This window comes from Octopus sinensis, unplaced genomic scaffold (genome assembly GCF_006345805.1).
Source record: "Octopus sinensis unplaced genomic scaffold, ASM634580v1 Contig15734, whole genome shotgun sequence".
Classification (NCBI taxonomy): domain Eukaryota; kingdom Metazoa; phylum Mollusca; class Cephalopoda; order Octopoda; family Octopodidae; genus Octopus; species Octopus sinensis.
Genome location: NW_021833892.1, coordinates 208483 through 280571, shown reverse-complemented (window position 1 = coordinate 280571; position 72089 = coordinate 208483). Strand labels below are relative to the sequence as shown.

At 35.4% G+C, this 72089-nt stretch overlaps 2 protein-coding genes and 1 long non-coding RNA gene across 3 annotated transcripts; 2 read left to right on the top strand and 1 right to left on the bottom strand.

Annotated features, from left to right (window-relative positions):
- Window positions 1–13719: 13719 nt before the first annotated feature.
- Window positions 13720–15594, bottom strand: LOC115230542 (multidrug resistance-associated protein 1-like). The gene is made up of 5 exons (XM_036499695.1): window positions 15393–15594; window positions 15050–15360; window positions 14669–15019; window positions 14055–14143; window positions 13720–13948 (listed from the first exon to the last, which is right to left on the bottom strand). The coding sequence occupies exons 1-5, from the start codon at window positions 15562–15564 to the stop codon at window positions 13720–13722; spliced, it is 1152 nt and encodes a 383-aa protein (XP_036355588.1). The 5' UTR covers window positions 15565–15594.
- Window positions 15595–33391: 17797 nt separating this feature from the next.
- LOC115230521 lies at window positions 33392–34467 on the top strand. Its single transcript, XR_003883437.1, has 6 exons — window positions 33392–33521; window positions 33552–33652; window positions 33687–33864; window positions 33896–34188; window positions 34219–34303; window positions 34334–34467. It is a non-coding gene; the product is annotated as an uncharacterized LOC115230521 (long non-coding RNA).
- A 14640-nt stretch (window positions 34468–49107) lies between these two features.
- LOC115230540 (RNA-binding protein 39-like) lies at window positions 49108–50770 on the top strand. Its single transcript, XM_029800694.1, has 5 exons — window positions 49108–49158; window positions 49314–49583; window positions 49677–49973; window positions 50064–50253; window positions 50682–50770. Exons 1-5 carry the CDS (start codon window positions 49108–49110, stop codon window positions 50768–50770), a joined length of 897 nt encoding a protein of 298 aa, XP_029656554.1.
- Window positions 50771–72089: the final 21319 nt, after the last annotated feature.

The following is a 72089-nucleotide window of genomic DNA, read 5'->3' as shown; positions in this document are numbered from 1 at the left end:
ATTTTATTGATTTAATCTTTTTAGGTCTCAAAATTTCAATCTTAAAAATTCAAAACTATTAATGGAAGTAATATACGATATTTTCATTTCGGTCGGAGAAACCTGTCTAAGGAAACCTAGAGTTTGTTTAAAAACTTACATTTCACAATTCTAATAAACATTATGCAAAACTTTGACAATAAAAAACAAATTTAAAATTACCTGCCCTCTAGTTTAAGTGGTTGTACAGCAACGTCCACAGGACATGTGGTTTGTCACACAAGTGGTTTGCGGCTAAGTAAAAATAAAAAAACATGAAAAGAAAATATTAATGGAAGTAATATAAGTACAGTCCTAGTATAATTCTACTAAGGAGATTTCCCAAAATATATACAATTGTTAGGTATAAACTCGAAGAATAAATTTTCTTTAATAAGCGGTTTTCACGAGAAATGTCCACGAGACTTGCGGTTTAGGAATATAAATAATGATTGTATAGAAATACAGCATTCAGATCTTTTTCGAAAAAACAACAAACTCAGATAATGTGTGATTGACAATTACTGGAAGACATCAACTTTTTTATCAAAATGGTAGGACAAATATTTTCGAATCACCGGTGAATTCCCCCAAGAGAAATATCCGTTTTCTAAATAGATCATAACATAATTGCAAGGATTTTTAGAAAAAAAGTACAATACGACTTGATGATATCTGCAAAATCTACTCGAAGTAGTCCCAGATGCATTCGTTTATTGCTTCCTAAACATTAATATCCAAAAACCAGAATATGCATATATTAAAAAAGTTGGGGATACACAGAACGTCATCTCTCATTATAATCTCGTGAATATAAAAAATCAAAGATGATGAAGGTTACTATTCCATTTCCCATACTAAATTGGATTAATACCAAACTAAGTGGAATCAATAACAAACGAAGTGGGATTAGCAGAAAACTATGTGAGATTAGGAGAAAACTACCTAGAATCGATAGAAAACTAAGTGGAATTATTATTAGCACATCCGCGACAATAAGAAAGTCAATCATCTCGTTGCTTGTGCCACACACTGGACAATTTTGTCTGTTAGAAACCTCCAAGCACTTCTTGAGATTACGATTTTTCGAAGGCTGTCTAGATCGTCTGCATCTTCTAGTAACAATTCAGCATTCTTTAGGTCATTATTTATAATCAGTGGCAGTGTCGTCGTTGCCTGCCTCAAAAAGGCTCAGAGCATTAAAAATATGTTTTCAAGATGTCATTAGCTGGAACAAAGGGATCCATCTGTATTATAAGGCCGAAGAGTCTGCTTTGGAAACGAAGTATAAGTCTCGGTTCTTGATCTTAATCGGATAGTGTATTCTCAGTAGTGACCTGAGTTATTTCCTGTGAAACGCGCCGAGATTTTCAACACATTTCTGATTCAGTCCCCATGTTTCCGAGTTGTAAGGTAAGATAGGCAGGATGAAAGCATTGTACAGACGTACTTTTACTGGGGTTGAGAGATGGGCGTAACTCGGTCATTTCGATTTTAGCCTTTTCGATGCTAATATTGACAACATCTTTCTTTGTTAAACATCTTCCCAGTTACCGATCAGTGACCCAACTTTTCTTAATCTTCTCTATATCCCGTCAGGAACTTTACTTTCTAAGTTGACTGTGATGAACTCAGTCTTTGATTTGTTCATTTTCAAGAACCACTCTCCTAATACTCCAGGAGCGTGGTTAAGTGGAATCCTGATGCCATTTAGGTTTTCTGAAACAAAATCTATGTCATTTGCATATATTAATTCCATGATTGAGGTCGGGCCAATTTTAGGTCTTAGATCACGCAGAGCAGCTTTCAGGTAGATAACGAATAGGATCGGAGATTAGGAGTCGCCTTGGGGAGTGCTAATGTGTGCTTTGAATTTACGAGAGTGCTCCGAGCCAACTCACACTTCCAATTCAGTGTTTGCAAATAGGACACGTACCGTTCTCAAAATTTCCTCATCCAACAATGTTCCTAATAGCTGAATAAGCTTTCCTTTGCAAACAGTGGCAAACGCTCTTGACAAATCTATCCCAACTATGTGAAATGCCTTCCTGAACCTTTGTGTCATAGCACACATCCATATGTGTGTCCAAACAATATTCGCCGTAGACCTCCTTTTTCTGAATCCACTTTGTTCCACAGACAAGAATTTGTTCACAGTAGGAGATATTCTGTGAAGAACAAGCAACCAAAGTAGTTTTCATAGAGATGTTAAGAGACTTATAGGTCTGAGATTTTCTACCGGTCTAACTGGGTTCCCTGGTTTATGTACAGGAATTTGTACTCCTTGTCCAAATGGAACGTCTGTATGTGTCATAAACATGTCGTTTAGTATATCGCATAACTGATGAGCAAGTGAGCTTGGCGAGTATTTTAAAAGTTTTCCATTAATGCCATCGATACCCGGACTTCTACTATTATTAAATTTCTGCAGGACAGTTTAAATCTCTTCTAATTGAAACAGTTAGACATCTATGATCTCCAACAAACTGATTTCATCTCTACGACGTGTTCCCACTTTTTCATTCAAGTCACCTGCAAAATAAGTAATAGAGAAGCAAGTATATCATCTATAGCCATAGCGAAATTCAAGTAAAATTTTTAATTTCTTCGAGACATTTCATTGCTTTACCCATTGTTTGTGTTTATATGTTAATGATTGTCAGGAGGGTTTTCCCCAGCATTAGGTGTAAGACTACCATATCCTGCCATTGATTCTCCAGGATTTGCGAATTGAGTTGCCATACGCTTATTGATTGTAAATCCATGTCCATAGTGTCTAAATTTCGGTTTTAGTAAGATAATCTTATATGATCTAACAATCTCATCAAAATCCTCGTTGAGCTTAGTTTCTTGAAGACAAGATACTGAAACTCCATAATGGATTAGGTCCTCAGTCAATTTTGTTCTTTGTAGTGGAGAGAAAATACCTCTGACATTAAACATCATAAATAAAAAACTGGGAGAAACATTAAACTAAGTGGAATTTATGAAAAAAACGAAGTGGGATTAGCAGACAAATATGTTGAATCAATAGAAAACTAAGTGGTATTAATACCAAACAATATGGGACCAAGCTAAATGGGATTAACACAAAAAAATTTTTGTTCAAAATCGAATGTTAACCATATTTAGTGTGTTCGCATTTTTATCCCCCGGATCGAAACATAATATTTATAATAAACGTAATTTTTTATTGATTCCATTTAGTTTATTCTTAATCCCAATTATTTTTTTCAATAAATTTGAGTCCCTCCACAGATTCTTATGCGACAAAGATTGAAAATTGTCAGTGAAAGATACTCACAAGAAATGTGGTTTTACACCAGCGCAACTATTTAATTTCTAAAAAAAACCAATTTGAGGAAAAGGATTGTGAGTTTTGTGCATACAAAACTCAATTCTGAGAATATTTTTAAAGCCATAAACGAATATGAGTTATCTCTACCAAAAAAAAGATTGGTAAAGTGAGAATGGAGATGGGAATCCTGCAAAGTGATTCTTTATCGCCGCAAATCTTTGTGCTTGTCCTGGACTTCCTGAGTAGAATATTGAATGCAAAATTTCCGAATGTGCTAGTGGACAAGTCAGGAAAAAGCGTTTGGGTATACTCAACAAACCACTTGTTATTCATAAACGACCTAAAAGTGTTTGCTCAGAAGGAAAACACTGTAATGAGGAAGATGTCAAAAGTGGAGAACACGTCCACGAAATGACGAACCCGGCTGTTAAGAGGAAGATGAAAATCCGGTGGATAAAAAAAGACAAGTCTTTTAATTTTTTTAATACAAGTTAAGTATTAGGAAGTCAAAATAAAGGTGTTGATCGATTCAGGCGATTTTCTCGTCGAGCATTCGCAAGAACTTCTCGGCCTCCTTACCAACCAAAAAATCATTTTAATGAAAATTTTACTACATTGAATATAAAAATAAATTCACAAATCAATTCTCCATATTTTTAATGAATAATCACATGGAATATAATCCTCTGAGTATACAAAACAGTGTCTACTCCCCGAACAAGTCGCCAACATTCGATAAACTTTATTAACACTGACTTATCAACAGACTTTACCTTAAACCCGAAACCACATCTTGATGAACAATCTGACTACTCAGATCACCTTGAGCATCCCACACGAGTACTCTACCCAGGTCGTCTCCGGACAGAAGGAAATCATTATAACTAATAAATGTAAAATGGGATGAATACAAATCAAAGTAAACTCGTTGATTAGTGGATTGGAGTCGTCTGTACGATGACACGGGCTTACCAATCATCCTCATGTCCCAACAAATAATCTCCGAACCCTGCCAATCCTTAATATCAAACACTCCACCTTTCGATCCCCACTATACAAAAGCAACCCATTATGGGAAAAGGCCAAGTGAGTGACTCCGCCAGAATGTCCAAATAGATATGCCAACGAATGTCTTCTAGTCTTGGTAGAAAACAATCCAACTGACCAGATAATTGAAAAAATGAAAACTTGATTTGTCGTAAGAACCAGCAGCAAATAAGTCACTTTGCACAGGATTGGATGCGATTGTGGATATTATGCTACTCAAACAAGACACTCCGTCGGAAGAGGAATCTACAAATAAAACAATATTGTAATAAAAGCCCATTGTGTCAATTTTGGTAAGAAAGTTATTCCCAGGTCTCTGAATGTCAAAAATGACAATCTTACGACACAATCCTGTAATCACCAAATCAGAAGATATAGCCACGCTAAAAGGACTTTTAATAATGCACTGAGAGTAAAATAACAAAAATAACCAAATCGTTTTTATAGGAATACGATCCGAGACACCTTCCAGAGTTTGCATCCATAAGATGAGTTGGTTGACCGTTGCCTGAATAAACAAAACTAATTAAAAATTATTTTAATGTCCATGTACTATGAGTTGCTTACTGAATCGTGGTCTTTCCAACAAAAGTCGTAGATTATAGTAGAATGGGAGGCCAGATTAACACCTTTCTAAAGATTAGAGATGTAATGAACAACAATATCTTCTGGTATCTCTTTATTTTTAAAAAAATGGTCGAATGAATAAAGTCTGAGACAAGCATCCTCAGAAGAGACTAAAAGTTTTGATCCATCGGGTGACCATTTACAGGCCTTTACACAATTTCCGACACAAAAGTCAGTTTTTGACTCTGTTATTAATGAAAAATATTTTAATCTTTAAAAATAATTATTTTACTATAAAAAACCTTTTTGAAATTACATCAGGTTTAGGTGCTAGTTCCAACATAATAAATTAAAAATCTAAAAGTAATAAATTAAAATAAAAAAATAAAAACTTAATAATTCGAAGGTTTATTTTTTCCAACAAGTAAATAATAACCTTAGTCTGAGTGATCATATTCCTGAATGAATGAATTTTTTTATTAAAACGGAAAAGCCGAAAAAAAGAAAGTTAATAAGACAACGTTGTTTCCCTCTTTTTTTATGTTTAATTCAAGATTCGAAAAGAAAAGGCTCTTTCAAGGACACTTCCAAGTGGATCGTGAGATTTCTACAGAAAAAAAGAAGATTTAAAAATATATTTAGTCCTGCTTGAAACGAACTCGGGCAAGAGGTTCATACATACGGCGCAATGACGTATCTCAGCCCATCTTCTCATTAGTTTTTTACACAAAGTCGCTTCGGAATTGTATTGTTCAATTAACTTTCCTAACGTTTCCCGGCTCTCTTAAAATTAAATCTACCTAACCTAAAGATACAGTTTAGAAGAATTTTTTAAAAATTTTGACGCTTGGAAAATCTCAAAAACAAAAATGATCAAAAAACGCTTAAAACGTACTTCAATTCGATGCTACCCCAAACTTCAAGACTTAGGTCACCCTGATTGCCAGCGTGGGATGATTGCTAGCGTTGTTTGCAACATATTTGTTAATACCATTGTTATCTTCTGTTTATCAAACTCTACAAAAAAATCATATCTAAATCGGTGAAATCGAAAATCGGTGCTTTGTACTAAAATTAGAATTCAGAATCAGCATGGCTGACCCTATCTTTAATTAAGTAAATCACCTCGCTTTCTCTAGTTCTGGACTTGAAAATTTTACTGGCAATAACAATTGTTTCTAAGGTATATCGTCTGCTTAATTATTTTATCTTTTTGTTTCTTTTGACATTAAATCTCGAAAGTCTAAAATTGAATTCAAAAGGACTCGTATGACTTTTGGTGGTTTTTGATCAAGAACTGACAAAATAAATCAGTCAATTCATTTTTTCAAGCAAGCTTAAGAAAAAGTTGTCGACTTTTTAAAATTTCTTCTGAGAATGGGATTCCAACAATTCAGGAAACTACTAAGCCTCATTTCTATACAAAAGTTCTGGGAGTCCTTCATATTTAAGCATCGACATATATTGATAGAAGAAAGCCTGAGTAGCTTAGTTTGGTTGATCAGACGGTATCCCGATTTTTGTAAAAGTTCAGTAGTAAGTGACTCCGTTGTGGAAATCATGAAAATAATGAATGAATTTATTTATTTAAAAGGAAAAGCCGAAAAAGAGAGAGAAAGTTAATGAGACAACGTATGCCTCTTCTGCGTTGTTTCCCTCTCTTTTTTTTAAGTTTAATTCGAGATTCGAGATGAAAAGGCTCTCTCAGGAACACTTCCAATCGTTCCTTCGCGTCTTCCATCTCTTGAGAGATGGGTTGGTCCAACTGGAGTCCATTTGCCAATTTGATGGCATATCGTCTCGTCTTTTCGAGCATAGCAATAATGCCATTCCTCTCAGCAGTAAGGTACCATCCCTCGAACCCGTAGGTAAGCAATGGTTCGACGCACGTTTTATAAACATATAAAAATGTTTCCGGACAAAGGTGGAAGTGAATTATGCTTCTGAGAATTTGAACGCATTTCCTACTCCTCAAATCGATGTATCTGAAGTAAGAACCCTTGGATCCAACTTCAACCCCAAGGTATTTCAGGTTCTCCGTTAATGTAAACCCATGAAGGTTTCTCGGCGGTTTTCGTTTAGCTCTTTGTTTTGCAATCCAAGTGGCGGTGCACTTTTCTTTTGCGAGTGTCAGTCCTTTTGATATGCACCACTCCTCCACTCTTGTCACGTATCCTTTTAATTTTCTCCACGAGATGTCTTTTCTCCACGAAGCACCCGTTATTAGTATGTCGTCCGCGTAGATCATGAGACGACTGGTAGGATCTTTCGGTTTTTGAATATCAGCAACGTAAATATTAAAAAGTAGAGGGCTCAAGACCGAGCCTTGAGGTACCCCTCTTTTGAGATCGACAGATTCCGAAAAACGGTTTCCGCATCGTATATGACCTTCTCATGGATAGATAGCTCTTCAGCCAATTGACCGTTCTGGACCCGGGTTTGATTTTGGCGACACTTTCCAAGAGGCCCAGGTGCCATACGCTGTTAAAAGCTTTTGAGACATCGATGCAGATAGCAATAGTCGCTATATTGTTTACAAAACTAAGCGAGATGGCTTTCTCGAGTTTTCCGGAACAATCTCCGCAGGATCTTTTTCGTCGGAATCCCCACTGCTCTCCTGCAAGTGCATTGACTCTTCCAAGCAAGGTCTGAATATTTTTTTGCGACATCATTTATCTCTGTTTTCACGAAACGAATCTTATCCCGAAGACGAATACGATCTATAAGGTCCTAGCTTCTTTTCAAGGTTTCCCTCCCATTTTATAAGTTTTCCCAAAGATTCGTCTATCCGGGTTTTTCTGTTACATTTGACATGATGTATTTTCTGACCGAAGATTTTTGGAGAAAATCCAGTGTAGCTTCTCTGAGAATTTTATCAAGTTTTTCAATTTGTATATTTGAGGAGATGTTTTCTATTGGATACGGTATCAAATGCATTTTCATTGATATCTCGAAGTCAGACCAGATTGTCCGAGACGTATCATATCCGATGAAAAGATCTTCGCATATCGTAGATGATGTTCGCATATATAAAGATTGAGGTAGGTGATCACTACCAATGTTGATCTCAATTCTTGGTATGCTGCATTGATGAACGAGATCAGCCGATATGAGGAAAACTCCAATACAATCCTCCCCATAACAAGATAAATGGTTTGGTTCTCGTGAGGTCAAAACACTAAAGCCGCAGTTTTCCGAGAATTTGAGGAGTATACGACCGTCCGAATTTGTATTAGCACATCCGTACGATGTATGTTTTGCGTTAAGGTCTCCTATTAGAATTTCTCTATCATTGTTCCTATTAGAATTTCTCTATCATAGATTTTTTTTGAAACACCAAATCAGAAGTTTTGTTGTCTTTGATTTCTTGGCAGCCTAATTAAAAATCGGAAATGAATTTTCAAAAGACTCAAAGAAGAGTCATTTATTCCCGTTTTAGTAAACCCCCAATTCTTTAAAAAAACTTAATTAGTGTTGGAATGTCTTATCTATAAATTTATCGAATTAAAAAGAAAATTATTATTATTATGCTTAATACCACTATATAAAAAACAATGTATTAACACGTGATATTAACAAAGAAAGTAAGTATCCTTAAAACCGCGAAAATAGCAATTAACAACACACTTAAAAAATGAAATTTCAATAAAAAATAAATCAAACCGGAAAACCAAAAAAATAGAAATAAACGAATAAATGACTAATTAAGCTCCTCGTAAGCCCCTCGTTTGAGACGACGTGCGACAAAGAAAGAAATCAACACGACAAAAAGTAGTCCAACAAGGATAGATCCGACCACGATAGGAATCAACCTCGAAATGACACGAACACAATCCAATGCTACAAAAAATAAGATTCATAACCTACCTGAGCCAGCAAATCCAGTCGAATTGTCATTCCTAAAGAATTGAGCTCTCAGACTGGTTAAAGTAACAACCGTTCCATTTGACAAATCGACGCTCAGTGAGGAACAAGTGGCATAAACATCATCTCCCGCATACATATATTTACCGTAGCCCACAAAAGACCAAAGTCCTTTTTTAAATGTTGTATGATTCGCATAGTATGAGTTGTCGGCACTTTTCACCACAGTGAAAGATATGCTGTAGTCATTTGAGGTTAGGTTAAAAACAGTCGGATTGGATGATATATTGTCAACTCTTGCAATAGATGAAGCAGGAAAAGAGTAATTTTGAGTCTAAAACTATCATTTTATAAACTCACCTTGTTTTGAGATAAATATACCACATTTATAATTGCACTGAAAATTGCAAAAGTTCTATTGTTTTGTGAAATAATCCAAATTGGAACTTTCGGGCCTATATTTGAGATAATTATCTTTGTACTTTGAGTAGTAATGGCAGTTGAAGCTGGAGTGGTAGTAGACGAGGCAGTTGTGGTAGTCGGAGTGGTAGTAGACGAGGCAGTTGTGGTAGTCGGAGTGGTAGTAGACGAGGCAGTTGTGGTAGTCGGAGTAGTAGTGGAAGAGGTAGTTGTGGTAGTTGGAGTCGGAGTGGTAGTGGAAGAGGTAGTTGTGGTAGTTGGAGTCGGAGTGGTAGTGGAAGACGTAGTTGTTGTAGTTGGAGTCGGAGTGGTAGTGGAGGAAGCAGTTGTGGTAGTTGGAGTGGTAGTCGAATTAGTAATTGTATCACAAAGTATAAGATTTCTGATAAGCAAAAATAGGAGCATAGGACAATCAATAACAACAATATTCTACAATTATTATAATAATCTAAAATTTTTTGAGTTTAATAAAAATAAATAATTTTTTGATTAAAAATAGAAAATTTTAGATATGAAAAATAAATAAGTGATTTTAATTTTTAAAAAACCTATAAAGATCGATCTCAAGCCGACATAATTTAATAATGGAATTTTAAACGAAAGAAAATGCGTCTCATTAAAAAATATCTGTTTTTTCCGTAATTTATGACATACTGATTTGAACTTTGCTTTTTCGTCACTGCTATTGTCAATTTGACCAAACAAATTTTGTGGTTCTCTGAATTTATTGTATTTTATAGGATTAATAATCACATTCAATTCAAAAATTCCAATTAAAAAATCAACTTTTATCGTTTTGTGAGACAAACTTCACATTTCTCAAGAGTTTATCTGGTGTCTTAATCTTGGCAAAAATCGTAAAAATAGAAATACAAGTGATCACTTCATCTCCATTTTCCTTTTAAAAGAGATTTCCATAAAGTTAGGGCGCAACCAAGAAAATCAACGTTATCTTTCAAACAAGAGAAACAATCCTCGGGAAACCTCTACGTTTATAAAAGACTTTCTCCGTGGAAACCCCACAAAAATCCTCATGAATTACTCTTATTTTAATTCAATAAATAACCAAATACCTCTACCCCCACTACAATATATACCCCCTGGACGGAGAGATTAGCAAAAGTAACAGATGGATTTATTTGGTCACACCTTAAAAACAGACAGAAAAAATCGTGCTAATTTCGCGATGAAACATTGCTAAGTCTCTTATCCTAAATCGACTTTCTGGAAAAGACCGCGATTTATTCTAACAATCCTTCTATATCAAAACCTAACTTTGATTAAGAAAGGATTGTCATCGGCAGACGATCTAAGCTCCTGGGAGAACTATCAGGGAACTGGAGGGAACAAAAAGTATTTAGAGATAGTAAAAGCAAGATCATTTTTAATAAAGTTGTTTTTCGGTGTGCTTGTTAATCATAATGAATTTTTTATAAAACACAAAACCGAAAAAACAAAAAAAAGTTATGTGGTTAGGGGAAAAGGTCTTGTTATAAGACTTAACATAGCCTCTTTTCATTGTTTACCGTTTTCAAAAATTCAGAATTATCTATCATTATAAAGTTTATTCTCTGTTCAATCAAAGCGCCGATCGTCTCAGTTGAGATTGCTTCTAAGTCGCTAAGCGGAGTATCCAGTCTACGCTTGAATGCTAACTTCATGGCATTTCCAAAATTGTTCCTCGTCAGAGAACATCCAACTTTTTGCATCCATATAAAAGTTCTGGTTGGATCACACTCTTATATATAAACAAGCGTGACGGTATTCAAGTCAAGGTGAATCTAACTCTTCAGGAATCTTGTTGCCTTCTTTTTCTTCAGCAATTTTCATAAAAAACAAATAAAATAACAATCTTTTACGTAATATTTATAAACAGTCAAAAAATTTCCTTTACTTTTATATAGCCTTGTCAACAATTCGTCAACAGAAACGTTAAAATGCAAGCTCAAACACTACAAAAATCGAATCAGAACAACCCTAATGAGATCTGTAACTTCAAGAACCTCCCCATCAGTCATAATATTCTCTGTTGGATCTGTCGGTGGATCATTTGGTTGTTCAGTAGACTGGTAAAACGACAATCCTTGGAAGTAGCTCTTCATGTTTTGATCAATTAGATATTCGTTTATATTTGGCAAAATTTTCCGAATAAAACGAGTTCTCATGGAATGCGGAGTATGCCGGCGAGTTAACTTGTATAATTGAGACCGTTCAAACCTCACATTTTCCAATTCGACGCCAAATGCCGATTCCACGAAATTCCGTGAGTAGGTGATTCTCATAAAGATAATTTATGATCATAGTGTCATCCTCTAGGGTATAAGAGTTCCTCTTTTGAATGTCATTAACTCTCGGATTGTGTTTAAATCCGTCGACGGAAACCAGTCGTTTTTTAATAAAACATTTTTTGATAAAATTGACTGAGACCGAGTTTGGTATAGTTTCAATGAGGCAATGATCGACTAATCTGCCAATAATTGACTTGAATGTACCTTATACAATCATCTGAAGGCTCGTCGATTATCTGTCCTCCACCCATCTTCAATAAAAAAGAATTAAAAAAACCTTAATCATCAAACATATTTCTTCGTATTTAGGAATTTGAGGTATCAACATCTTTATAGGCTTACCATTTTTAATAAAAATAGCTTTACTACAAATCCCAACATTATCAACCATGGTCAATTTTATATTTTATTTTTTAATGATAATGTTTAAGTTTTTTGATTAATACATATTGAACAGATAATAAACAAGTAAAAAAACAAAGCTAGATAATAGCTAGGATACGTGATTGAAAAGATAGTCGAGAGCCTAAGATCTTTCTCAGCTTTGCCCGATGTTGGATTCTGGATCCAACGCAAGTGGGGAACGGACGAGGAACAGTTTTCGTAAGGAATTTAATCGGGATGATGTGCTTCTGGTTACTAATTGACATATGATGATCTTTTAACAGTTGGTTCTGTTGAATGGCTAAGAAGCCCTTTCCATCTTTCTTAATTGGTCAAGCGGACTTGGAATAATATTGTTCAAATTGGAAATTTGCATTATGCTAGGCCAGTGCGAGATTTCACATTAAGTTGCGATCTCGCGGAACGGCTCGGCATAGTGTTGTCTCAATTTTAATGCGGTTGGACCATGAGAGATTAATACCCATGCGGCGCAGGCATAGCCAATTGTCGGTTCGATGAATTGTTTGTAGAGAGTGTCGAGAGCCGGGAACGGTTTCTCTAGTCCGCCAAATATCGATTTGATTAGCCCAATCTTTCTCTGACTGGATCCGATAGCCTTCTCTAAATGGGCAGTAAAACACATGTGGGTGTCAAAAGTGACCCCAAAATTTTAAAGTTCTTCGTGAATAGGATCTTTCTGTTATCCAGAAAAAGATCAACAGTGCGTCTTCGGAGTCTCTTGTCCGACGTAAATAGGGTAGTGGAGGAGATGTTCATTCTGTTTTGATATAGCCAAGTTCGAATTTGTAATAAAAGATCTTGTGCTCTTTTGGAAGCTTTCGAGAAGTCTTGATCACGTGATCCAATGAGTAGGTTGTCAGGGTGGGCGAGAATGATTGAGTCCTTCATTTTAGGGTTAGGAATGTCGGATAGGTACAAATTGAAAAAAGCATGAGAAAGGGGGAGCCTTGGGGAACTTCATTTGGAAACAATCTTGAGATTGATTTGATTCCATTCAGGCATTACTCGCCCTCTCTTTTCGCTGAGGAAATTCAAAAGCCAAAGTTTTATGTTCGAGTTGATGGATAGGCCAAATATTTTTGAGTCTGTATCTGTCTGAAAACTGAATCAAAGGCCTTCTGGAGATCGAGTGAGCATATAATTGATTTGACATCAGGTCTAGTTGCAAAACCTTCCGTTATAAACTGGGTTAATGTGGTAAGGTGTGTCGAGGTAGAAAAATTACTTCTAAAACCATGTTGAATGTATGTAAGGGGGAGAATAGGGGTGATCAAATCGAGAGTTAGTTTTTCAAGAATCTTTGCAATTGAACATAAAAGTGAGATGGGTCTATAAGAGGAGGGGACGTTCTTCGGTCGGCCCGGCTTGAGAATTGGGCATATAAGAGAATTTTTCCATATATTTGATATTTGATTCTGGTTAACGGAATAGTTGAAAATATTTTTCACTGCATCAATTCCGATGGGACCAAGGTGCTTTAGGTTGTTGGAATCAAATCTGGTCCACATGATAGAGATGATTTTGTACTGTTAATCACCGCTGCAACTTCAGCAGGGGATAAATAGGTAAGTGTGTTTTATTTTTTTGGTTTATTGTTTACATAATATGAGTTTATCTTTAGATGATTTTTGTGGCTGATTCCGGCGTAGAACATTGACTAATTATAATAAAAAATAACGTAAATGATTAATTTTTATTATTAGTTTTGTTATTTTTCAGTATTATTAGCGAACCCATAAAATAGAGAATTAGGATTATCTAACAATGTTTTGATGTCGTCAAATTCCACAAGACATCCGGCATCAAAAACCATCACTCTGTGACAAAATAATCAATATAAGTCAACCTGTCGTAGTCCAGAATGGTGTGAATTCGGTGGGCGATTGTAATAACAGTACAGTTTTTAAATTGCTCTCGAATTGCCATTTGTATGATATTATCAGTGGCAGCGTCAATTGAAGCTGTTGCTTCGTCCAAAATTAAAATTTTCGGTTTTCTCAGAAGCGCTCTTGCCAACGCAACCAATTGTTTGGAACCACAGCTAAAAATATTTTAAAAATGCAATATTCCTAAGATTGCTTCCACCATCAGTACACATAAAGTCTAGTCCCAAATCCATCATTGGAATATGCTTTGCAAATTCCAACGTGTTTATAACGTCCCAAATTTCATCATCTGAATAGTAGCCAAAGGGATTTAGATTATATCTAAGAGTTCCCGTAATCAAATAACTGTCCTGCAAAACATTTTTAAAAATTAATAAACCTGAGGAACAATTGCTACTGTATGTCGAAGTTTGTGGAGTCCCAGAGTAGAGATATCAACTCCATCTATAAATATTGATCCGCTATCTGCTTCAAGAGCACGAAGAAGGGCTAAAGTAAGCGAAGATTTCCCTGCTCCGGTTCGTCCGATGACAGCAATCTTGAAATTAAATAAAACGCAAACCTTTTGATTTGCTTTAATAGTTGCAGAAATGTTCTTTAGACAACAATCCAGATCTTTTTGGTAACGTGCACAATAATCGCGAAATTCAACGACTCCCGACTGGGGCCATTCGGGACTTAATGAATCGTCCACATTTGGAATTGACCATTTAGCCTTGAAATAACATTTCCCAAATAATATACCTCACTTTCAACGTCGATATACTCATATATCCTTTCTACAGAGACAAACCCAAGCTGAATGTCTCCCAATGTTTTTAAAAAGAACATAAAAACAGTAATAATCTTACATTGCTGAATAATATATAAAATACCGAAATAGAAAAGTTTAGGGAAACTCCAATTTCCGATGCAACTGAGCTATTCCTGCCAATGACTCCAGAAAGGGCTGAAATGAGTATCAAGCTTGTCGAAATCCACTGGATTGTAACGAGCAGCCAACTAAAGATTAAAGTAGAAAAAAACAATGTTGTTATAACTCGAAGAACACTTTTGATAAGAAATTTATCCATATTACGTTCAAAAGTGTTAATAAACTGATTTTCCAATCCTCCAATTCGAATGCAGGTTCCTCCAGAGATAGCCTCCATATAGTTTGTAACCAATTTAGACTTGTTTGTTAACTCTAAATTCATAGACTGGCGAGCGATGATTGTATAGTATTTCTGAGAGATTATTTAGAAATATTTGAATACCGCGACGAAGAAAGCAAAGATTACCACAAAAATAACTGGAATACACGAATAGAAGTTGGCTTTGATAATGTAGATAAAAGTAGCCAACAGTGCCACAAAAGTTCCACCAATTCCAGAGAATTGTTGAGGCATTGTAATGTCTAATCTCAATATGTCGGTGATAAAGCGATTCAGAATCCTTCCAATCGGAGTTTTTTCAAAATATGAAATTGGTGCCTTCATCAAAGAACCAAACAGAGAATCGTGGATTCTAGTCGATGCTCTCGTAGTTCCATAAAACAAAATGCTAGACCGCGTATATATTGCAGCAGCTAATCAATAAATATTCAGTTTAAATAACTACCGAATACTGCAGTGAGACCTCCAAACACTCCTAAGTAGTAGTTTGTGTTTACTGGTCCTCTGTTTATGACAATACTGTCCAGCCAATAAGACATCCAACTGTAGAGGCCAACAAGAGTGGCCAGAGTTATGGTCAACATAAAAATGTAAGCAGAGAATACAAAAATTCCCATGTTTTTTATGTAAAATTTTACCGTTTTTAACGAAAGCTAATAATTAAATACTGAATGACGTACTTTTCTTATTTCCATGTTCTCTTCTTGAATAAGCTTTCGAACATCGGGAGCATTGACTGAAAGAACGTCAAAAATTTGATCGTCGTGCATCGTAGTAGATGGTCTGATGGCTGACGTAATTTCTTGATCCTTTATCTCTGGCCTAGAGTACAAAGAAATGGCGTCAATTTCATCTTTGACTTCTAATTTTTTTAATTTAAATATATTTTAAACCTATTTGATTTTTGGTTATTTCCTTGAAAGCCTGATCTTCAGATAATTTACAAAACTCGTCGAATACGCCATTAAACGTAATTTGGCCGTCCCTTAATAAAATGATTTGGTCTACTTGGGAAAGATAACTCAACGAGTTAGTAGCCAAAAGTACCGTCTAAAATCAATTATCCAAATATAAAGACTTTATTCCTTAAACAGCCCTTTGGACCAATTACATTTTCAAATAATTTTTGACCCACATGTGCATCGACAGCACTAAGGACATCATCCAGCAAATAGAGATCGGCATTCTCATAAACAGCACGTGCTAAGCTAATTCTCTGTTTTTGTCCCCCACTAAGATTAACTCCCTAAAAATATGAATAGACAAGAATACCTTCTCACCAATTTCGGTCATTTCCAAGTCTACCATCATTTCAATGTCACTTCTGAGACAACATAGGTCGGCCACTTTATTGAACCAAGCTGGATCGTATTTATTGAACATAATTATATTGTCTCTCAATGTCGCATTTCTAAGCCAAGCAGTCTGGGGACAGTAAGCTATTGAATTCTACAGTAGTGAATATAAATATCATACAGCGATGTAAAATGAACCTGAATTGCGAGGCATTTCATCGATAAGTGCTGAGAGAAGCGAAGATTTACCAGAGCCAACTCTTCCGATAACAGCAGTAGTAGAATTTGCTTTTACAGTGAAAGAAAGGCTGCAAATTACTTGAAATTATACTTTTTCAAAATAGATTGATCAGTCTCCCACGAAAATGAGGCGTCTCGTACATCAATACAACAATCTAACGAAGTAAAATACTAAAAAAACCTTCTTGGACATTATTTGGCATATGCCCACGGTCTCTGTATAATTCGTCCGAGTTGAGATATCTGTTAATTCGTTTGAGAGCAACCGACGCCTTAAGTGATATATTTACTGACAAACCGAGACAAGGTTTACAATGCTAATCGGAAGAATGATTGTAACAGATCTCAACAGATTGAGCATCGCAATTGTCTCAAAAATCACACCAATGCTGTAGAGAAGAAGATTTGCATTAAGAATGAAAAGACCAAGTGTGCCAAGAATCATCTATTAATTAAAACTAAATTTATACCCAATTAGGAGACGTGATCATAACCACTATTGAAGCGGAAGTCATTACAAAAGAAAATATTAAATATCTTATTTCCTTAACACGAATGGAGTTGATTAGTTCTTTGATCGGATATTCCCAGCCATATAATTTAAAAAACTTAACTTGTTAGAACTATGAGAACCTTGATTCCATTAAAAAATTGAAATATGATATTCGTCCTTTCGTCTTTCATCTTGAAATTTTTGGTCTAATAATTTCAGTTATCTAGAAAAAACTTGGTATTTTTTTTGGAAATAAGACAAGAATCCAGACAAAAAAAATGTCAAAAAAAGAATACAAATTCCAACAAACATGTATTTCCCAACGTCGACGTAGATGATGTACATTATTACCACAATAACTATTGGCAGATTGAAGACATTAGCAATCATGATGAAAGCTTCGTAGAAAATCTCGCTGTCACTTCCAATTAAAGTAAGAGCAAGGGCTTCAGGCAAATTATTCCGAGCTTTAGCAGATAACTTAAAACTCTGAAAATGTAAAAACACTGAAATTACTTTTTGATAGACAACCATCATAATTCTGGAACGAATTTTAGCCGAACAAGTCGCCGACAGTTTTACAGCATAAGCACGACAGATTCCAGATGACATTGAAACAAATGTGAGCAAAAAACTGTAAAAATATCCTTTCCATATAAAATCATTTTTCAAAACAAGGAAATCAATAATATAACTACAGTATACAAATACGAACTAGTCACCCAAGTAGTTTTGGTTGTACCAAATTGAGCATATTTGCAATTAAATTAACAATTAATGCATGTAACAAAATTTTGTAATCTTCTCCAATAATTAAACGTAAAGTTTGAAATCGAGAAAGAGTCAAGTTTTGGCGTTGTGAGATTTCGGATGCAACTCCATTATTTAGAAATTTTAGTGTTGATGTTCTATAAAATTAAAAATGATATAACCTTTTGTAACTTGAATAAACGTCTTTTATTTCTTTAGATAAGACGTCAGCGTTTAGTTTCGAATTTTCACTCCATAAATCGTTTTCAGTTATATTATTTCTTCTAGCAATGTTTACATACCTAATGAGAATAAGTTGAAATCAATTCTCACTTTAGGAACCAGAAACAAATAATACTGTTCAAGTAAGAAACTTTAAGGTCAGGATATCCATTCTATAAAAAATATGATTTTCAAATACCTTTTCTCTTAGCAGATGCAACGGGAGACGATCTACCATTAATGAAAAAAATGAAATCAAATAAAGGATAATGAGTTTTGAACAAATAAAACCGAACTGAACTCTGTCATAATTTGAAATCTACATTAGTCTATTATTTAAAAAACCACTGAATTATCACGCTGAGATAGCGAGGCAACCGCAAATGTAAATGATATAGTATTAAAAATCCAAAAAAATGTCAAATGGGATGTATTGCTCAGATTTTTAATTTTTTCATAAAAAGTAAAACAAGTTGCCAGAACCTGCAGATAAAATATATATTAAAATAAACTGTTGCAGCTGTAAAAATTATAGGTGAAATTAAAATTTCCGTGAATGGTCCCTCACGTTTAAAAATAGCGTAAATAAGATGAACAAGGCTTAGCAGGGATAATACAGAGCATAAAATCTAAAATTAAATGACGTCAATCTATTTAAAAACCTTCTTAAACGTGTGTTTTTGATTATAAATATAGACAGTTTTATTCTTGACTAAAAGTGTCCAGATAAACCAGACGAGAGACATGGGGAGGTATACAAGAGAGGGTACAGAAAATAAAATTACATTGATGAAACAGGCAGTAAATTGGGGATTGGGCTGTTCCCATATCAATGAATGATTCTAAACATGAATTAATTTTTTAAACCCAAAGTCCATCATCGCAAAACATTCTCCAAATAGCTGAAAATATTTAAAAGCATAAAAAATAATTTAATATATTTATGGTATGAAAAATTGTGTAATATGAAAATATTTAATAAAAATATTATTAAAAATATTTAATACTCAGAAATAAATTTTATCAAATAGGGTTATTAATTTTGACGCAATTTTATTGATCAGGCCGATATATCGTTTATAAAATTACAGCAATCAAACTGAAATACTACAATTTAATTCAAAAATTTAAAGTCAAATAGTTAGTTAATGCACTTTAACGTTACCAATAAATAAAAAGTGTTTTTAAAAAATTCCACTGTTTTAAAAAATTTCCAAAATTACAATTTTAACATTAAAAGCTTTAATTTTTATTCTGAATTTTGATTTAAAAATGGAATTTAATTTGAATCAACTTGCATAAAATTAAAAAGTCTTTTTCTACAAAATGAATTCCTTCAGGGATCTCTCCTATCCTCGGTTGTGGTCGAAATATTAATGTACAATATATCACATGCCCATTACAATGATTGTCCAATCCTCTCTTATGTTAAAAACAGGGACAAACATCTTGAGCACAGAAAATATAACAAATAACACAAACTTTTCACTCCAAAGCGATTGGAGTAAAAACAACGAGTCTAAGAATGGCCCCACATGAAAATTTTGCGATCCTTGGCCTGCCTCGACGCGTACTCAGGATCGACAGCGGACAGAGTGAGATTCCCCTGCGAGAATGTATCTTAGCAAAAAGAATCCCAACTAAGAGATTTCTTATGTTCATATAGGAACATGGACAGGCTGTCTGGGCGTTTGTCGTCTCCTCTATCCAGCCCAAATAGTTCGAGGATTGACGGGATACCAGCAGAAGCGAGGGCTCTCTGCGTAATAACGTTGAGTTCATTGCACGAGGGGTACGACCAGCACTTCGATAGCCAAGCGAAAAACTGCAAATTGTATTTGTTAACAGTTCCCCCCACAGCAGGATTTGTGGACCTGGAAAATTTTCAGCCCAACACGAAGGGAAATTGCGATGGTTAAACAATTCTTGTCAACCAAATTCCCGATGGAAGGGAGAGCATTTACTAAGCATTACTACCTTAACAGCGACCTGCACGAAAGCAAGCGAGTCTGTGTTTATTGAAGATAGAAATCAAATCTTCTTATATTGACTGACATGTGAATTTGTCCTACTGACGCTGGATAGATGCAGAATCGGACAGCCTCGAGCCAAACCGAGCTTCCCACCGGCCACAAGCAGCAAAATAATCTTCAGACAATTTCCATTCAGGAAGGTTTCTTGAACGATGTCTGAAAGAATACGTAAACCAGAGTGAGTTGATAGAAAAGCAGGAAAGGCCAGATCGGAATAGGATCTCATGCCAAGGACGCCCCAGCGCTGAGGTAGAGATGTATGAGTCCAGGCCGAATCGTCGAAGGCCAGATTGCAAGATGAGTTCCTACCGAACTATAAAATATTGTCAAAATCGGAAAGAAAATCACCTCTGTGCAAACAGGGTGGGCATCTTAATGTGTATAGGATCTTAGGGGCGGAAAAGTGGTTTCGTGGGAGGAAAAGAGCCACATGATGCTTTATGTCTTGCCTTCTCGATCATTTAGGATAGATTTGAGATTTTTCCAGATAATGAGCCTTCAAGAGCAGAAGGACCTATGGAACCACCGAAGATCGTCAGATTCAACTTGTTTGTGGTTTTGATATCAAAAAGAATACTTCGGTACATGAAAGTTTCGGAAAAAAACAGACTTGGATTTAGATGAATGTTCACAATTTCAGATTTATCCGCGTTTATATATAGGCCGATAGTCAAGAGGAAAGAGAGAATAGGGTGGTGGTCGTTAAAAACGGCATCAGGAGGACCAAAAGGTCAGAGTGGAACAACAATTTTAAGAACAATCTTTTTTTACAAAAACTCTAAAATCTGAAAAAACCGCTTCTTGTCATGGGTCGTTGGATATAGGAAAATATGTTGGAAATCTTAATTAAAAATAGATTTTCAAAAAATAGACGAAGGAATAAGATTACCCAACATGGAACAAAAGTAATTTTGTTTTAAGCAAAAAACTAAAGGGAATGCTCATATGGAAAGAAATTGCCATCGAACGACCACAAAGCAGTCATCTATTAAATTGATTAAAATTGTAATCTTAATTATTCTGATCTATAGAATTTCAAGTTCAATTGAGTAAAACTCCGTTAAGCACATTATAACAGGAATTTTTTAATTTTATTGCAAAGATTAGAGACCCCCTGGTCTTCCAGAGAAGCTGGACCGGGGCGTTGGCTATCATGTGACCAATGATCGGTTAATCTGAGGGCCCTTTGTTGGGCCTCCTCGATTCGCCTCCTGTTGGACCACGATAGCCGCGGACCCCATGATCCGCAAGCGTAGGCAATACAAGGTTCGAAGTACTGGCGGTAGATATTCGCCAGAACCGGGTGCGACCCGTTTTTCCATATTCCAGATAGAGTTGGTAGTATGTTCAATTTTTGTTCGCATTAGGTTTAAGAATTTGAGTTTTTCTTATTGATTTAGATTTAAAAATTAACAAATTATAGTCAGAGAATTACTTTTGAATATCGGATTCTTGGTTTAGTAATATTTATAATTAGATTAAACTAATGTTTCAATATTCTTAGTACCTTATTAAAAGTTTGATGAAAAAATCGAGAATTTAAAATTAGATAAGTGACAACTAAATCATAGCAATGAAATTAGGTCAATTTAACATACTTAGGTGATCCTAATAGCTCGGAAAAATAACTCTATCCTTTATTTCCCAGAATTACCTATAAAAATTTAAAAAGAAAGTTTGACAATAAAAAAACTAATTAAGGTCTAACGAATAAGTTCAAGGCCCAAAACACGTCTGGAAAAAGCTTCGTACAAGATAATTAAATTAAATCGAAAAGCTGAATTAATAATTGAATCTATTCTGCGATGAATAACCTCCATTCGGGTAGTTTGCTCTATTAACGTCATAACTTGCATATTGAGCGCCATAGGAACGTTGCCTATCCACATTCCCTTCTACCCTCTTTCCATATGTATTCTGCCCAGCCGATTTAGGATAACTCTCAGGTTGGCTATATCTTGAAATCCCGCCATATCCGTACGTATAACCCTCCATAGGCTGTCGAGAAGTGGAGTAAGCCGGGGGGATTTGTCCAGAATTTTGAGGCATGTATGGATATTGGTCAGATCGAGTCACCTCTGATTCAGGAGGAGCAGTCGAATAACGCTTGTAGGCAGATGTGGGTTCCGCATACAGACGGCCGCTATCCGGAACGGCATGAGCTCGTTGACTGTTGTAATAGGGATTCATATTTGGGCGATGGAGAGATTCAGCAGAATAATGAGGAGCAGGCATTGGATTAGATGAATAAGAAGAGACAGGCACAGTCTGCCTTGGAGGAGCATTGAAGTGATCATATGGAGTATACGACCTAACTGGGAATGGGTAAGTCACGTTAGAAGGTGGCTGACTCCATCTACTCGCAGACTTAGTCTCCGCCACGGGTGAAGTGGAGGAATACAACGAAATCCTAACACATCGATCGCCTAAAATATGAAAAGGATAGCCCACCAAGCAGATCTCGATCACGTTTAGCAGCTTGCAGAGCATCACTGTGAGTGTGGAAGAAAACAAGAGCACAAGGCTGTCTCTTCATGTCATCTCGCCGTTCGATGACAACAGAAATGACATGAATTGGGGCGAAGAACTACACTAATCAACTCATCAATCACTCGCGAAATGTCATTCTCAGTCACATTTGAAGACAGTCCAAACACACGCACAGAGTGACTTGAAGCTGGAACTCTTTCATCATAGGGAGCATCATGCCGGCCTGAACCACGATGTCGTGAACGGCTCCCAGATCTTGTCCTTCGTCTAGAACTACTACCAATGCTAAAAAACGACGACCGAGTGTATTTTCGAGAACTTTTCTTGACTGACTTCCTGGGACTTCTCTTAGGACTTCTCCTTGGTCTATCCGAAGTGGTCTTGTGTCTGACGTAACTCACAAGACGAAGTCTATTCAGATTAAAAGCGCCTTTCATCAGAGCATAAGACGATTTTTTCATGGAAAACTTTCCACTGAGACAAATCATAAAATTAACAAAAAACTTTCCAATCTTTCCAAGCACTCGTGTGGCCATTTCCGCTGTCTTGAGATTTATATACGCTTCCCCTGTCAATTTTCCGCTCAGGTCTCTGCAAATCACAATGGAACTTGATTCATCCCCCTCCAACTCATTCCCTGACAATAATGACTCAGTATTGCCTTCTATTAGCCACTTGATTTTTGTAAGACAACAATGCTCTGTTTTATGTGCCCTGACCTTGATTATACCCTCATTCTGTGAATTCTCAAGGGCATTTAAGACCACTTTCTTGCACGTGGGGTAAACTAACGATGTGTCACATATGTTTACTCTCTATAGATCTTCCGTCAATCTCACAGTTGTGTTTAGATAAGACTGTCCTACACTTTTCTTCGCATTCTAGAATAATGAATCCTTCCTGATTTTCAGTCTTGTCTATATTCCTAACAAATCTGCAGGTTCCGTCTATCAAATCCAATCCTATAATTTAATCAATAAGCAAATGCCTAAAAACTCTCCCAACTGTCCTGTGGTTGATATATTTGGGAGTCCTGTAATTCGCACAAAAAAAGTAGATTCTGGAAGGTTTTTTATTTCGCTAATTTCTATATTTTCAGCATCCTTTGTCTCTAAAGTTCCAACATTCTCGAATTCTGGTTGGCTATTATTGTCTACAGAGTCTTGGTTGAGATCTAATTCCAGATCGTCTTTTTCGATTTCTTTTGATATGTTTTCGTCTTCAATCACGTCAGACATTAATTAGAACCCTTTTAAATAATTAATTATTGATAATTTATTATTATTAGTTGATTATTATAAACCAAAAGGTAACATACAGCAAACAAGAACAGAACGTTGATTAATAAAAATAAAATTTATTAATATAAATTTATATACAAATTTATACAAATATTTTTATTATCAGTCATAAAAATCATTCCAATGAGAAAAAATATTTAATATATCGATGAAAAATTTTTTATATGGCTGGCTTTTTCAAGTTTTTGTTTATTCTTAAATGACAGTAGTTTAGAACAAGTCTTTAAATCGCCTATTTTGTCCTACTTGACCGTTCTTTCCATTTGAACACATAGCAATAATATGTCTTAAACTATTTAGCTAAAGTTCTCTCGGTATTGTTTATGAGTTCGAAAACGTGATCTTAATAGTTTTGTGGGTGATACATAATTTAAAAAATTGACTAACATCTTATCAAACCAAGTTTTGGTTGAATGACTTTTAATAAAGTTAGCTTCAATGACTACCGGAACAAAAAGTTCGACACGTGTTTAAATTTCCAGCGTTAGAATATACTATGTCACGAGCTGAATAAGCTACCGAGCCGGACGCGTTACACCTGTGGACTTAGAAAAAAAATTGACCATAAAATTCAACTTTAATTTCTCAGGTGATTTTGTCAATAAAAAATTTATAAATTGACAAATAGAGAAGCTGGTATTTGGTTTTAAATATATTCGATTACAATAATTAAAATCGATGCCAAAGGAGAATGTGTTTTAAAACCGATTCCTGAGATTTGTCAAATTATTACCCCCCTCACAACCTAAACCAAATTAGCGTTCAGTATTTATTGATTTTACTTTTTCTATTAAGATAGATTATTTTATGGAATTCAATGGAAAACTTAATTTATTTCAATTTTAAATCATGTTAAAATTTTAAATCATGTTAAAATCTCAATTATGTCGTCTTCTTAATTCTCTTCATGTGTGTTTTTTATTTGGCTAGCCTATAATCCAAGAATGACCTAACCCTAACCCTAACCGTCTTCTTAATTCTCTTCATGACACAAAAAGTCGTATTATTCGGAATTTTTGATGAATGAACGAGACATTAACAAGATAAATACACGCTTATTTTCTTTATTCATTCTTGGATTATAGGCTAGCCAAATAAATAATATAATTTATTTGATTTATTAAAATTAGTTATAGTATTTGACAAGAAATTAACAAATTAAAGATTAAAAAAAATTTTAACAGAAAAAAACACAGGTGTAACGCGTCCGGCTTGGTAACGCGCTGGGCTCGTGACATACTACAATCAACCTTATGGAATTCTGATTTTTAACGACAACAAAGGAGGGGATATTAATGAATATTAGTCAATTTGGTCACATATTTGAATATCATCTGTTTCTTTTTTACGGAGAAGCAATTCAATTTCGTCTTCATTAAGATCCTCAAAAATGTTGGCCAGCGTGAACCTTCTTGAATTGTGATATGATGGGTTCTCTTCTCTAGTTGGGAGAGAAGAGTCTTCTTTTTGTATTTCCAAATTGTTTATCCGAAAAGATCCGTACATATGTAGAAATTGTTGCGTTTACAGAAAATTGAGTTTTATAGTTAACATGTAGCCTTGACGACATATACTAGGTCGATTATACTTGTTGATACAAATTAAATATGTTATGACAATGGCAGGCTTAATGTAGAACAAATGCCAAACTTATAATAAAATTAGATAAAAGGCCAATACAATCGATAGTCGGATCTAATCGATGGAGAAATTTATATATTTTATGTCTCATTTCAGCTACTGTCTTAGTTTGAAGTTTCAAGGAGAGTTTGTTGATTTCTCAAAAATAAAATCTTAGTTTTTAATTCAAAAAGTTTGACGGAAAACACCAAAAAATCAATAAGACAATTGAAATTCTCAAAACGGCTTGTCTGATTGCAGTGCTATTCAGTTCCATAGTCCTATCTTGGATAAATAAGGAATAAAAATAAAAATCACTTTAAACCAATAAAAAAGTATTTTTTAACTATTATTTATTTTATTCCCAGGAAAAACTGTCCCGTTTAAAGTCTCTATTTCAAAGTCTCATATTGACGTACCTCTGTCTGTTTCGGATATGTCTTTTTCGCGTTTTACAACTTTCGCGACGTCCCCCACGTTTTCATTTGGGAGCTTTAACACTGCTGAGAGAATTGGAAAAGAGGAGAGGCACCTGGAGAAGGTTGTGGGACATTATTGTTGTTCACGCGGCACTTCTCGCGGCACTTATTGTTGTTCACGCGGCTTAATTAGTTTTATGACTTCTCGGGAGTGCTTTTAATAATAATATTGATGTAGAAATTCAAGTAACAATAATTTCAATTGAAATAATTGTGAAATTGATGCACGATTGTAATTGTTTAAATGTTCCTTTTTGAGGGACCATGCCATTGTATTTCGATTTGACCATTAAAAATACTCTTGTATTTGGTTTAAATGTCAAAAGTATTTAATCAATATTTTTTAAGGAAAACTTTTTTGGAGTTCCCCGCTATCCTTCATCAATTTAAATGGTCGATTAGAGTTATTTTTAGTTAGTTTAGAATCTAAACTTTAGATTCTAGGAATTTGTATAAGGTGCGAAAATTTATAGAGCAAGAATACACTTCAAATCCGATAACTCCGTTACTCGCGATCATGCATAAAAAACTATTGTTCCGTCCACGATTACCTTCGCCAAACTTGACAGTCTTGGTTCCAATTGAAGAATAATGAACTCAACTTTGAGCGTGTCGGTTAAAGCAACACTTATCAAGGAAACACGAATCACTGTTTTCAAAAAATCGACAGTTCAAACATACATTTTATGGTTTCAACCATTTGGGGAACATTTCGCTCAATCGGAAAATTGACAGCGTTTGTGACTATATCTGAAACTTTTTACAATTCAAGATATTGTTGACTGCAATACAAAATTATCAATTTTGCGTAGTCTCATTCCTTTCCTGAATAATGGCATGCAGTGTATGTGCCAATCGCTGTCTGATTCTTTCGTCGCAGCGCGTTTAAGTCGCGGACACAAAATACTTTACAAAATTTCCATCCACAAAAATATATTCCTTAATGTTCTGTACCTGTGATACGATATCAAAAATACGATTGAAATATCTTTTTAAAACAATCCACTTTTGATACTACAAAAATTTGACCGTTTCCTTTGTGATAAGTGCGCATTGCTTTCTTGCCATTAAAAATACAAAAGGAATTAAAAATTGTAGACTAGTTCAAAATAAAATAGGACGATTTAAATACAGTAAATGCCACCAAATTCGCCATTCTTAAATTCTCCAATTTTTAGGTTCGCCTTTTTTTAAAAATTCCAGTTTTAATGGAAATTTGTTAATCCTGATATTTGCCACAAGTTTGTCGGTTTATAATCCCATAAACATTTAAATCGCAAAAACATTGTTCTTTTTATAAAAATAAGACGTATGCTCGATGAAAAATGAAAATTGCTTCAAAAAACTGAAAAATAGATTTTACAAATCTGATTATATTAAAATTGAAGAATTCGTTTCTATAAATTATTTAAAAGAAAATGCAATTAGCAAAGAAATTAATTTCGATAATGAAGATCTTAAAATATTTTCAAATGAACAAGAAATAGTTCATTTCACTAGAAATGAAATTGCTAAAATTAAGAAAAATTGATAAGTCACTACTCGAAATTGTCAAAGACGAAGAAGATTATTTCAATTAGAATAGTTGAGAAAAGAGATAACAAACGGGACTGGAATATTATTAATTTATTATTAATAAGCACACCGCAAAACAGCTTTAGTAAAGTTATCTCGCTCGTGCCATCCTCTCCTGGATGCGCTTTGTTAATCTCTTCCAGTTCCCTCTGTTCCTCGATAGTTCTTTCAGGAGCTCAAAATCGTCTCTCGATGTCAGTCCTTTTCCGATCAAAGTTAGATTTTTCCATTCTAGGTTGATGTATAACGGATAGGGGCGTAATCCGTTGTTTTCCCCTGAAGGTCGATCCAGAATAAGAAGCGTATAAGTGTTCCTCTACCTGGGTACTCACAATGCATGAAAGTCTCTACTCCTTCCATAGAATGCAGCTCAGATACATCTTAAGAATATTCCGGCCAAAGCACATCTCAAACAAATACCTTTACTCCTATTACAGTATACACCCCTAGACGGAGAAATAAAAAGTAACAGATAAGAATTATTCGGTCACATCTTAAGAATAGACTGGAATATTATTTTAATAAAAAATCATAATTATTTGTTAAAATAAAATTAATTTCATCAATTACATTAATTTTGGGTATTTTCTGGGATTTGTTCAGTAGTCCCAACCCTCGCATTTATACTTTATGTAGGCCCAGATGTACTCCATTGGAATTATATTAAGGCTTTGAGGAGGCCATTCAAGTGTTTTAATATTTTTTCGCGTATCCATTCGCAAACAGTTTTGGCTGTATGCTTCGGATAGTTTTTATCTTGCATAATAATGAAATTGTTTAATCATATTTCCGAAGCTGATTGAAATAGATTTTGTGCCAAAAGTTGTTTATAATAAGCAGCATTCATTTTTTTCATCGATAAAACCGATTCTACCAACACCTTTGGACGAAATATAGCCCCATAACATTATGTTCCCACAACCGTATTTTACAGTATGGAAAATGTTATCTAAATTATAACGTTCTCCGGAATAATAGCGTACATAGCTGTGTCCGTCACTTTGATATAAGTTAAATTTGCACTCGTTGGAAAAAATTATTATGTTGAGTTCCTCATTCGACATATCCAAACATTTGTTTGAAAATGATTTTCGTTTTTTAACATTTACCCGTCTTAAAAGTAGGTTTTTTAATTGGGTTTTTACCACCAGATCGAACGTATTTGATATACATGATGCTAATTTTGTGATATTGTGATCATTGTCAATTTTATTCATAATTTGCATGAAGTGATTGATCATGTTTTGATAACTTTAACGGTCTTCCAGAGCCTATTCTTCTAGACAGGGATTCATTATTTTATATTTTTGAGTGTATTTTTGCACCGCAGATTTCAAATTCTGATACTAAAACATTTAATATTTAAGGAAATATTTAAGTGGTCACTTTTTTAGTGGAAATAGATAATTCAGAAAATCATTGTTAAGACATATTTTAGAATACAAATAGTCAATTTATATGTTTACCAATAAAAATAACAGGTTTTTAGCTTTTGGATTTTTTTTGAATAATAAACAAAACTATGATATATTGCATTATGTTTAAGTGTTCACTTTTCTTCTGCATTAAGAGTATTAAACAGTTTTACTCACACTCAAAACTTATTGATTATATTTTGAAATTGGTCATTTTTTCAAATTTTTTTGACGGAACCAAATATGCCGAATTTGAGAGTATTCACACAATTTCATCGAAACAGTCAAAAAAATATAAAATTAATGGAATTAATTTATTTTTCTAATTTTGTTAAATATTTTTTTAATTAAGATATTGTGGTGATAATGGCATCTTCATTACAAAGGTTATTAAACTATGGTCAGATTATAGATTTATGAGCAGAAATGGACGGTCATTGTTCTATATTATATGTACGGCATACTTTATTGGGACTGATTATCTTAAATCTCAGAAATATAAACAGAAAAAGCAATTAATAAAACTAAACTCTATTTCGTTTAAAAATATTTGATCCTTTCTTTAAATATACTCATATACAAGCCTGAAAATTTTTTAATTTTAGGGAAGCATTTTATTGTCTAAATTTCATGTAATATAAAATATTGATTTTAAAATGGATGCCGTTCTCAATCTGAAAACAATAATTAAATGATAAAGAGAAAAAAAAAGTAAGCAATTGGTGGCTAAGGGAATTGTCGAGGGCTGGGGTGCTCAACGATGCCGCGCTGCGTATTGAGTGGCAGTTCCGCGGAGCACAGCAACCGAGATACGCTGGAACAGCCAGCTCGTCTCCCTCGGTCGTTTGTTTTTGTGGAGATTTTTCTACCAATGGCGGTGAGGAGTTGAGTCGCAGCCTTTCCGACGATTCCAGAGGTTTCGAAGGCGAGGGGGGCAAACTCAAAAGCGTCCGAAATACACCGGTATTTCGTCATCTTTGTCTCTTCAGCCAGCGCACTGGCGGAACCCGGGTTTGCGACAGTCCTGGGAAGCATTGTCGCCGAAAAAGAGTCGACACACGTGGCATCCCAAACCAGGGACTTGCTTCCCTAAAGGAAAGGTCGTCATCCCGTCGGGACGCTTGCCGTCGCTCGGGAAAGGCCGACGGGCTCTAGGGTGGAAGGGAAACCAGCCGACTCTAGAGCCCTCCTCACAACGTCATTCAGATGAGTGTGACGGGAATTCTCCCGGCACTCTTCTTACACGACAAGGCGTGCAAGCCGTTTGACGAAATTGAGGACCCGCACCGGCAAGGGTGGGGCTGGCAGATGTCCAAACCCAATCGTAAGCTGATCCCAATCCGCAAGGATTCGTCGTCCAGTAGTAACCCCGTACTAGGAGTGGGGAGAGCTTTGAGCCAGTCACCCGTGTGCGGCTGACAGGCGCAGTTAAGGGTGGCCAGCTGGAGTTGGTCCGACTTGGAGCGAAGTTTTCGTAATGTGTTCAAGCAGAGAATTTCGTCCCAGCCCCTTTGAACTGAAGGGATCGTGGGGAAATCAAGGTCGAGTGAGCACCACGTACGGCATGCAGATGAGAATTCCGGAGCTCATTAAGTTCGAGAGAGGGAAGTAGAACTGAGCAAACGGAATTCCTGGAAGCCGACATGGATGAGAGATAGCAGGGTAGGGCCAGGTCCGCACAAGGCGGATCCCGATCCCCCCGAAGCGAGTTGGTAAATGGCACGGGTAAAACCGTCAGCAGTGAACCTCAAATGAGGTGGAATGTTAGCGATTGGTGGACAAGATTATCGATTCTGGATAATGAGTCTGTGGCAGCGAAACACGGGGAGGAACGGAGAATATAGGTCAGTCTGGGGACGAAAAGAAAGTTCTTCAACAAGAAAAACGCAAGATGCGAGCCAAGCCCACGGATCCGATCAGTGAGTAGTTTAATTTCGTCCCATTTAGACGATAAGCATTTTCTATGCCAACAGCGGAAATGGAGAGCCCAAGATAACTAGATCGCTGGTGGGCGTTAGCCTTAACCCAACGATCAGGCTGCTGAGAGAGGAGAATGTGTTGCGGAGAGCGGCGGGGGCAAGAGAAATGTTTACGAGTTCGCATTTTCCGCCGTTAAGAGATAGTCCGATCTTGGAGAAACCGGAAGTGATTCTCTTAACGTCTTCCATAACGACCTCTTGTAGGTCCACCAATCGTCACGTCGTCCAGGTACCAGAAGTTAACAGTGGAAGAAAGGTTCCGTGCAATGTGGTCAACAGAGAGGGCAAACAGCAATGGGCCCAGTGGGTCACCCTGCTGAATGCCGCATTCTGACATGATGATCTGATCATGGATCAGAAGGCAGCTTGGGGCAGAGTATGCCAGCTTTACAATTGGGAAGAGAACGGGGCACGTGCCGAGACCACTTCGAGCAGATGGTCCCGGCGGACGCAGTTGAATGCGTTGCTGACGTCCAGCTTCACGATGAACTTGCAGTCTTCTGGCTTTGACTGGACAAGTTGGCGAGTGCCGTGCGCGAGAATTTCGCAGGCACCTTGGACGCCGGCACCGTACTGGAAAGGAGAAACTCCAGACTCAGGGGGGGAACCACCCTGCGGGACATTATCTTGGCCGAGAGTCTCCTTGAAAACGTTACGACCGCAATGGGCCTCACGCCACCATCGGCTTTCGACAGGGCAATGAGGCCAGCAGAGAAAAGAAGATCTCTGGCGACGGTTGGAATCTCGCCCGAGACAATGTGCGAACAAAGACGAGTGACAGAAGATAGCAGGTCTTTTCCGGATTCGTGGGTCAATGGGCTCAGGAGATCGCGTAGGTGGATGGGCTTTAACACCGTCTATCCCGCCGCTGCTACTGGGCGCAAAAGACCCGAGAGCGGCCGAAACCTCAGACGAGGTTATCGGGTTGGACGGAGCCGAAACTAACGTCGGTGTTGCACGGAGGTCGGTGGGAGCTTGGGTGTTTGCTGCGGAGTTGATTCAGGACAGCATCACACCGAGGAGCCACAGAGGAGTTGGATGAAATTGCGCGCACTGCTCCAGAGATATCGCCCTGGAGGAGTTTGCTTCGGACTGCCCGGGAAAAGCGCAATTCTGCGAGACCGGGCCGTTTTGAGGGTGCCTCCTTACAAGGGGGCGTGAGAGAGACAGACAGCCAATCAGAGTTGAACTCTGAGTGGACGTAAGATGTACAACGTCCTTAATCCGCTGGGCAGAAGAAACGTGATTAGCAGCGCATGAGCGCATGGGAGAAGAATTGAGGCAAACGGGAAAGAAAGAGAACAGCTTGAACCAAGGGTCAGGAGCGCTGGAAGCCAGCGCCTGGTCGATCAAGGCTGCGAGGGACTTGGCCACAGTGGGTCTGGCCGATTTTTTGAATCCTTACTGGATGAATGATTCGCTTCGGAAGCGCAGATAAGATTTTAGGAATTGAGAAGGGGTAAAATGAATAAAATGAATCTGAAAACATATATAATAAAAACTATAAATATGGAATTTAATTGATATAGCTGAATTAAATTGACAGCTTTAGAGTCCTCACTGAAATAAGATTCAATTTTTGTTTTAGAGAAAATCTGTGTGAACGCACTGAAGAAGCTAGCTAAAGATTCTCCTCCCGGCTCTTGAGGAGGAAGTAAGGCTACAATTATGCCGTCAGGTTACTTCTGTATTTAAAACAATATGAATATCAGGATAGTAAGTTATCGCTACTTGTGCAGATAAAAGATGTAGTTTTGGGATTTCAGAGTAATCGGTACCAACTCATAATGTAGCCATTTATGATGGCTCTGACATTCAAAGAAGTTTGACGAAGCAGTAAAGTATCTCTCAACTAAAGTGTATGACTTTTTATTTAAAAAATTTAAACCATTCATTTTTATATGTGACAAGTAGATTACACTCGATTTCGTCATAATTTCAGAGTTATTATTCACTGGCGTCACTTATTTAATTCTTAAATATATAATCAGAAACCTGTATGAATTGATGCATAAATTGATTACTAAGGTCAGAAATTTTTGAGAAATGAATTGGATTCTATTCTAAAACTAGCTAGGAACTCGTGGAATTGTCAGAAAACTAAAAAGCAGGGATTGCCCAACAAATTTTCGTAAAAGTGCACCGATACTAACTAGTGACAATCCAGCTGGATGTGACAAAGGCATATGACTATTTTGATTATATCTATCCTCTTGAGTGTTTGCGAAGACTCATGTTGCTTTCATGGTTTGTCACGTTTGTTTCAACAGTGATGGACAGATGAAATGTACATCAGATAAACTGAATTTCAAGTTGAAACAGTGTGAAAAAAAGAAAATTAACTTGATTTTTAATTTTTATCTATCTACCGTTGGTTTTATTATTTACTTTTAAACGCTAATGAGAATTTTGGTATATTTAATCTAGTTATTTTAATGACGATCGACCTTATTTTTAAGATTTTGATTATTTAATATTTAACAGTTAAAAAATATCAAATACAAGAAGTGTTGTTAGGAAACAATTCAGGAAATGTCTATGGAAACCCAATCAAAAGAAATCATCGAGTATTTAATAAGACCTCCATTTGAAAAAAACTATACTAGAATATCATTTGACAACTTGGAGGGAGTTTCTCTGCTACAACTTGTAAGCGATATTTTATGTCAGATTGAATCGAAGGTTCAAAATATGTCAATAATATTACTCTAGTCAGAAAAAATAAAAATTCTGGAAGAAGGATTGAAAAAAACCACAAAAAGAATTAGTGTGTCTCTCAATATCTTAAAATTTCCATTTGAAACAACCAACGAGTAATTTATTTTTATCAAAAAATACTTTATTCAGAATTTTTCAGGCAGATTTGGTAAGAGGCAAAAAACCTGTTCTCTACAATATCATGATTTGGCTTTTAAAAAATTTTGAAAAGCTGTCGACGAGAGCATATTTGGCCAAATATCTAATAAGAATAAACATACCCCCTGAGTTTTTGCAGAATAACCAGTTATCAGACTTATATACTCAGGTAGTAAATAATCGCCAAGTTTCCTTTTTAGTACAACGAATCAATTGAAAAATTTAAACAAATGCATCGAGGTTACGAAGAAATGAAAAATTCCTTTAAAGAAGGATCGGAGTTAAAAATCGTACTTGATTCAGCTGAGAAAGAGCAACAAGACTTAAATCTTAGAGTCAGCCAAACTAAGAAAAACGTCATTAATAAATATTTTTAATTTAGTTAAAAGGACTGGATTATCCTAATAAGTTAGAAAGTTTGTGCAAAGAAATTCACCAACAAAGAAAAAAAATGGCAAAACTTCAGATAGAAGGAAAAAAATTGACAGAAGAAGTTTGTTGTATATAGATTAAATATATCTAGCTTTCAAAAAACGAATGTAAAGTTAACAGACTTAAAGTGGACTTTGAGCGTTCGCAAAACATCAATGAAGATATTAACCCAAATGGTTTACTTTTATTACGGATATTACTTCCAGGTTTAATTGAAAAATTAAAAAACGAGCTTACATTCAAAAAATATCTAATTTCTGAAAAATTTCCTCTTCAAATAGAAAATTTAAAAAAAGAATTAAAAAGTCTTCGACTTATTGAGGCAGAGAATGTTTCACCGACAGAAATAGAAACTGTCAAATCAAATGTTTGAAATTATAAATGAAAAATTTTAGATTAAACAAATGAGATGTGAAATTGTCAAATTAGGAGAAGATAGATTGATCCAAGACGAAAATAAAGATGATAAAATGGTTGGATTTAAAAACCAAGTATGGAATTTACTGGAATTTCACTATAAAGGCACGAACAGTGACAAGAAAAAAGGAAAAACATTCCGAAGTCCTATTGGAAATGACCCGTGAGAAAGAAAAAATTGAAAATAAAATTGAATCAACAAGAAAGACTTTATATTCACGAATGAATAAGGTATTGATCAATCAGGTGGATATTATTAAAAAAATATAATACAGATCCATGCTAAACATGATGAATTAAAGTCACTTGGCTCAGAGTATCATGATAAAAAAAGTCGACTTGATAAAACTGATTTGGAGCTAAAATCGTCATTAAATAAATTAGAATCTATGCAACAAAAAAATGCATCATTGAACCAAAAATTGGTTTTTATTTTTAATAAAATTATAAAGGCTGAAATTGAAATTGAAATCGGTATTCCAAATTATTTTTCTGTGGAAAATGAGAAGCTTGCACTTTCAAAAAGCCAAAGTTACAGCAACGTCACTTTCGATGAACTGAAAGATAGGATAAATGCTTTGAACGAGACAATCAAAAATAAAAATGATTCACTAGCAAAGCAGCTGGATCAAATTAAACTACTGCGAAATGATCATAAAGTTTTGAAAATGTATTATTAAACACATCTAAAGGAAATGAAAAATCAATTAGAAACAAAAAAGATAAAATATACAGAAAAAGAAGCAGAATTAGAATCCACAATTTTTGATGTTAAACAAGTATCGCTTTAACATAAATAACATTAAAGGAATACTTAAAGCTGCGAAAAAAACAGGATTCGTTTGAAAAAGAATATCATTATCAAATCGCTCAATTGGAGCAATCGAGGAATGAATTAGCAGATTGTGAAGACCAATCAAAACAAAAGCAAGTTATGTATCAGTAAACTAAATAAATATTGATAGGAATTGGCTCGAAATCCAACTGATACAAGCCGAGTCTGAAAGTAATCGATTAAAGGATAGGCATTCAGAGATTAAGAATGTCAAATTTGACGTCCAAAAACAATTTTTTTTGCTAAACACGTTGAATCGTTTATTTCAATGTAAATTGTCACTGAGTGAGAGATTTGAAGTATCGGAGAATTAATTATTCAATAGCTAATTCTTATAATATTTGTTACGGTATTTAAAAATTTTTTCCAATCAAAATTTCCGACGGAATTTAAGTGCCTTTCTACATTTTGAGAGCAAAGCTACATATCTACATTTTATAGGGGCATTCCTAATTTATCTTTTAAATCAGCTGGAACCGTCACTGTCATTATTATAAAAAGGTTAATTCCCATCACGGAAACGACAATGTATAGAAGTTATGTATGAGATCCAGAAGAATACTTCTTAGTTATAAATTTACTATCTAGAATTCATTGCCGACTTTTCTAAGACTAAAACGATACTAAATTATTTAAAAAACGAAAATTGAAAACGAAAAACTATACCAGAAAATGAAGAAGACAAACTTTGCATTGCTCAAACAAATGCGGCAAAAATCTGGCTGTATAGCTTAAAAACTCAATGATTGAACAATTATGGTGGAAGTTAAAACATGAACAGCCAAATCATTTTCAATCGCAGGGAATAGTTAAACAATTCAATCAAACTATAATTAAGATAATTTTTCATATGCTGGGCGACGAAAAGAAAAAATAAGTGAGCCTTGTCGATAAAGTAGTTTATTATCACAACTAACTCCTCATTGGTGTTCCAACAAGACTTTTTACAAAAGATATCGAGGAATCTCTGTTAAGAAAGGTGGGAGTTCATAACGGTACATATTCCATTAAAATAAGCGATAAAGTAAAATTTAATGACTTTGATTCAAAGATTAAAGTTAAAAAAGACTACAGCACAAATTATCGTTATGATTAGAACAATTTTGAGTGCCGGTCCAGTAAAATGCCAGTAGTAACAATAGAATTAATGACAGCAAATTTGAGTGACAGTATTACATTCAAATAATAGTGTCAAACTAATACTAAATGCTTAAAATTCGATTTGTTACAAAAATGGAACAACAAAAATTGTTCAGATTTTGCGAACAATTAAGACTAAAAACCGTTAACATTATTTGTAATAACATTTTCATTGTTAAAATTAGATTATTTTAATGCGTTGTAACGCGTCATAATAGTAAATCACTTAAGATGTCATAATTCAAACTAATCCTTTTCGTTTCCTTTTGAATAATGCATCTGAATTCAATTTTTTCATTTGATAAACTTATTTTCCGTTTAGATTAAGTTTATGTTAATCAAATGTTTATTTACAGTTTACTTATTCACAGTAAATAGACTGGATGTTTTGATTGTAAAAAAATTTTTCAGACTGAATTTCTTGATTATACTTTTAATCGATGAGAATTTTGAATATTTGAATTTTTAAAAATTTCCTTTAAAAGCATCGATCGTTTTTATTTTAATAACATTCAATTTTTTGTGACAAATTTTTTTACATCGGGTAATAGTGGGTATTTTTAAATTCAACAACAAATTTAGTTCCGAGAAAATCTGAAGATACGCTATTTACCTCTACTCTTTCACCTATATACATTCTTACAATCTATAAAATTTAAAGGGTGCTTATATAAGAACCAGTGAAAGAAGAAACCAGTGCCCATATAAAAACCGGAAGAAATAATAGAAATAAAAAGCTGAAGGTGGGCAAATTTAAATCTGAAAGTCCCGCACATCGTGGAATGAAAGATTTAATTACAATTTGGAATTTGTTATTCAGTTCTATATAAGAAAGTCTTAAAAACAGCAAACTTAAAGTTCGCAATGTTTCGAATATTAAAGTCGTTATTTCTGTCTTTTTTCATCTTAATGGAACTAAAGCCCATTATCGATAAACAGTTAAAGTACAATAAGATAAATTTAAAGTGATACCATTCGACATTATTTTTTTCGGTTTTTTATTAAATAAGAAACAAAAGGTAGTCATATACTACCCTCAGAGAGAATTGAGAAACTGTTCCCCCTAAGAACTGCTATTGAGACAAACTCAAAAAACCGATTGAGCTCGCGGGACTCGTTTCTAATTCCTCTAAGATGGCAGCCTCTCTCTGTGAGTAAGCGAAGTGTTGATGGTCCTAGTGTGCCTGAAGTTTCGACTGATGATGTTTTAGGCATCATAAGAAAAGACAGAATTATAAATAAAAAGAGATAAAAAGATAAGTAAATAAGAATATGAAACGATAAATTAAAAAGAATAAGAAAAGATAAGCTGGATAAAAAGATCAAAAGAATAATAACAATAGAGCAGAAGAGCTACAGAAATACTCTTCAGTTTGAAGACATTAATTATAACATATTGATGATTAATTTACATATTTAATTTGATTAACTGAATAGACTTGAGTAGCTAGGCAGACAAATTAATTATCCGCTTAAAGACGAATACAATAACCACAAATATGCGGAAAGTGGCTTGTAATTAAAACCCTCTACTCAAAATAATAAAACGAATTAAGAAAACCAAGAAAAAATAAAACAGAATTATCTAAATTGACTAATATTAGACAGACAAGGCTTGATATCGAGAGGATCCTTGTCAACAAATACATACTCGTCAATGAGCTCATTAACTGACTGAATGTGATAGGCTTCCGATTCGTCATCTTCACTCGAGGCCTGAGAAGTTAGCAGTTCCAGCGAAGAATGCAAGCGACTATCTCTATTTTGAGAATTGTTGTATTGGGATTCTATAAACCCGAGGCAGGGATCCAAATCTTCCTTCGAGAATTCTTTTAATTCGTCGATGTTGGCTTCACATATGGCTGACAGACCAGAGCACAGATTTTCTATTTCTCCTTTTTTTATCATTCCGACTAGAAATTTAGGTCTAGAGATAAACTCTGAGAATCTAGAAAAGTGAGCATGTCTTCATATCTTGAGAGGTAGTCGTCCAACCGTTGACCACTGGTCATTAAATAGGTCACATATTCGCAGGATTTGCTCAAAATATTTGCTCTGGACATCTTGTCGCCACAAAGGGGGATTATTCGTCTTAATTCCTGAAAGCTCCATTTAAGAACTCCCCTCCGTTGTCTTTCGAGTGCATTGTGATGTTGTTTGCGGCTCTACAATTCCATTGGAACGGAAATTACAAAGTTTATTTCAGTAAAATCTTCAGAGAAACCTTGTAATCTGTTCATAGTACCGAGCAGGATTATAAAATTAACTAATCAATTATATATTAAAAACAACTAGCAAAACTTAATGAATATTTATTAATAGAATTAATAATAATTATTAAAAATACAATATTTTTACTATTTCAATAATATTATAATAATTTTATTGAAATAGGAAATATTTTTATCAATTTTGAAGATCAAAAATCAACTAATCAAAAAAGTAAAAAAGTGATATTTTGTAGAAAAAGTAAAAGTGATATTTTGTAGAATGAACAGATAATTTTTTTACTTGAATCAAAGCTAAAATCACTTTAATGTGAAAAAGTCGATTTTCAAATTAACCACAACATAGGTTAATTTAACAAGTCAACCTAAAATATTGCTTTATACGAAAAAATTATCTTTCACTTCTTTTACATATGTTACTTGAGAAAAGATATTTGATATTTGAGGTTCTAATACTTTTGTATTCATTATTGTATATTCCTATTAGATGACGTCAATATTAAATCGTCATCGATTAGGTTAATAGATTATCAATATTTCCCATCAATCATTTCCTTTCACTTGGAAATTTAGGGTGAAATGATTCTAACCTAGATTGTTGAATTTCAACAATTCATTTTTAAAATATTTCAGAATTTTATACTAGATATACTGGCGGTAGCTTGGTAAATTTTAAAAGGTTAAGTTTGAATCTATTTCTTTCAAAATAATCGAAAAACTAAAAAATTCCTTATCGACAGTAACTAAATTTGTCAGTATTTAATTCCGAAAAAATTTGTCATTTCAATAATCAATATTGTTTAATACCAAAATTTTGTAAATAAACGAAACAAATGGCAGCCAAAGACTACCTACAGGGAGAATTGGGAAACAGTTCCCCCTGAGAACGGCTATTGAGACACGCTCAAAGAGCTGGAGAAATCAAATTATTTCTCATTTTCAAAATTAAACTTTAAAAATAAGTTAAATAGAAAAAAAAGAAAGGAAATTTTGACCGAGTTATGGTAATGTTTTAGTTAAGTATTTTAAAATTTAAAGATTTAAAAAAGAATTCATTCAAAATATCCTGACAGGATCATATTTATTCATGTTTAATAAATAGAAAATACATAAATTAATTAAGTTAATATTATTTAATTGATGTCAACCAACACCACTCCTTGATCCTCTGTATCGAAGTTAGTTACGACTCTTTTTCCCTAATTCTCCATATTATCTTTGGACAAATGACTTGATTCAATTAAGAGGCTATTGGCTGAATTTATCTCCTCATCAGTGATTTTGATCCCCTGCCTGTGCTCAACAATCATACTCTCAAGATCATATTTATTTCAATTTTCATAAAATTTGATAAATAAATTTCCCAAAGTAGAGAAAAATAATTACATGCAATTTTTATGCATACTTGACTAAATAATTTTTGCAACTCGAAAGATAGTTTAATTAAACCGTAAATTTTTCTAAACGCTCTTGAAAAATTTTGAGTGCATACTATTGAGAGGGTTTGATAAAATATATATAAACGATAATTGATTTGTTTCAACTTTTCGGTTGGAACATAAGATTATTATTCTGTTTTGAAAAAACTTATCAATATTCTTTGTCTAGTTGTCCATCAGCATTTATATTATCATTTTTATAAATCTTAAAATCATCGATTAATATAATATTATGTGACGTTAAATTAATATTATTTAAATGAATGTCAAACTTTAGCATATGATAAGTGAAAAAATAACAATACTTTTTTCAGAATTGTAATAACAGAGCCCTTTCACGAAAGCCATAGTACTTTATAGCCCCGCATAAGCAAGACATAAATTTTATTTTTAATTGAAGAACAGTAACTGTTAATTAATCGTAGGAACAAGAAAATGATCATAAATTATTTTTTATTTTTTTGCGTGTGGGTCCTTCACAGACAATCCGGTTCCGAAGTGGAAATCCACTGATACCTGCGTTACTTGTCAAACCATTTTCTGAGAATCATACATGCGTGAAACCTTTCAACGAATGAACAGCAGGCAGAATCGAACCCGTAACCCAGGTCACTCTATTCCAACACCTAGCAATTGTTTGAAATGTAATTATGACATAAATTTAGAATTGCGTAAAAATTCTTTTTAAAAACTCTAAACGGAATACCTATTTTAAATCTTTGATATAAAACTTATAGAATTTATAAAATTTAGTAAACAAGTCAATACAATAGAAATGATCGTGACTTTTCGGATCTGTGCCAATTCTCAAGGAAGCAGAATTTACTTTAAATCACATACTGTAATGAATTTTTGAAAGTATAAAAGAAAATTGGATTTGTTTTTAAAAGAATTTCATGAAAGATTTAATGATTTCTCGTCTGTTGAGCATGAATTTTCATTATTCACAGCACGATTCCTTTTCGATGCTTCCAATGCAGACACAAGTTTACAAATGAAATTGTTGAAGATCCAATCGGATTCTATACTAAAGGCTAAATATTTAGAGTTTGGAATACCTGCCTTCTTTACGAAAAGTTTAGAAAATTTAGAAATTTTGACATCAAAACAATTGCTATGTTTGGTTTGATATATGTGTGAACAACTTTTTTCATTTATGAAATTAACAAAAACTGTTCATAGAACTTGACTCAGAGATGAAAATTTATCGGCTTTAATTAAAGTCGGAAATAAACAAATAATTCAGTCCGACATATAAAAAATTGTATCGGAAAAATATGTCAATCAATCATTTGGAAGTAGCTCTAAGCAAGATTAAAAGATGTTGATTACATATTTAGATTTTCTTATTTTCAGTTTTTCATTAAAATTGTTAAAGGAGTGGGTTTGACACCCCTAAAGTAGATCGTACGTGTGGAGTACTCTACTTCAACTTAATTTAAAAGTTCTTGAATTCCCACTTAAATAAGTAATATGTAAACAGTACACTTTGTTATTTTCAACAATAGTTAGATAGTAGTATAGAATTTAAGTAGTTATGTAAAATATACTTCACATTTCAAATTAATAGAACAAATTTTACTTGAAATTTTTTCCTTCAAAATAAAATGTCGATGCCGAGGCCGAGGAAAACAAACGGAGGAAGTACGCGTCGCTTCCTGACGCGTACCACTTCATCCCAATCGCCGTGTGGACGAGCGGAGTGATTGGACCCGAGGATATGAGGATTCTTTCGTTGATCGGGATGCCATTGGAAAGAAAACAAATGACTCCCGCGGAACCAGTTGGCTGTACCAGAAGGTATCGATAGCAATCTTGCGAGGTAACTCACTTGCTATCCGCGGTGCGGCCACTGGCGAATTCTGATTTTCAAAATTAGCAGTTGCGATAATTAATACGATTATTTGTGTTAAGGATGATACAGAGTACCACTTACTGAAATCAATCATTGAAGGGAAAGACGTGGATATTTCGACAGTTAGAAAGTTCTGAATAAAAAAGTAAGGTGAAAATTTCATTCTTATTGACTGACACTGTATCTGCAAAATACTAATCGACTCCATTAGCTTGTTATAGTTTAAACAAACACAGAAGAATTGAAAATTATTACTCAAAAAATACACAAAAACAAACCAATGTGAGGATAATTATGTATAATATTCCTGAATCAACAGAGCCAGGCGGTAAGGACAGCCTGAAAAATATAGTAAAGTTTTATTATTTTACAAAAGGTAATCACACATTTGATGTTCCTCGAGTAGACTTGAATTCTCTTTATTATAGAAGAATGAATAAAAAGATAGAAGTGCATCGATCAAAATGTGAATTTAAAATTAGAGATAGTGAATTCAATTTATAATTACAGTAGACTATCCATTTAACGAAAAAAAATTTAACGAAAATATTCATTTTACGAAAGTCAAAATATTTTTTTACGTTTTTCTTTAGATAAATTCAAAAATAAAATTTTTTTTCTTTGTATTAGTGAATATTTAAATATATTTAACGAATATTTAAATAACGAAAATTAAAATTTTTGATAAAATTTTAAAATAATTTTTCCTCGCTATTTCTTTGTAGTAAACCATGTGTGCAAGGGTGACCAATATGAAGAAAAAAAGAAAAACTTATTAAATTCAACAAAAACTGGAAGTTATTGATTTCAAGAAGAATAATCCTGCTGTTACTCAAGAAAATTTGGCTCAGCGGTTTAATATGCCTATTGGAGTGATCAAATTAACGTTGAAGAAAATGCAATTGTATGGATCAAGGCGTCACAAACAAAAAAAGAATATTACATTTAAAAGTTGTACTGATAAGATATATAAACCACTATATGCATGGATTCAGAACAAACGTTTCTATAATCACACCATAACTAATGAAATGGTACGCGAAATTGCACTCAAAATTGCTCAACGATTTTATATTGAAAATTTCAAAGCATCTTACCCATGGATTTCACGCTTTAAGGAAGAGTATAAAATAAAAACACTCACGATTTCTGGAGAAGAACAATTAGTGGATCCCGTTTTGCTTATAGATTCATATGAACGCTTTGCAGCCATGTTAAAAAAATATGGATCGAAAAATTTTTACAACTGCGATGAAACTCCCCTGTTTTTTCAAATGTACTCCAACGGTTAAATTCCAAAATGAGTGCGGAAAATAGAAAGATTTTGCTTCTTTTAGATAATGCGCCAGTTCACTATTTTGATGGCGAATTCAGTAATATCGAATTGTATTTTCTTCCTCCAAAGACAACATCTAAGATTCAACCAATTGATCAAGGGATTGTGCATTCATTTAAATCGTTGTATAAAAAAGGAATGACTAGAAATTGAGTATGGAACAAATATAGGAACATTGTCATATACAGATGAACTTACCAAATTCAAATTAGTGAATGCTCTACCTTTAATTATTGAGGCTTGGAACGAAGTCACAGTGGACACTATCAAAAATTGCTTTAACAAGGCATTAAATAATTGTGCGAAGATAGATGAAAAAATACTTGAAGAATCCACTAACGAAAAAGGTATTAAATTTAAATCACCTTACAATTAAAGATAATAAAAGTGAAATTATGATTGAGTTTCCTGTCTGTGCACCTGTCGTCTGCGAATTTTTCGTTAAATTCATTTAACGAATGCTCAATTTTCATTTTCGTTAAATGAATAGTCTACTGTACTTAGAAGGTTTATATTCAGAAGGACTTGAAAAGTTGGCTATCAAAAACGGAACTCAGTCTTATATGATGATAATATGGAGAATGAGGGGAAAAGATTCATAACTAACTTGGAGACAGAGGATCAATGAGTGGTGTTGGTTACTTCCTCTTCTAAAAGGAGGAGATTAACCTCCAGCGGACAACGTACTTAATTAATTCATGTTATGTTTAAAATAATATTTTTTCAGAAGGACAATGGAATTAATCCTTCACTACATCTGCAAAGGTTTGAGCATCTTTACGGAGATGCTGTCACTAATTGTCCAACAATTTTGTAAATGTTAAAGATAGTAAAGGAAAAGTGAGAAAGGTACAATTTAAACGCCTCAAAAAGATAATTAACAATAATTAACTAATGTTTGTCTATGATCAGCTGGCATGGTTTCACCCTCGGCTTTATTTAGTTTAACAAAAACAAATAAAGAAATTAAAAATGAATCATATAGGGATGCTCCTAATTGACATGAACATATCGACATCCAAGTCTGTCACCTCCTGTCGTCTCCGTTGATAGTCCTCCATAAATGGAATAAGCGTGTCACACAAGATCTGTTTAAGTTCCCCAGTGAGCATATCTCCAGACGCATATCTCTATTTATATTATCCCTTACAAAACAACAGAACGAATATCTTCAAACTTAGCATCGTCCTCCATGAACAGACTGAGATAGGCCAATGAAACGTCCACTTCACAATTCCCTCCGAATTTCCTATGCTCCTCCACAGTAGACCATCCACCAGAAAAGGCATACTTCATAATCTGCGATGAAATCCCATAATTTCAACTTTCTTGCGAATAGTCTTAGGCGAGTCATTCACAAAAATAGACGAATTGGGATCACTCGCACTCATTTTACTATCAATCCCCTGTAACGAGGGGAGGAATCGGGAATGAATTAGTGCCGGTTTTGGATGTTTAATTCTAGGAGCAACATCTCTCGTCATTCGAAAAAAGGGATCCTAAACATAATTAGGTCAACTTTCCTGATCAATAGCACATGGAATAAGACACATTGTCTCATTAAGATTTGCTGAAGGAAAAATCCGTGGAAAACTATAAACAAAAGCAGGAGCAGCCTGGACGGCTGGAAAACCAATCTTTCCTATATTATCTGACTCAGTAAAGCCAAAAATGGCTCGTGCTTGATTAAATGTCGTCAATTTTGCAACTTGAGAAATAGTTTGATTGAAAGCCATTGATTTTCTATCGAAGATGAGCCCCGAATGTCAACCCTCGATAATCCCAATCAGAGAAGATGAAAGTTTTTCGAGGATCAAATCCCACCGCAATGATGTCCTTAACATTGGATATGGTCACTTTCTCGAGTTCTTCAATAGACAGATCCCTCCAAAGGAATTTTTCATCATCAGTGAGCTGTATAACGAGCGGGACATCAAATACTTCTTGTAGCCATCTGAGTTGATTAAAAAATTTAACTTTGTGAAAATAAAAGGAATTATGTGGCCAATGTGGAGACATTCTGAAGAAGGTCCTCTTCCTGTGTATAAATAAAATTGTTTTCCGCTTGAGTAATGATCCAAAAGGACGTCTAAGTCCCTAAATTTTAAAAATTTACATATAAACCGATGTGAAAAAAATATTCCACGACGAAGCAGAAAATGCACGTTCTTGTTTGTTGTCCGTTCGAATTTTGATAGTAATTCTTGAGTGATCTGGTTGGAGCCAAATTTTTCTGGAAGGATTGTTATATTGATGAAAAAACCAATCAGCCTTTGATAGTCAATCCCATTTTTTCCTTTGGTTTTGACAGTCCATGGATCAACGATATCCACATCAGAGTCCGACATGCGTACAAAAAATATATTGACAAAATTAAAATTAATTAATCAATTTTTTTATAAATTAATATGTCAGGATTTTTACATTAAAATGTAGAGATAATCCAACTAGGGAAGAAATTATGCATAGTAGGATTTAGCTTTTTGTCAAATGATTTTCATCAAAGGTTTGATAATAAATTCGGGATTGTCATCTTCTATCTACGAACTTGTTCAAAATTTCAATTTGATCATTTATTGTAGTCGATGTTCTTTCAAACTTTCCATTTTTAGATTTTTTGTAGTTAAAAGAACATGAAAGTTCACTACTTTCTTCTTTTCGACAACTTTATTGTACACCACAATATCGGGTTTGGTGTGCTGGACAACAATCGAGGTGCGTATGGGGGTATCCACCTTAATGCACACCCGCAAGTTCTCACACACCGATTGAATTCGATGGGTTCGCAACTTTCTGGACCGCCTCAAGCCATGCTTATTGCAGAGCAGAAGATAGAGGGACCTCACCACCTCGTTATGCCTCCATGTGTAATCATGGTAAACTATACTCCCGCACTTTGTGGCTAAATGGTCAACGGTCATTCCAGTATTTCAGCCACGTTGATGACAACGATACGTCAATGTGTGGATTTTCCAGGCTACTAAAGAGAGTCTTGTAAAGGACTTTAAGTTGATATTTTTTTATTAGCAATTCCCTTTTAAGTTTGATCAACTCCTTCATATTAACTTGAGTAGCATCCAGACCATACTTTTATAGTTCCAAAATGTGTACAAGGATGGCAGCCTTCCTTTAGGATACACTCGATCCACTCCAAAAGGTGTCGTTAAATTAGTAAGAATTCGCCCACTTAAGTGTACAATGTTACTCAGTTCACGTCCTAGCTGCTCGCGAGACAAGTATAATCTTTCATTATTGATTGCCAACATGTGGACGTGATTCTCTCGGAGTACTCTTTGGCTTAAATTCGATCAGGCCAATGTAGTAATTTAGCAATAAAATCGCGTACTCGTTCAAGGCATGAAATAAATTCCCTGCACTGAAGCGAGTTTTGCATAACATTGCTGCCCTACTAAGCACATCCTCTACTACACACTTTCTTGTTTAAGGGGTGATTAATAAGGCTGGCCTCTCAACCACGCCAAAATACTTATACTGTTGCTGCCCTCCCAAGACGTTGACTAGGTCAACACATACAGGAGTGTTAGTTGCCGACTTGTTGTAGTTGAACTCCAGACCCTTCTAAGGCTTTGCCCATCAAGTGGAGGATCTCCGAAGACCGAGCGAACAGTTTAATGTCGTCTATAAACATGAGATGGTTGGTGCTAAAACACCTTCTATCATATTCGATCAACATTTGTTCGAATTGAGAAGTGAGGACTCTACTCAGCGGATCTAGGCAGAAGAAAAACAGCAGCGGAGACGTACTTTCGCCCTGTAGTATTCCCCTCTCTAGTTTATATCCTCGCCTATATCGCATTTGTTGTAGTGCAGATGCACGTTCCACCTGTCTATCACAGTTGCAACAAATTTGATAAACCAGGAAGGCAACTTGAGTCTTCGCAGACACTCAACGAAATAGGCATGGTCATCCGAGTCATATGCTTTCTTCACATTCACCCACATCAACACTGGTGAGTTTCCGTCTTTTGCTGAGTACCCTCCCTCGTCTATCCGTCCAGTCGCCAATATAACAGCCTGTGATTAAACTCAAACAGGTTGTTCTCTTCCATGCGCTGACACCGAGACTCATGAATTGAGAGCTTCTTCTGATAAACAAGAATCAGCCCCTCACTCTCTGAAGTGCCTCAACTCGTCGAGTTCCCATTTCACAGCTCGTTTCCGACAAAGTACTATACGCACCAAGGTGAGAGTATTGCCCTTGACCCCATTGCTCACATTATAAATGTGCCCAGTCAGCGCTTCCAGCTCGGCCTTTCTTGCGGATTGTGTAAAAGCCTTACGCACGATCGTGTAAAATATGTACGATTGATGCAACTCATAACATCACTCCTGAGTTGCCACCGAAGTATCTTTCAGGTCACTCTGCGGTCCGCAAGGGAGACAACACGATTCGCAGGAATATGCCTACTAAATATCTCTTTAACCTGCAAGAGTAGCGATAACTCGCAACTCTGGTGCTCGTGCTGTTCAGAACACGAAAGGGCATTCTGACGGCGTAACCACAGCACCAGTCCTCCCCCGCAAGCCAGGAGGAGGGGTTTTGCCTAGCTTCTTCAGTACATTCAACGATAGGTTCGAGCTAAAGCGTCGATTGAAGCACTAATGCAGGGTAGGCCACCCATTCCTGGAAGCTCTTCCTAACAGATGGGAAAGAGCGGATTTAACCCAGTCCTCCCCTGCACTCAGTTCCTTCTGTAATAGTAAGAACGATGTTCTTTGAGGTTTATAAACATCACATTGTGCAGAATAAAAATTAAGATAAATGACAAAGTGTTAATTATTCTTTTAGTCGAAGAGAGGGCCACAGGCCTGACGGATCGTCAAACTGTTGTCCGGTCACGTCCAGACATATCTTTTTATCTTATTTTAGTAAGAAAGCTGACTTCCCTGGAAGGTCAACTCACACTCCCAGTTCTTCTCTTCCATCTAATATTCGTCTTATTTGCAAATTAGGGTTGTCAACTTTTGTGGCATGTCTGTCTTCGGCGATCTGCCCTAAAAAGTTTTCTTGATTATAACTGATTAAATGTAGGCTTTATTCGAGACATCTATATTCTACATTTTCATGCAGGACTTATAGAACTTGGACATTCAAAATATTATTCGATATGTATTCAATGAAAGTTTATTTATTATTTTAACCATATTAAACTAAGAAATTGTAAATTTTATTTTTGATAAATCAATTAATTTTAAATCGGTTTTCGAACCACCGGGTCTTGACCGCAGTGACGGGAAACGTCCTTACGGGATGACCCTTTTCCCTTTTGAGGGCCGAAAAAGCCTCGTATGGGACGCAACCTACTGGGATACATTTTCTGCTTCACATCCAACTTCGTGTGCTCTGGAGGCTAAATCTGTTGCTAAGAAGGCTGAAAATTTAAAACTATTCAAATATTCTGCCCTTTCGAATGAGTTTTTCGTGATGCCGATAGCGGTGAAGACGTCGGGTGCTCTTGGTCCAAAGACGGAAAAATTCCTCCTAAAGCTCGGGGAAAAAATCTCCATGCGAACTCACGATCCTCGGGAGGTGGACTCGCTTCTCCAGCGGTTCTCGATCGCCGTTATCCGGGGGAACAATTTGGCCCTCCCTTCGATTAATCTTTTAACACTTTTTATAACGTTTTAAAAAATTAGTATTTGTATTAATTTTAAATTATATTTTTAATAATAACGCTATACAATTCCTTGTGGTACATATTGTTGAATATGGATGACGACTTTGATGTTGATGCAATGCTTGAAGACTCATACAGAATGGTAAAAATATAAATACATTTAACTATTTTAAATACAACATACAAATATCCTAGAACTCTCTCAACTTGTTCTTGTATGGTAAATCATCGTTATTGATAAATATATTGTAGTGGCTTGAAGAAAACTATTTTATTATCTAAAATAACCTATTTTAGGGCGGCAAACAAGAAGAGGAGATTATGTATACGGATATATTACTAACACACAGAGAGCCACCTCCAACGAAATCCCGAGATAAATCTCCTCGAAAGTCAGATGGTTCAGATAAACGTTCTGATCGACATCGTAGAAGGCATCGTTCCCGCGAACGTAGACATTCTTCAAAAAAATCATCTCGTAAAAAGTTGGTTCATATTTTTGAGAATTTAGACGGACTCCATCTCCGGAACCCACTCCTGAGGAACGAGATTGTCGGACAGTATTTTGTATGCAGTTAGGACCTCGTGTAAGGGAAAGAGACATTGAGGATTTCTTTTTTGAAGCTGGAAAAGTATTTTTTGATTAAAAAATCATTTTAGGTTCGTGACGTTCGGTTGATTACGGATAGCAAGACAAGAAGGTCTAAAGGAGTTGCTTATGTTGAGTTCAAGTCTATTGAGGGCGCTGATAACGCTGTTAAAATGGCGGGGCAGCGTTTGTGTGGCCGTCCTGTTGTTGTACAATATTCCCAGGCCGAGAAGAATCGAATAGCATCCAACTTGGGCGTAACTACGTTCACTCATTTTAATGTGGGCCCAATGAAGCTTTACATGTCCTCAATCCACCCCAGTGTGACAGAAGAAATGTTGGATACTGTTTTTTGCAAATATGGACGTGTAAATGACTTGAAAATAGTAAAGGATCACTATACGGGCAAATCGTTGGGATACGGATATGTTACGGTTGGTTTGATTGGTCATTTTTAGTTTGCGAATGGGGAAGATGGGAGAAGAGCATTTGACCAGTTGAATGGATATGATTTGGCTGGAGTTAAATTGAGAATGAGTTTTGTCAACGAGACTAATGATAATCGACTTGACCTCGACCAGTCAGACCGTGGAGGAGTGGAGTTGGGAGCAGTAGGGAAGCTTCAACTAATGAATAAATTAGCTGAAGGTTTGATATTTTATAATTTTTTAAAGGAACTGGAATGACTTTGCCTGAGGGGGCCAAAAATGTGCTGAGAATGAAAAATCAGTCATCGTCGGCTACTCCTGATACTCCTTGTCTAATGCTTGCCGGAGTATTTGACTATTCCAAGTTACGAATGTCTTATTAGGTAATAGGGAGACACAGCCGAATTGGGCAGATGACGTGAGAGATGACATTATTGAGGAATGTGACAAGTTCGGGGGCTGCATTCATATGTTTATTGAGTTGGAAAAGGGAAATGTTTATCTAAAGTGCCCGTCGGTCAGTATTGCTTCTTCGTTGTTAAGGCACTTCATGGAAGGTTCTATGGAGGTTGGATGTGTTTGCAATTGTAGGTCGTTCAATTGAGGCGCATTTTATTCCTATTGTGAGTTATCACACTTTGTTTCCAGAGGCGATTGCTCTGAAGACACGGTTGAAACCATCTTCTGTTTATGACAATAATTCTGTCAGGATTGGAAATATTCCGAAATCTTTTTAGTTCACTTGTTTTAATTAATTTCTTGGTTAATTTTATTCTTTTATTCTGATAGAAACAAGTTATGTAAAATTAGCTGGATGTATTGCCATAGTTTAATAAATCAGGACAAAGTGAAATTACTCAAATGTTCTATTGGATAAGTAGTTCTTAGATAAACTCTTTAGAATCCCTTATTTTTGAAATAAAAATACAAATTATCGAATCCACCCATTATTGACAAAAAATTAATTTTTTGTCGTTTGAATTGTATTTATTTTTAATTTTTTGGTGTGATTTTATTTTTTCTGTTTTATGGCTCGAAGTTTCACCAGCTTATCCATTAATGAAAAGATCCGAATTTTTACATTCATCAATAATAATCCGAATCTGCCTGACACCAGAATTTCAAGAATTTTCACAGCGTCTCCAAAAACGAATTTACTATTATTAAAACCAGGATCACCGTCCAAAAAATAGAACTAATTAATCAGGTGATCCCGGCTTCTCTGAGGAGGGTCCTCATCTTTGCTCGGTGCTCCTCCTTAGTCCCGACACAATTTATACGAGGGCGCGGTGGTGGAGTTTTAGGGCCTGTAGATTACAAATAAGAATTCGAATTACATAAAATTTGATGCTCTTATACAGAGATTACAAATAAACCACCAATTGACTGAGGAGAATTTTATTGAATACGACAACAGTAAAAATGAAGAATTAATCGAAATGCTTCAAGAGATACATCTGAGAATCTCGAAAAAGTTTCTCGTGATAAGGCTATTGATGAAAATGTAATTGAGACCGCCAAAAATGAAATTGTGAATATTTTAGATTCTTTTCGCTCATTGGAAACGTTATTAAAGTATTTTAAACATAATGTAATAGACATGGAAGCTTTAAACACGTTGGAAAATATTGGTCAGAAACAGAGAAAATATAAATTAAAAACTAAAATGGCTGACTTTTTAGATAAAAAAAATTTTCATATGTTAATTAGAAAATAATTTAAAAAATCGACAAAACCCTTTTGATTCTGCCACGTTTCGGTCAGGAATCAAAAATGGCGGATTTAAAAGAGTTTACTGTACTATTTTACTACGTTTTTTAGGAAATAAGTTTGATTGCCCAGTGAAAAATGCATATTAGAATATTTCGTCTTAATATGGTTTCCGTTTTAGTCCGCCCTTCCTGGACATATATGTATAAATTTTCTCTTGTCCTACCCTTGAGCATCCCGCATACAGCTGTCCATGTGAAAAGAATTCGCTCTCTAAAATTAAGCCGATCACCTTTAATGACTGTACCTGGGCCTTGTTTATTGTCATCGCGAAACTTATTTTTAACGGAAATTGCAGTCTTTTAAATTTAAACGGTAATTCATCAGAAATAATAGGAATTCTTGGGATATAAATATCCTCACATCTATACTTACCTGTTAATATCGTCGCTTCTATTAAGTTAACAATCAAATTTTTATAACTAACCTCGTTCCGTTGCATAATTGAGGTCGCGCAAGTTTTCTTAATAAAATCACTAGAACGCCCATCTTTAACTTTAAAAGATGATTCGGCATTTCAGAGAAGTCTAAGGAATTTGAAAATTCAACCGAATATTTGCTTGAAAATAAATTGTATGTTTACGAAAAACTTAAATAGATAGTTTATATTTCTACGAAAATTCTTCTAATTGCGCTGTCAATTGGTGGTCAATTGTGTTAATGATTGTGCGAATTATAACAGTTAAAGTATTCTTCAAAATCTGTTAATTGCACACTCTGTCCAAGGTCGTTTTTTATTTAATCCAAAATCGCCAACAGTGAATATCAATTTTTTTTTTGGACGGAAAGTTAAATTAATCAGAAATTAATCGGCCAGCAAGCCGGATGGAACAGCTGTTCCCACGCACAAAGGCCAACAGGATCCTTTGGATTAGGAATGTAAATTCCCTAGGATCCTTGGAGCGTAATGAACAGAGGTGGCCAAGTTTCTTCAGATGATCAACTGTCTTTGTGCCAAAGACGCACGAAGTCTCAACAACAATTGGCCAAAACCAAAAGCCGTCTAACAAGCCCTGGTATTTTTCGGATTTTGTATATTCAGCCCTATTAGCACGGGACCCGGGCAAAGAGGCGGATTCGTTGATGGCAGACTTAGAGAAGGAATCAACACACGTGGCATCCCAAGCTAGTGGTTTACCAGTGTCGAAAGCGAACAACGTCGAGCCATCAGGCCTTTTTCCATCACCACGGTCAAGACCAATGGGCTCAAGGACAGAAGGATACCCTGCCTTTTCGAGGGCTTGGAGAATGATCTTGTTAAGAGCCGAATGACGAGGTATGCGACCTGCGCTTTTCTTGCAGGAAAGGGCATGGAGCCCGTATGTGTCCATCGTTGATCCACACCGGTATCCAAATGGGTCGTGGGAAAGCAGTTAAGCCAGGAGCCAGAATACGGTTGGCGACTGGCACGGAAGCAAGCTAGTCTGTGCTGGTCCGAGAGACGCTCCAACGAGTCAACGTAATATTCACAAATAATTTTGTCCCATTCACGTTGGAGAGATCGTTCCGACGGTAAGACGAAATCCTTTTCCTTCCAAAGTAAAAGTGCAGAATTGATATCAGAGTCCAAAGTTGATTCGGGTGATTTTACAAGAATCTTGTGGACAAGAAGATACAATCCTGAAGAAGATGAAAGGAAAGCGGGAAGAGAAAGGTCGAGCGCGGAGCGAAGCCCCAGACCGCCAAAGGATACAGGAAGTTTGGCCTGACACCAACCAACGTCATCAAACTTGACATTAAAAATCTTCTCAGCGGAAGAACGCACCAGAGCGTCGAAAGAATCCAAGGCAATATGAATAGAAAAGCAGCGGGAACTCCTTAGGACATAATTGATTTTCGGGATCAGAAGATAATTTTTGAGAATGAAATAAGCAGGGTGGGGATCAATATCTGCAAGTTTATCACAAAGGGAAGAAAGGGCATTCCTCTTGGTATTAAGAATACGGATGGCGGATTGGTCGTAGATCGGAGCACCCAAGATTTCGAGATCAGCAGTGGAAGTATGTCTCAGATCGGGCAAAAGGCCTCGAAACTGAGAAAAAATGTTTTGAAAACTAACACGATCGATGTTAACATTTACGATTTCAAATTTGAGAGAATTAATTTCGAGACCAATGGATGACAAAGCTGGGATTAGAGATTCCAAGTCCTTTATCAAAATATCGGGCGGACCACCAATAGTACAATCATCCAAATACCAAATATTCAGAGGCGACAAATTCTTACGGGCAATAAAATCCACGGAAAGGGCAAATAATAATGGGCCCAAAGTTAATTAAAAAAAATAATTAGGTAATCCAGACAACCCCAAGGAAGGTCTTCAGCTTTTCTATGTGTTGGATTTTTGAGCCAACACAGTTTCTGACCGAGCAAACTGGTTTCCTTAGGTATTCTTCTGGCTTGATGTGCCTTTCTCTTCTGCGTTTATGTAATGCTCATCATTCTCCGGAAACACTTGAAACGACGAAGGGAGATAAACCCCCTGCCATTTACAGAGATTTATGATTTTTTAAGAAACGAACTGTTCCGAATGTCTCTGATGTTGGTGTACAGACGAACGCTGAGTTCAGTGGATTGCCGATGACTGTCGAATTTGGCATGCAAACAGATCTGATCTGTATTCCACAGAAAGTGAGCAATGTGAAAATGGGCGCCGCAACAAGAACGACCAAAAGGAAGCCAAAGTCAAGTGAAACTCTGGACTTGATAGAGGGGCAAACCCTCGAAATGTCTGGAAAGGCAACCATTGATACGCCTCCTTTAGCCAAGGTGGCGGCGCTTCCTCGGGAGGTCAGTCACCGACGGCGAAAGGATTGATCGTACTAACGATCACGAATGCCCGCTCGCTTGCGAAACGGGCACCGGAGCTGAGGCTCCTCCTATCCTCAGCGAAGTCTGACATTAATGAGAGTAAGCTGAAGGAAGCAATGAAAGTGAAATTTGAAGGCTACACGTCTATTAATATACCATGGAAGAGTGGCTACCTTGTCGAACAGTTGGAAAAAACAAGACGTTTCGCATTGAATCTGGCTTATGGAGTACAAGTTGACGCAAGGCTAGAAAGCTCGTAAGAATCTTCTGTGCCCACGATCTGGATGGTCTTGGAGAAAGGTTGTCGACATCGACAATAAGTGGGAATACGGATTAAAGAGACACTATGATGTTTCGTTTAATCTCCTCGTTAGCAATCTTTCCTTGTTTTTTTTCGGTTTCTGTTTTTCTCTGATCAATAAACAACATTCTATTCTATGATTTTTTAACTAATTACATCTCAATCACTGGTCGATAATGTTAAATTGGATTAATTGAAATAACTTTTTTAATCAGCAAAACAAGAAACCAAAAACAATCATCTACTAGCCGTAGAGAGAATTGAGAAAGAGTTCCTCTAAAAGCACTTATTGAGACACGCTCAAAAAGCCGATTGAGCTCGCGGAGGTTGTTTACAGTTTTTCCGAGATGGCGGTCTCTCTCGGTGAGGAAACGTAGTGTCGATGCTGCTAGTGTGCCTGAAGTTTCCACAGACACAGGTTCAAAGAAGAATCTTTCCAATAAAGATCCGTATTTATTTGTTTTGTGAATCTCCTGTTTCGTTGCCGCTGTGCCTGCTTCAGTCGCAGACGCAAAAAGACATGTTTAAGGACCTCATCATGTGAATTGAGGACATAGTTGGTGTTCATTTTAACCAAAATGCAGAAAATATTCTTTAAATTTTCTTGGCGGAAAAGTTTTAAGGACATCATCGAGGATATTCTTGATATGTTAGATTTTTAGTTGGAAGATTCTTGGAGGACTTTATCATTTTTGACTTGCCCCATTATTGACTAATTATAAGGGAAAAGGATTTTCACAATTAACTGTGTTTTACTAATTTTAGGTTGTTGTCCACACATAGACAACAAATTATTTTATTATTAAGATTAGTAAGTTAAAAATGATTAGTCTAGATTATTTGACTTATCTGACTGAATATTTAATATGTCTAATTCGTCCTTTAGACAAGAATGTCTGTAGTGTATACGAGTAGTAGGTACGCTTGTCAATTCAATTTTACTATTGATTGTCCCATCTGAGCAAACCGTTACTCCCCACTCACGTTTGAGCTAACAGATTCTACAACTACAGATACCTGATCCGAAAAACCACAATATATAATGCTATTAAGAGCTATTTCGCACAAATCAACAAGACTCAGTTTCCACACTTGAGAGGCTACACTGTATTCTTCCATGAGAGAATCCTTGAATAATGTACATTTTGAGACCTACCTTAGTAAGATGAAGCATGAGTGGATCATCTGTAGATAGTGAGACACACATTCCCTCGTCAAAAAACTTTCTGAATGGATGATTGCTATATTTTTTGACTAAAGCATTGTTGCTCATTGGGGACATTGCTATCCCAATCTGTGACAAATAAAAAAGATATTTAACAACAGGGACCTATCAACATATTATAGCGGAAAACCTTGTTTAATAAAAGGCCATGAGAAATATTTTCGGCTAATAAAAAACTTGTGCAAAGGTTCAAAGGGTTTCCAGATTCACCACAATGTGGCCGAAAGTTAAAAGTTGAAAGATTTAAATTTTTTCGAAGAGAATTGAGAGTAGAAATATTGGAGTACATAAAGAAGAGGTAGTACATATATGCTGGATTTTTAAAGGAATTATACTCCTCTGGAGTTACTGTAGAATTGGCCAAAAAGTCAAAAACAGTTTTGGCTTCGTCGTCTACAGAGTCAAATCCACTGATCTACAAATTATATAAAATGATTTGAAATTCACCAAATGAATGACCTGGTGTAGTTCTGGATGACTGTCAGGATTTAAAGTGACTTCAAACAGCGGCATAAAAATATTATTAATCATTTGACCAAAGTTATCCAGAATGTTCGAAGACCGGAGAGCGTCGCTAGAAAAAATTAAAATTTTAAAAACTATATTCTTGGAATTTGGATCATCCAGCGTACATTTTTGGACTCCATTTTATTATGAAGGAACCACCTTGCCAAAATATCCCACTCGTCATATGATTTTCCGTAAATAGAAAGACGAAATTCCGCCAATTGGTATTTTTCTTCCTCCAAGTAACATATAACCTCCTGTGTTTTTAATAAAAATTACCAAAACATACTTTAATCAGGTCAGCAAATAATTTTCCTTTGTTGTAGTTGTTATATTTTAAGAATATTTCACGCAGTTTGCTCTTCCCTATTGGATTATATTTTTTTGAAAATTTATCAAAACGATGAAAAGTTTTATCCTAAAACTGAATATAGCAGACTACGGCTCGCATGTCAAGAAGGTCGATGTTTAAATCATAAGCAGTCAGGTTGAGTTCGTCAAAGATATCTTGGAGAGTAGAAACTTTCCCATTCGAATCGAGATATACTTTCATATCAGGACACGAGGTAATTTTCCTCTTTATAAAGTTAAGTAAATGTTTTTGATTCATAGCAGACGCACAGTGTATATGGGTGTCCACCTGAATAATGAAATAATAAACATATATAAGCCTTTCTGATGTTGTAGAGGTCTCTGTGACTAGTACCCTTGCTTTCTAGAGATTCGATAGAATCGTTCATCAAGACGTGAAGTGAGTACTTGGATTGGAGATACTGAAATCGTTTGTGACAGTAGGTTTTACTGAAAAACAAATTTCTAATTTATTTGATACAGTGTTCCGTTTTCGACGAGAGACTGAATGTATTCGAGATCAGATACAAATTCCTTGTACGAAATAAAGTCAAAAATATTCTTCGAGTTTTTGTCGAAGATACCGATAATCCCATTTTTCATTTTTAAATGAAGATCTGAAGTATCTTACAATTTAATGAAAATCTGTACTTAGCGGCAGTATTCGTGTATTATTTTCAACCCGCTGCTCATAGATTTGGTCAATGTAATTATTTTTGCAAAGGAAATTTTCTGTGGCAAAACTGTACTTTTGAGAAGACAATGTGATGTATTTTCTTCTTAGATTGAGTGCTTTTATCAGCGAAGAAGAAATTAGGGCGTGTTTTTGATTAGGGATCTAAGTAGGAGATAAAGTTAGTATTAAACTTACGACAAACATTCCGTGTGCAATAGTTTGATGATACATATTCGAATCTGCAGTTTTTTCCATACAAGCGTCCGATAACGAATAATATTCTAGGAATTCTCAGAGTTAATATATATTAAGATTTATCATATTAATTATAATTTATCATTCAAAATTAATTGGTACATTATTAAAATGAAAATCATTAATATTTTGTGACATCACAAAATAAGCCAAATATTTTGACCTTAAAAGTTTTAGTGTGATTTTTAAACCTTCGGGTACTTTTAATTTATCAATTTACACTTAATGTATCAATTTTAAGGAATGCGTCATTTTAAATCAACAGCCCATAGCTTTGCCTTAAAATTTTTAATCTGGTATATGAAAATGTTTAAGGACTACTTAACTCAATTATTCAATACAAAAACCAATGAACAGAAAAAGATATTGGAAGTTTAATGAAATATAAGTAAATGAATGATAATTATATCTCCTTGAATGTGTTGATACGGTCGTTGAAGGCTATTTGCTACCTCATAAAAACGGATCAAACTGCACCTGTCTACCAGGCCATGGAACAATGCATTCTGTCAGATGAATCAAAATTTTGTGGACAACCCCCAAAAAAGTTACCGCCTGTTCTGCAACATAATCTGATATAAGTTAGGTTAATCTAGGCCATATTCAGCCGATTCCGGCCATTTGGAATTTTATTAATCCACGAATTCCTGTCTTTAACCAGCTCTACAATCTCCAAAAAATGATGTACGGCTATTTAACGGCTTGTGATATCCAATTTAATTTTGGCTTTCTTGGCTTTCTCTTTCATGTAAACATAGATAAGAAGATTATCTTTTCTATACCATCCCACCGAAGTACGTGTCCCAGGTATGATAATTTTTTTCCATATTTTCGTCACGAGCGACAATGATAGTTTAATTTTGAGAGAACTTTGTCATCTGATACTTTGTCGTACCAATTTACTTTCAAAAGAATAAATCATAATTCGAATAAATCCACTCTACTGCTTTGGACAATGCCCACAATTCATCACATAGAGCAGGGGTTCTCAACCTTTTTTATTCGTCGATCCCTTGATTTTTTTTGACCCTCCTAATATTTAATCGACCCCCTTAAAAAATTTTATATACAACAGACAATACTAAGTAATATTTTTATATACAATAGACAATACTAAGTAAAATTAGTTAACTAACTATCTAAAATGAATTCATTATTAATAATCAAATCAAACAAAACTCAATGAAAAAACTCGATGTTAAGTTAGTATTTTAGCATAAATCTATAATAAATAACAATTAAATACCAATGGGACCCCTGTGACTGATGTTTTTTGACCAAAGATTCGATCTAAATCCATATTCAACACAGTATGGTGTCGGAAAATAAAGTAGCAATTATGCTATTTCGTTCCATTAATGTCACATACTTTCCCTGAAGTTCTAATGAAATTTCATTAAATTTTCCAAAAATCAACGTCAAATAAACAATTTCTTTCTTTTTCGATACAATTAAATCTGCTAAATTTTTGTCACCCTCGAAGTTGGAAAATTTACGATTGTGTCAAATAATATTAAAAATCGTTCTAATGCATTTCCATTTGATAACCATCCCACCTATAAAATAAAATTGGAAAGTATAACCTCAGTGTTAAGCACAAGACGGACATGCTTCTTTAGCCTCATAGCAAAATTTTCTAAAAAGACGATCATACTTGCTGTTTTAATTAATTTCGTTGATAGTTTTAATAACTATATTTAACGTTTTATGTAGAATTGGTTTCAGGTTGAGAACCGCTGACATAGAGAAAGACTGGGAACACAATCGCGTTGACAAATTTTATCTTTGTCTTAAGACAGAATCCTTGCTATTCCAGATCCTATTTAGCTTTATCACCGTATTTCTGCACATGGCTATCCGTCTATTGATTTCCGAGACACAACCACCATTTATAGTTATCAGAATACCAATAAAGATATTGTTTCCAGCACATTCTATTTTTTTGTTATTGAAGATAACTCTTATTTTCCAGATAATGAGTTCCCACTATTTTGGTTTTTCTACATTTAGAAAAAGATCAAATGTGGCGCTTTTCTCTTTTGCTATCATCGTTCACAAATCCTCCTGTCCGGATAGTTAAAAACTTTAATCCTTTTTCTAGTATCATCATCTTAATATTGCAACGTGGAATGTAAGAAAATTAGTATTGGTAAATTAGATATTGTTACATCTGAAATGCGTCACTTAAATATTGACATGGTCAGTGAAGTCCGTTGGAAGGATAATGATTGTTTCTAGTCTGATGATTTCAAGATCTATTGTTCTAGAAATAAATGTCTTGATCATCACCACCGATCGGATGTATTTCGAAATTAAAAGATGTTTCTGCTGACGATTCTTCAGGTTACTTAAAATATGCCACTTTCTACAGATTCCATGATCGGTAACAGATTTGTTCCTATAATTCCTCGATAACGCTTGAATGGGGTCTCATTCGAAAATGAATGGATCGTTGTATTGTAGCAATACACAGAATATTCAATAATGGAGACCCATTTATTTTCACTAAGGAACTTCAACTTCGATAGTGATCTCGTAATTGTCTGATTAAAGCGTTCGACTATACCCTACAAAATAATGTATTCCATAAGATAACCTGTGATCTAGGGTTATTAGGTCTGTCGTGGATATGTTGAATTTTGAACTTCTCGCAAAGTACCCGAATGTCATTATTTTTGAATTCTGTCCCATTGTCGGATTGTAAAATCTGACAGGGACCATTTAGATAAAATAGGGACTCTAGATTTTTTGAAACCTCGAAAGTGTATCTTGATAAGTATCTCAAAATATATATAATGAGAGTTGCAATCAAGAAAATAATGTTGCATATTCAGATGATTCATTCGTCGAATGAACATGCCATATATGCGATAAAAAATCCAACAAAACAAATTATCAGGAAAACGTGGTTATAAAATCTAATTCTAAAAATAATTAATTAATTGAATATTTATATTTTTACAAATTTTATAATTACCCGTTACATCAGCGGTTTTCAACCTTTTTTAGATTGGGGACCATCTTAAATAAAATAAACATTTTTTGCTATTAGCGTACAATTTTTGGCCTCGTTAGTGGCAGGTTGGAACATGTTTGATTATTTATTATATAAAAATAACATGTTTGAAAAAAGTGCATATTTGTCCATCGCAGGTGCCCCATAAGTAAATATAAATCCAATTTTATCCCATTGCATTTTATTCGTCTTTATAAAATTGTCAAAAATATTAAAGATCCACGAGTGTGTCCATCCGTCTCCAAACAAAATAAAAACCCATCAATAATATCACATGATCAACAATGTAAACGTATAATCTGACAGAGGATATAATCTGACAGACGATAGAAATGTCGGTTAACTTGTCCAGAATACTTATCATACATTTATTTTTATTGATTCGTTTATTTAATTGCCCCAGTTCATCACATGACAATTTTCAAATTCTACAGAAATTGAATCATTAGATAGTCAAAATTCGAGCTATTTCAAGAGCCGCTGGTTTAATTATCTTTTCTCCAGTATAATGTGGAGCCTTGTTTTTTTCGATAATCATTGAGACTTATTTGTTTTAGATATAAATTGAAATTACTGCATATGATGCTTCTATTCTTGGATTATCTTGGGATTTATTAAACCATTAAAGCTTTGGCAGTGAATCAAATTTCGTTCTTTTAACTTTAAAATATTCATGTAAGCAACAATTTTCAGTTTACGCCCATGCGTATGCAGATACAAATCAGTAGTAATCTCTTGCTGGAAATAGAGAGTGCTTTAGGCCAGTCTCCAGTATGAACTTGACATGTGCAGTTTAGTAAAGCCAGCTAAAGTTGATCTGACTTTGAAAAAAGTTTGCATAAACTATTTACGCCAAAGATTTCGTCCCAGCCCTTCGGACTGAAAGACTCGCGGGAAAATCAAGTGAGCACCAAGCACGGCAGGCAGACGAATATTCCGAGATTTCGTTAAGTTTAAAGTGGGGGAAGTAGAACTGAAAGTGTTGCAATTTACATAATGGGTGATTTCAATAAAAAAGTTGAAAAGCAGTAAAATTAATAAAAATCTGTCAATAAGTATTGCTTTGTATTTAGATTCGCTTCAGCACTCTATTGTTTAGATAGATCTGTCTGGTGACGAGATCAAATAATCCAGGGTCTTGAGTGCAAAGTGAAGTGGCAGAGTGTTGTTTTAGAATTAATTTGCTGAACATTTTTTGTGCGTGTTAATTTCTCTATATGTTTTGGCTCTGTTTGCTTATCAGCATCTGAGCTGAAATAACGTTAGTAAAGTTATCTATGGGAAAATAACAAGCGAGATAGCTACAATCTTTAGGAAAAAACTATACTAACTTGAGTTATTTATACTGCAATAATTATTATTTATTATGAATAAGCACACCGCAAAATAACGTTAGTAAAGTTATTTCGCTTGTGCCACCCTCTCCTGGATGCGTTTTGTTAATCGCTTCAAGTCCCTTTGTTCCTCGATAATTCCCTCAGCTGCTCAAGATTTCAACGCTTTTCAAATCAAAGTTAGGTCTTGATGCAGAAGGGTTTCTAGAGTAATTCGTGGTCTTTCTCGGAAGGTCGTTCCCGGATGAGGAGCGTAGTGGTGTAATAATTAGCGATTTTTTTGTAAAAATAGTCATGGAACGAAATCAAATTAATATTTAATTGCAGACCCTGGGACATCGTCGTCTCAGGCCGATCTTGCGGGAAGGATTGAACCTTTCAGAAGGATCTCCCTCGTTTGGATCGGCGATCACGGGAATAACTATAATTAACTGGCTTGCCCGTGTTTGGTCTTTAAATAATAATAATAATAATAATTCCCTTTTGCTAGTAGTAATGCCTTCAATCTTTTTTCTGTAAGAATAAATAAGCTTCTGACATTCAAATAGAGTAATATTTTCCTATTCTTCATAGCAAATTGTGTCACAGGCTGGATAATGCCCTGGGTTGGATAATACCCCCTTAAAATTTTTTTTAAATCAAACGAAAATAACCTGATAATTAATTAAAAATAACTTGATAATGGAATTAATTCGATTTATTCAATTTTTATCCATTTTTTGATTGAAAGAATTTTTCAAAGAGTCGGCAAAAACCGGCATCACCAATTTTTCCGAATCAATAACGTATTTTATTATAATTATACAATTTTTTAGGTCTACCATTTAAAAACAAATATTAAAAATTCATGAATTTTTATTATATAAAAATTTTTTTATAAGAGTTATATTTTTTTTATACGACTTTTGTGTACATATTTGCATGATTCGTCATTAAGATCTTTAAGTACGCATTTGTCTTTATCAACCTCCGATATTTCATATATAGTGGAATCAATCTGATCGTATAGGGGGTATTTTCGGTTATTTGGATTCGCATCAATATCATGTCTCAATCGTCCTCGTTACAAATAACTTGCCTTTCTACTTGACCCTGAATCCATGGTGCTTTACGGCGTCCACTTATGTGTATGATTTTCAGATCATTACACATTGTTTCCATACATTTGTTCTTAAATTCTTTCCCATTATCCGTCTGTAAAATAAATGGGGGACCAATCATGTAAAAAATGTTCTTTAATTTTCTAGTAATTTCCTCCGCTGATTTCCGCCTGGCAAGTTTTACAACTGCGAATTTAGAAAATGAGTCTATAACCACAACCAACTACAATTTATACAAAAAATACCCATCCATTATCGCTATTAAGGCTAGCATACCTTCTTAAATCCACTAAATCTGCAATATAGCGATCTTTAGGCCCTCTTGCAATAATAGGAGTGATTGTTGGCTTAGTCGCCATCAACTTTTTTGTCTAAAAATAATTTAATACATATGCACCTGACAGTGAACGCATTTTGAGATCACAGCAGTAATTTCATCTCGGGTTACTGCATAAATTTCCTTTCTCAATATCGAAAGCAACTTATCTCTTCCAAAATGTGTCCTCATATGTTTAATCTATAATAATTATGTAACGATCACCTCGATAGTTTTTAGTTTAAGTTCCTTTTCTTCTTTGGGAAAAAAGCGTAACCTCTGGTTTTTGTATTTTAAGTATACTATCCCTTCCTCCTCGAAAATTAACTGTTCTGCTAATTTTCTGTATCTTTTCTTTTCAGATTTCTGAAATCGGTCAATATAAAAAACATCTATTTGAATATTTTTGATTACTTCAAGTTCATCTTGGTAAGGTTGAGTAAAACCATTTCTGAAATATAGATTTAATCGATTATACTTATTATTTTTTCAAATTGGAAAACTTAGATACCAAAACAAATTTTCACGCTAGATTAATTGAAAAAAAACCTTAATAAATTACTAAAATAATTAAGAAAATCAAAAAATCTAATCAAAATTAATTTGAAAAAATATTTATTTGGTACATATGTAGTAGTTGGCGGCCACTTTTTAGCGAATTTTAAAAAAACTATATTTTTTTTGGTGAATAATTACCTTTTTTAAATAATATTACTATAAAAAAATTAGAAGATCTTTTGTTGAATAACCCTTCCAGCAGTCTGATATGAGAATGGTGCCTTCTTCTACATTCTCAAGAATAGCCTTCGTAAGGGTCTTCATTGTTCTGTCAGGTATTGCTTCTAAGAAGCATTGGTTCGTTTCTCTGCAGATTCCGCCGAAAACCCATTGCTCAGGCAACATTCTGCCTCTGTTGTATTTCCTTTTTGAAAAATGACTTTCGTCAATTTCCACAATCATTCCTTCACCGCCTATTATATTATAAATTTACGCACACCTATTTTGGATCTCTGACGAGATGTCAATGATAGCATGCAAATTTCACGCATGTACATTGACCAGTCCACGGTTGTATGTGAAGCCCAACCAAGATTTTCCATGCATATCTCCATAGAAGATATATTTTTTGCCCACAGGTAGACAAACCGGATTATATCTTCGAATGGTACTTTGGTTCCTGCTAACCACGTTCCTGTTGAGTTTTAATGATATAAATACCAGTTTTTAGACTCGATTTACTTCGACAGCCCCTTCTGTAGCAATTCCAAGCCGGAGAGCTGCCAATGTTTAAAGTCATTTGGTGTCCGTTGCGACACACTTTTTTTTGGGATGATTCCTCTGGATTGCATGAAATTGATTGCTTCTGACATATTTGTGGGTAGATTGAATAGATTGACCTCACTTCTCATTTAAATTAAAGTAGCGTGGGATTTTATTATTTTTATATTGTATTATTTTTAATTATATATTTTTTTTAACTAAAAATCTCGTCTCGTCATCTCGTCAGAGATCCAAAATAGGTGTGCGTGCGTAAATTTATAATATAATAGGCGGTGAAGGAATGATTGTGGAAATTGACGAAAGTCATTTTTCAAAAAGGAAATACAACAGAGGCAGAATGTTGCCTGAGCAATGGGTTTTCGGCGGAATCTGCAGAGAAACGAACCAATGCTTCTTAGAAGCAATACCTGACAGAACAATGAAGACCCTTACGAAGGCTATTCTTGAGAATGTAGAAGAAGGCACCATTCTCATATCAGACTGCTGGAAGGGTTATTCAACAAAAGATCTTCTAATTTTTTTATAGTAATATTATTTAAAAAAGGTAATTATTCACCAAAAAAAATATAGTTTTTTTAAAATTCGCTAAAAAGTGGCCGCCAACTACTACATATGTACCATTTATTTTTTTAAAATAACGTTGAGGGGGCATTATCCAACCCAGGGCATTATCCAGCCGGTGACAAATTGTTTTCAATTCGTGAATGTTTTTCATTTTTCTCAAACCAACTTTCATTTTTACAATTTTCTATAAATGTTCGATTGGATTGAGGTCTGGTGATTGACATTATTTTATTCCTTAGTAACCATTCAACAGTGATTTTTGACTTATGTTTTGGGTCGTTGTCATGATGGAATGTCCATTGTTATGTTAAATTTAATTCAGGGACTAAACGAAACAGGCATTCTTCTAGGATTTTGCAATATTTGAGCAAATTCATAATTCCATCTATTACAAATAATTAACCGACGCCTCTTGATGAAAAACAGCCACACAGCATGATACTTTATCCCTTGTGCTTTATGGTGGGTATGGTGCATTTTGGTTTATACGCCTGATTGGATTTACGCTAAATTGAAGGGGTGTAGTTCCGTCCGAAAAGTTGTATTTTGATTCATCCAACCATAAAATATTGTTTATGAATTCATTTTCTTTGTTTTAAAAGATATTCGGCATATTTAATTTGTGCAAAAATGTGTATATTCTTTAATAACGGAACACGACGGGGACTTAGTTTATTGATACCTTCATTGCGTAGTGTAGAAGTAATTTACGAAGGGATACTGATGTTCCTGTATTCTTTAAATCACCAGCCAATTTTTTGAGTAATTCTTGGTTTTGTACCGAATATTCTTTTCATTAATGAGCAAGAATATTATCTTGTAAATATTTTAAATGATCGAAAATTTAAAAACATTAAAAAATGGTAAAGTTAGGGTCGGAAATACATACAATCTAGATTCTAGATCCTCGCACAAAGTGTTCCGTTTCGAACTCGCTGATAGTCCTTTATCACTAAATGAGACGATAGTAAATGGCCCTGGCACGTCACATAACTAAGAGAGGCACGTTACCACCTAAGCCAAAATGTGATTAAGATAATTAATTTTAAAAATATTAATGAGTGAGTTTGACTTGCAAGATGGATGTGTGTGACCATCGAAAAAATTGACTCTGACTCGGAGAAAATGAGAATAGACTGAGATGAGACGCATTAATTAAAAATTAATCATTATTTGTTGTTCTGGATTGAAATTTTTTGCGAGTTTTTGTGGTTTAGAATAAGGTGTGTATATTTAGCCTAATTCGCTTTGTTTTTTATTTCCTGCGTATTGTTCAAAATCGAGCAGAAATGAAATACATCCTCATTACTGGCGACAATAAAACTACTAGAGCAGAGGTCACCTGCAGTATTGGATTACTACTTAAGTCATCAATGACCACTCTAATTCACATTGATGCTACTCCAAAACAAATTGAATGTAACGTCTTTACTCTACTTAGACTGTGAGATGACAGTATTAAACGATGGAATGGTTTGCTCAGTTGCTGTCGGCAAATTTGAACGGTTTCTTGGAATTGACCTTACGAGTGCACATGTGATCACCATAAATCAACTCTATTGCGAAAATAACCACGCAGCTTCTACTTTTAACTCTGCCTTCGAAGCCCAAGAGCATGTTGTACAACGACTATTGGACACACCCCAAACGCCCGGGAATGAATTAGTACCAGAAATATGTCTCATTGATGTAATATACCATGTTCAATGTAGTGCGCTGGAGATTTGAAAAATGAAAACGAATTGGCACAGTTCTCTCTTGGCAAGTTTGTTTCTAAAATTGGAAATCAAAGCATTTTCCACATACATGTGTGGAATGATGAGGTGGTCTTATGACTTGATGTTAAGGCCGACGACAATAACTTGAGGCAACTTGAAACTTTGGTTGAGAAGTTTAAAGAATTTGGTTTATCGCCTGATGTGGTAACTGTTTTTCCGCATCTTAGATTATTAGCAAACACTCGGAAAGAGAAAGAACAACTTTAGAATTACCCAAAGTACTGTTCTGAAGACTTTGTAGATCCTCTCTTACGATGGAGACTTTTTTAAAATGCCTCAGTCTTTGGTAGAACAGAACCTTATGTCTCTGATACAACAGAAGGTTACACCTGTAGACAAGCCTATGATTGATATTGCAGCTCAATTGTTCGCGAAATATGCGTATTGCAGTACATTTAAATAAAAGTGACAAATTGGAGACAGACGGTCTGATGGTCGCAGTTGTGGGCGAATTCACTGAATACGACCAATGCGACGCAGTCCAAGAGGCCTTCCAGCATTCAATCATTTGGTTGGACAGTCCCTTTACACTAAAAGTTGGCGGGGTCATTATTATTTGCAGAAAATCAAGTCATCGGATTTGGAAGATCAAGGAAGTCCTGAACATACGTCTTCTTGGAATTTATTGAAGTCGTGTCGGTAAGAAAGTGACCGGTCATTTACAGGGGAATTATGTGGCTGGAGGAGCAGGCGTGAAGGGTGCCGAAGGAAGAGGACTTGCTGCGGGATATGCTAGAGTAAACAAAATCCCGTTTTTAGGTAAATGTTAGTGTCAATGCTTTAAGGGATCTGCTACGGAATGCAATTTGCCATAATCGAGTTTGCACGGAATGTTTGTGGAATGGAATCTGCCAATACGACGGAGGTCGATCCAACTACACCATTTCCCGTGGTATTTCCCTTGCTCTAACTCGAGGTTTCCGGATAAAAAATGAGGCCGAGAAATTGAGCATGAAAGATGGTTCTAAAGAGGTTCTCATCTCATCGACCAATTCCCTGACGAGTATGACTTTTTTACAAAAAAACACAACTATCACGTAATATATTTAACAGGAGGACTATTTGAGACCGATCGCATCCACGAACGACAATTTAATAATTATGAGGTTGTTGTGACGTGGGCAAATAGTAGTTTGATAAGCAATATCTCGAACTCTTGTCGTCGAAGGGAATGAAATTTGTTGGCTTTTCGGCAGTCCGGATGAGCGTGGAGATCGTTGAGATCGATTGTTGTATTTTTTTGTGAATTGCAAGACCATCCCTTTTTTGTAGCTACTCAATTCCACCCAGAATTTAATTCAAGATTCGGTTCTCCGTCTGCATTCTACACTTCTTTCCTGCGAGCAGTGAAATATGCTCAATAACCATTTCCTTACTAATAGTTTTCTTTATTTATTGGATACTAGCTCGGCAGCTCGCTTCGCTCACCGCGACCTAGCTCCTGCGGAGGGCCTGTTTCATCAAACAACTATAAGTTTATGTAGAAATTAACAAAAATAAAGTCAACAAACTAATAAATTCTCCCAGCGAGACGGAGGGAACAGCTGTTGCCACGCATGACAGCCAGCAGGATCCTCTGAATGAGGAAAGAAATTCCTAGGGTCCTTGGACCGCGAAGAACAAAGATGTCCCAATTTCTTTAGGGAAGTGAGGGTCCCGGAGCCAAAGACGCCGGAAGTCTCGACAACAATTGGCCAAAACCAAAAGTATCCATCAAAGACTGATATTTCCGGCACTTCGAAAGCTCAGCCTTATTAGCACGAGACCCAGCAAGAGAGGCCGATTCGTTGATGAAAGACTTTGAGAAGGTATCCACACAAGTGGAATCCCAGACCAAAGGTCTCCAGAATAAAACGAGAACAACGTAGAGCCGTCCGCCTTTTCCCGTCACCACGGTCGAGACCCTTAGGCTCAAGGACAGAAGGGTAGCCGGCTTTTCGAGTGAGTCGAGAATGATCTGTTAATCGCCGAATGGCGTGGAATACGACCCGCGCTTTTCTTGCAGGAGAGGGCATGGAGCCCGTATACGTCCATAGTAGATCCGCACCGGCAGGGGTGGGGACTACAGATCGGAAGTCCGAGGCGGAGGCAAATGCCAAAACGGAGGGCGTCGGAGTCAAGACAGGTGTCCAAATGGGTCGAAGGAAGGCAGTTAAGCCAAGAGCCAGAATGCGGTTGGCGGCTGGCACGGTAACAAGCCAGTCTGTGCTGGTTCAGGAGAGCCTCCAACGAGTCCGCATGATGCTTACTAAGAATTTATCCCATTCACGTTGGAGGGACCTATCAGAAGGGAACTCAAGCCCTTTTCCTTCCAAAGCAAAAGTGCAGAATTAATATCAGAGTCCAAACGAGATCCGGGCGATTTTTCAAGAATCTTATGGACAAGAAGATACAATCCTGAAGACGATGAAAGGAAAGCGAAGGAAGAGAAATGTCGAGAGCCGAGCGGAGCCCAAGCCCACCAAAAGGAACAGGAAGTTTGGCCTGACGCCAACCGACATCATCGAACTTGACGTTAAAAATAATCTCGGCTGAAGAACGCACCAGAGCGTCAAAAGACTCCAAAGCAGAGGGAACAGAAAAGCAACAGGAACTCCTTAGGACATAATTGATCCTCGGAATCAAAAAAGTTTTTTGAGGATAAAAAAAGCGGATGGGAATCGATGTCCACAAGTTTATCCAAAGAGAAGCAAGAGCATTTCTCTTGGAATCGAGAATACGAGAGACCGATTGGTGGTGGATCGGGCACCCAGGATTTCAAGTTCAGAATAAGAGGTCTGCCTCAGATCGGGCAGAGGCCACGAAACTGGGCAAAAAAGGTCTTCGAAGGTGAGGTCTTCGACGTTAAGATTAACGATTTCAGATTTTAGAGAATTGATTTCAAGACCAATAGATGACAACGCCGGGAGTAGAGATTGCAAGTCGTTTAGCAAAATGTCGGGCGGACCACCAATAGTACAGTCGTCCAAATACCAAATATTAAGAGGGGACGCAATCCTGCGGGCGACAAATTCAAGGTCGTGCGTCAATTGGTGGTAAATTGTGTTAATGATTGTGCTAATGTGGTTTCAACTATCAAAGTGTTTTCAAAATCTGTTAATGCACACTCTATTCAAGGTCGTGCGTCAATTGGTGGTAAATTGTGTTAATGATTGTGCTAATGTGGTTTCAACTATCAAAGTGGTTTTTCAAAATCTGTTAATTGCACATCTATTCAAAGTCGTGCAATCTGTGATTGCACATTCTGTCAAGTCAAATATGATAATAGCTTTAATTTTGATTCATGGTCGATAATGATATATGCAATTAATTTTAAAGAAGAAAACATAGGATGAATTGAATTTCTTTATCGCGAATAATGGGAGTTCATCATTGTTAATATTCTCGCTGTCGTTTTCATCAAGGATATTCTTAATACGTGAGATTTTTGCCTTGAAGGTTTTAATGGACCTCATCATGAATGTCGAGGACATTCGCGTTGTTCATTTTAATCAAAATGCAGAAAATAATTTTTTGATTTTTTGGGGGAAGGTTTAAGGACTTCATCATGTAAGTCGAGGACATTGTAGTTGTCATTTTAACCAAAATGCAGAAAATTTTTTTTTAATTTTTTTGGAGGGGAAGGTTTTAAGGACTTCATAATGTAAGTTGAGGACATTGTAGTTGTTCATTTTAACCAAAATGCAGAAAATTTTTTTTTAATTTTTTGGGGGGGAAGGTTTTAAGGACTTCATCATGTAAGTCGAGGACATGGTAGTTGTTCATTTTAACCAAAATGCAAAAAATTTTTTTTTAATTTTTTTTGGGGGGGAAGGTTTTAAGGACTTCATCATGTAAGTCGAGGACATGTAGTTGTTCATTTTAACAAAATGCAGAAAATTTTTTTTTATTTTTTTTGGGGGGAAGGTTTTAAGGACTTCATCATGTAAGTCGAGGACATTGTAGTTGTTCATTTTAACCAAAATGCAGAAAATTTTTTTTTAATTTTTTGGGGGGGAAGGTTTAAGGACTTCATCATGTAAGTCGAGGACATTGTAGTTGTTCATTTTAACCAAAATGCAGAAAATTTTTTTTTAATTTTTTTGGGGGGAAGGTTTTAAAAAACTTCATCATGTAAGTCGAGGACATCGTAGTTGTTCATTTTAACCAAAATGCAGAAAAATTTTTTTTTAATTTTTTGGGGGGGAAGGTTTTAAGGACTTCATCATGTAAGTCGAGGACATCGTAGTTGTTCATTTTAACCAAAATGCAGAAAATTTTTTTTTAATTTTTTGGGGGGGAAGGTTTTAAGGACTTCATCATGTAAGTCGAGGACATTGTAGTTGTTCATTTTAACCAAAATGCAGAAAATTTTTTTAAATTTTTTTTGGGGGGGAGGTTTTAAGGACTTCATCATGTAAGTCGAGGACATGTAGTTGTTCATTTTAACCAAAATGCAAAAAGCAAAAATTTTTTTTTAATTTTTTTGGGGGGAAGGTTTTAAGGACTTCATCATGTAAGTCGAGGACATTGTAGTTGTTCATTTTAACCAAAATGCAGAAAATTTTTTTTTAATTTTTTGGGGGGGAAGGTTTTAAGGACTTCATCATGTAAGTCGAGGACATTGTAGTTGTTCATTTTAACCAAAATGCAGAAAATTTTTTTTTTTTTTGGGGGGGGGAAGGTTTTAAGGACCTCATCATGTAAGTCGAGGACATCGTAGTTGTTCATTTTGACCAAACGCAGAAAAAATTTTTTTTTAATTTTTTGGGGGGGAAGGTTTTAAGGACCT

Excerpts from the sequence above, each read along its gene's own strand:
- LOC115230542 (XM_036499695.1), bottom strand. The coding sequence starts at position 15,564 with ATGGGAATTTTTGTATTCTCTGCTTACATTTTTATGTTGACCATAACT. Across the intron at positions 15,361-15,392 it reads AGGTCTCACTGCAGTATTCG|CTGCTGCAATATATACGCGG; the intron begins GTAGTTATTTAA and ends TTTATTGATTAG. Across the intron at positions 13,949-14,054 it reads ATTTGGGACGTTATAAACAC|CTGTGGTTCCAAACAATTGG; the intron begins GTTGGAATTTGC and ends AAATATTTTTAG.
- LOC115230540 (XM_029800694.1), top strand. The coding sequence starts at position 49,108 with ATGGATGACGACTTTGATGTTGATGCAATGCTTGAAGACTCATACAGA. Across the intron at positions 49,159-49,313 it reads TTGAAGACTCATACAGAATG|GGCGGCAAACAAGAAGAGGA; the intron begins GTAAAAATATAA and ends AACCTATTTTAG. Across the intron at positions 49,584-49,676 it reads AGATTGTCGGACAGTATTTT|GTTCGTGACGTTCGGTTGAT; the intron begins GTATGCAGTTAG and ends AAATCATTTTAG.